The sequence below is a fragment of the Mercenaria mercenaria genome, unplaced genomic scaffold (genome assembly GCF_021730395.1).
Source record: "Mercenaria mercenaria strain notata unplaced genomic scaffold, MADL_Memer_1 contig_4374, whole genome shotgun sequence".
In the NCBI taxonomy this organism is placed as follows: domain Eukaryota; kingdom Metazoa; phylum Mollusca; class Bivalvia; order Venerida; family Veneridae; genus Mercenaria; species Mercenaria mercenaria.
This window is the reverse complement of record NW_026462596.1, coordinates 1-72089: the sequence shown is the minus strand read 5'-3', so window position 1 is coordinate 72089 and position 72089 is coordinate 1. Positions and strand designations below refer to the sequence as shown.

At 34.3% G+C, this 72089-nt stretch overlaps 2 protein-coding genes across 2 annotated transcripts; both read right to left on the bottom strand.

Annotated features, from left to right (window-relative positions):
• Positions 1-3483: 3483 nt before the first annotated feature.
• On the bottom strand, positions 3484-8645 carry LOC123552739 (uncharacterized). The gene is made up of 3 exons (XM_045342478.2): positions 8579-8645; positions 4378-5526; positions 3484-4115 (listed from the first exon to the last, which is right to left on the bottom strand). The coding sequence occupies exons 1-3, from the start codon at positions 8643-8645 to the stop codon at positions 3736-3738; spliced, it is 1596 nt and encodes a 531-aa protein (XP_045198413.1). The 3' UTR covers positions 3484-3735.
• Positions 8646-20339: 11694 nt separating this feature from the next.
• On the bottom strand, positions 20340-70907 carry LOC123552740 (uncharacterized; the record flags this gene model as incomplete). The annotated part of the gene is made up of 9 exons (XM_053535021.1): positions 20340-20363; positions 21317-21444; positions 43000-43459; positions 45409-45731; positions 55868-56285; positions 58461-58768; positions 59666-59817; positions 64931-65099; positions 70829-70907. Coding segments are annotated over 9 exons (2061 nt in total), but the record flags the coding sequence as incomplete, so codon positions are not given.
• Between the last annotated feature and the right edge of the window lie 1182 nt (positions 70908-72089).

Genomic DNA, 72089 nt, shown 5'->3' with positions numbered 1-72089 from the left:
ATAATAACTTATTCTGTAGATACTTGTTTATTTTGTACTTCCTTTTGTGTGGTGTGTTACTCGGAGTTTCTTATCTTGAATTGTTCCATATTTATGTAAAACTTTAATTCACATGCTTTCTGTGTAAAACTTTGTTACTTAATGTAATTATAATACATAAATTGTACCTAAATGTAATTGTTAAACATACTCATTATTGAATGTAAACAAATCACAATGGTTTCGTTTGTAAAGAAAAATCAAAATAAAGACGGAAATATCAATATTCCTTTGTATTTGTTTTTCTTTTTAAAGATGATTTTGTTCCAGCCTGTTCTAGCAGTCTTTTTCGAGAAAGAGATGCCACTTTTCAACCAACAACAGAGATGGACCATAAAATGTTTTTACGAAAAAGGCTTGCATATGACCAGCATAAAAAAGTACTACATGAGTAGCATATGAAAGAGATAACATATGAAAAGCATATAAAAGTAAAATCATATGAGTTGCATATGAAAGGAGCTAACATATGAAAAGCATATAAAAGGAGAAGCATATGAATAGCATATGAAAGGAGGTAAATTATGAATTTGATATCGGTATCATGCCCATATCATATGCTAGGCCTTTCAATTTGCATATGAAATTCATATGCTAATCATTTCATATGAAACTGATATAATTTTCATATGAGAATCATAAACCGATATCATATGCTTATCATATGCGGCTTTTTTTTATGATTAGCATATGAAAGGTCTCATATGAAAATCATATGATTATCATATCGGTTTCATATGTGGGGACAGTATACTAAATGGCAGCTACAGGACAAAAACATTCGTATTTTTTGTGCATTGATTTGCTGTCACATACTAAGTCCTGTATCCTTCGTTTCTTAGTTTTTTTGTAGTTTATAGACACATTGAATTCTTGAATAATTGATTTGCTCTCGACAAGGGATAATATTACAGATATATAACTTGTATTTTCGTTTGGTATATGCCGACATGTGGAAAAAATATCTTCAAGCTACTTATTTTCGATAAAAACTAAAATTGATCTACACAATAAGTTACAATGTATGCATTCCATATTTATTGCAATGCAGATTAAATGTCAACAGACAAACATTCGGTAGTCATTAATAATTCGTAAAAATAAACTAAACATGTGAAATTGGGAATTACTACAATAAGTTACATCAGTGAAGGTTTCTACTTTGCTCTGTTCGTGCATGTTTATTTGCTCTGGATTTATGTAAAGCTTTCTTTATTTTTTCATTGATTTCAAGTGTTTCAAATAAAAGGTAGACTATGAGATAACGTTATCCTTGACGTCATCTAAACTATGAATACCTATACAGCAATATCGTCGAATAATCTGATACAAAAATTCGGCATTTTGTAACCTGCGTTTCTGTTATCTAAAACACTAATTCGCAAAAGTAATGCAGATGATATTGAGAAAGAATCCAGTTCACACAAAAAAAACTATTTGAACGTCTAAAATATAACTTAAACGATGCATCCCTCAACCTCCTGTCCCAACCCTAAAACATGCTTTACTTAACAAAAAGCAAGGCCTTCGAGTGGTTTATCATCTGATTTACTACGTTTAAGAGTTCAGATGCGTAGGTATTGGACCATGAGGGCGTTAGCACGAGTGGTTAAATACTCAAGCATCTGGGCGATGAACCGTGGTAAATTAGACGATAAATCACAAGAAGGCCTTGATTGTGTTCATTCTGATATGCTCATTTGCATATTTTAATAAATATTATGCTGGACTTCATTTCTCCGAGGAGTAATGTAGTCGTACGTCTTGCGTCAATTTGACGTCATAATGATTTCTTACCGGTCCGCGCTTCAACCGTTGTTTATCGCAGGATATACCGATCTTGATTTCCTTCTTTGTTGAACTGGAAATCAATTCGAGTCATGTTAGAATAAAGGGAACAATAAAAAGTGTGAAAACAGGCAGCAACAAATACTGTTTCTATTGTGCGCTAGTAACGAGTATTTTTGATAGAGCCTGTTCATGGACGGTAGTGGAAATGCATGCTACCGTCCACGCCCTCTAACCCTGGGTTGAGCAGAACTCAACATTTACACATGCTAAAAGTACAAAAAGCAATTCAGAGACACCCGCAGATGTATTCAAACTCTTCTTTTTTATGTAGAGATGATAAATTGGTTTTAGTATTTCCGCCGTTGCGAAAATAAGATTATGACTGCTAGTTTAAATGATACAACTTCGAAAAAAATGAAAATCTAAAGTCTCTGCTGGCATTCCTATTAAAACATGTTTTTTTTTTTTTTTTTTTTTTTTTTTTAATATTTAACCTTTTGTGAGGTTACGCGCGTAACATACAATGCAACATTTCGTCTGAGAAATAATCAGCTTTTAAAATTTAAAATCCACTAGAGCCGCAACCTTTACAAAAATGTCTAGGTAAAACCCCTGCCCTTTTATATCTAGCCTAACTGGAGTATTACTATTTAGCGATGTTAAAGTTTATTAAAGTTTTCAGAACTTTATTTGTCCCAGGATGTTAGTTAATTAAACAGTTGATTCCCGCAAAACTAGTAAAATCATTTGTTTGTCAAGCAGTACTAAAGTAAAAGAATTTAACCCTAACTGTTAATCTAAACCTTTGTAATATAGGCTTTAAACCATAAATGATGCTGTTTTCTATACTTTACAAACTTTTTAGTCTTATTTTTAAACGTAACAAAGTACATTTGCCATAATGCTACAAATGTCTTTACATATTATATAGCATGTATTGTATATGAAGGTTTAGTCGAACCAAACAGAATATTTCCAAATAAATTTACATAGGCTATCAGTGAAAATAGAATTAAATTGAAATAACAGTAAGTCCAAAAATCTTACATGAAAAACAGTAGTTCCGAAGACCTTGTATTGTAATGAACATTATACATGTTGCCAACCATTTTCGCCTTTAGCGTTTTCAATATTCATAAACGCCTTTTAGGTAACATCATGGCCGGCCTTTAAAAAGATAACTTTCTGGATTTTTGCCGGAGAAAAATGAAACATAAAGTATCGCCATTTGAAACATAAAAAGCGGCGTTTGGTCCCCAGATAAAATAATGGGTTTGCCCCAAACGAGAAAACAATGGGCAGAACTAAACAAACTGGAATTTAGGAAGGGGATCTGAGGTTATGGAGCCTGCGTATCAAAGAAACTGTCAAAAGTCAAAATTAAAAAGCAGGCACCATATCCAAGGGATGATTATACAATACCCAAGGCTATGAAAGCGGGAGTATTGGAACCACCCAGGCCGAAATAGTCATGTTGAGAAACTAAACAGTACCAATAACACGACAAGAAAAATAAAAGTCGTGCTGAACGATCTGAGAAGATCGAAATATAACAGCCCTGATTGAATGTACGGGTAGACTTTTTACGACCGCCACACGGAAACTTGTATGAGGTCACAATTTTTCAAATTGATCTGGCAAAATATTAAGCACACGATCGTACATTTTTAATTTGCCTTATTTTCTAAGTACAAGTTGTGAAACATCTGGGTTTAATCGAATTCAACGATGTAGCAAAAGCAAAAAACCCGAGATTGCAGAACTAACGTAACCGTAATCAAATGTTCTATATGTTACAAGCTGAAAAATTCCTTACGATCATAGTTATTCTTCACTTTGGACAACATACACTTATTATTAGACCTTCCCTTTCATATCTTTTAAACAGGTGTCGTTACAGGGAGTCTACGTGCCATCAAATTTCAGAAATTTTATGTCTCCTAAACCGGTTGTTTCTATTATGTCTGGAAATGAAGTCACCGCAAATCGAGCTGTAGTGCCACCTACAAGAATACCAGCAGCTTCTAGATCGCGATCATTTTGTTTGAATACAAGGGATCCGGAATCACTTGGTTCTGCAAAACCACTCTCAGCAATAATTTCGCACTGCCCATGCCACATCTCACCGTCAAGGAATTTAAACCTATTTTTCCCGCGGAAAATTCCCTCCGTCAGTAGTGTTTTACATCCATACTTAATAACTTTATCGCCATGTCTCAAATCCTTTTCAATTACCTTTCCAGAATTAAAATGAAATTCTCTTTCTACCGAAGCGCCCTCTGTTTCTGTTAATATATAAAAAGAAAGCGATGAATATTATGTACACAGAGATAAACTAAAATACATATGTGCCGTATGTCATTTAACAGTTTATTAATGAGAAACCTGCAAACATGAATATTGACAATTCTTTAATATATTTTTAAAGGAGAATGAGCATGAAGCTGATTGAGCGTATATATGTTGCATATAACGGTGGCGTTTAGATGTTTACTTTGTATAATGTACCTAAACTATATCAAAGAATCGTCTTAAAATAGTATCTACCTCTGTCAGATGTTCTTAGCTTATTAACATATGGGAATTCAGTTGTGTTTGGAACCCGTACATCATCGATTTTCAGGAGGGCAAAATCAACTCCAGTACAATAATATGAACCTCCTCGTACGTACAATGCCAACTCAACAGTTCCAAAATAGTCGTTCTGTTCACAGCTTGTTTGGTATACTTTCCTTTCTTCTAGACATTTTACAATTGTGTTTAGACTCGATATCTCTGCTTGCGGTTTTCTAACATTAAGTTCAAAATTCTTTCCAACATATATCTGCTCATCCTTTTGCATTTTCTGCAACGTTTCCTCAGGAAAAAGAATATGTGCACACGTAAATCCGTAAATTTTAGAACTTGTACCAAGTATAAATCCACCAAGCGTTCCTTCATTGCAAACACGGGATGGATGATCAGATCCTTGAAGAAGGCTGCTTTCAATTTTACAGCCAATGCGTACGTTGTCGTATTTTTCCGTGGGTAGTTTTCCTGTAAATTGAACTGCAATACCCTCTCGTACATCCACGGAGATGCCGTTGAGTTTCTCCGGCAGTGGCTTACTCCCAATTGGTATCCAGTACTTTTGCATGACAAGTATAACTATACATGGAATTTCTAACAAATTAAGAGGTTTTCCAAGTTGATAGTTTTGTGATTTGTACATGCAAGTTGTTATTAATGTAATATTTTTTGTCTCTTTCATAAGTCGTTCGGAATGTTCCGATACACATTTATTCAGTTTGGATTCTTCTTGACTTATTTTTAGAGATGGGCTGTAGCTTTTCAAGATTTCTTTAACAACATTTTCATCTTCTTGACTACAATCATCGGCACAAACAATCTTGATTGGATATTTCACCTTCAAATGTATTGGTCTTGTCGCAGATTGCTTTGTGAACACCAAAAAGCAATATCTTTTTTCGGAATTCTTTCTATCATCATATGCCGCGTACACTCCGAGAATGTCTGGTGACTTATTCTTTATGTACTCTGAAACCAATGCAAATATTTCCCCAAGAAGATCATAGGAGTGTTCAAAGATACTGTATGCAACATCGAGATTGGCTGATTTCGGAATAATTTTATCCAGAAGTAGTTTTCTTATTTGACTTTCGTTTTTAGTTTGTAAGCAGGATGCCCATTTATCTTCTGTAAGAGAGGAAATAAGTACATTGTCAAGTTTTCATCATTCTTCTTCGGAATTGAAAAAAAACTTAACTGGCTATGACATAGAATATTAAAATTCGCTATACAGTGATTTCTGTAAACTTGCAATTATTATGTACTTTTATTACTGTATTTATGGTTCTAACCTGTCATTTACACAAGTTCTAATTTATATCATTATTTAAACTACTGTTCTGAGATGTTTTGTATAATCAGGGTGTTATGAATATCATACCTAATTATGATATTTTATACCGGAACAAATAAACAATATTTCAATGGAATAGTATGCCCGCGACGAGGATCTGCAAATTTACTTGTGCTTTTTGTCTTGACCAAAACTCAAAGCCGTATAAACGGTATTGCCCGCACTAAAATAATATCAATAGTATGAGAACTTACTACAACGTTTAAGAAGACTAGCTAGTTTGTATATTTATACTCCTGAACAATAACATTAATCTGTCTCCGATCCAATGCTTATAAGAATAATGAATGCGTTACGGCGCAGAAACGCTATAAAACACTGTTGCGTAAAAATGACGTCAGTAACCTGAGCCAAGGGAGAAAACATCGTCGCAATAATCATTGTTTCTTTTTCAACTACATGTATTTAAAACGATCTGTCCCAATTTCAGGAGGACTCGCAGACATTTAAGAATTGACGCCAAGGAAGAAAACACCGACCCAGCTATCCCTGTTTCTTTTCAAACCATTCAAAACGGTCTGCAAGACTTTCAGGAGGACACTAACAGTTTCAGAAATTGGTACCAGGAGAGATAAGATAACACTAACCAATTAGTTCATGTTTCTTTTAAAAACATTGAAAACTGTCTGTGACACTTTCTGGAAGACTCACAGACTTTCAAAAATCGGTGTCAGTAGGGATAACACTAACAAACAGCTCCTGTTTCTTTTTAATCATTTAAAACGGTCTGCGACACTTTCAGGAACACTGGCACAACTCGACGAGCCTGTGCCAAGGGAGATAGCCTGTCTATCATTTCATCCCAATAAGAACGGTCTATGACACTTTCAGGCTGACGCGCAAACTGTCAATAACCGGTACCAAAGGAGAAAACGTCGTCCCAATAGTCCTAGTTCCTTTTTCAATCCCCAGCTGGCTTACGGAAGGTCGGTGGTTCTACCAAGGGGTCCGCTCGTAAATAAATAATGCACATAGTGGCCCCTGAGATCTTTCTCCAGAATTAAAGCTGTAAAGTTGTCATATGACCTATAATTGTGTCGATGCCACGTTAAACCCAACAACATAAACAAATAAATTCTTTTTCAATCATTTGAAACGGTCTGTCACACTTTAAGGAGAATTCGCAGACTTTCAGGTATTGTTGCCAAGGGAGAAAATACCGAGCCAGCAGTTTCTGTGTCATTTCAGAATGGTCAATGACACATTCAAGAGAACCCGAAACTTTCAGAAATCAGCCAGGAGAGATAACATTTCCGTGCATTATGTCATCACGAGCGGACACCTGGGTAGAACCACCGACCTTCCAGCTCAATGGCTTCCTCACATGAAGAATTTGACGCCCCGCGTGAGGCTCCAACCCATAAGCGTTTTGAAATCAGCTCGGCCACGGAGGCTGAGGAATTCCTGTTTCTTTTTAAATAGTTTAAAACGGTCTGCGACACTTTCAGGAACACTCACACACTTCAAAAAGCCTGTGACAACGGAAACAACACCGTCCCAGTAGTCTCTGTAACATTTCAAACCATTAAGAAAGGTCTGTGACACTTTCAGGATGACAAGTAAACTTACAGTAACCGGTACCAAGAGGGAAAATATAGTCGCAACAGTCAATGTCTCTTTCAGGAGGACTTGCAGATTTTCAGGAATTGGTACCAAGGGAGAAAACACCGACCCAGCAATCCCTTTGTCTTTTTAAACCATTCAGAGCGTCTTTGGCATTTTCTGGAGGACTCGCACTATATAACACTAACAAAGAAGTTCTATTCCTTTTTAAATTATTCAAAACCGTCTGCGACACTTTGAGGAAAATTTGTAAACCTCTAGGAACCGGTACAAAGATAGATAACACCGTCCAAGTAGCCTCTGTATCATTCTTCGGTAATTTGAATACACAGCCCAGAGCTAGCAGGATATTCACCTCTAACTGGATATTTGTCTTATATATTTGAATACCCGACTTAGAGCGAGATTAATATTCACATCCGGCTGGATATTCGTCTTTTATATTTGAATACCCACCTGAGAGCTTTCTAGGTATTTAATGATGGCTGTGTATTCAGTTTCTTTATACGTCATGATTACTCAACTCATATCTAGCTGTGTATGCACCTGTGACTGGGTATTTGTCTTTTGAAATGTTAATACCCAAGTCAGAGCTAGCTTGATATCCACCTCTGGCTAGATATTCGTCTTATATATTTTAAAACCCAACTCAGAGCTAGCTGGGTATTCAATTTTAGCTGTGTATTCAATTTTTTATGTGTCGTGAATATTCAACAAAGAGCTAGGTCTGTACTCACCTCTGACTGGCTATTAGGTCTTAGGTTATTTTAGGTTATTTGAATATCCAACTCATAGCTAGTTGGATTTTCACCTCTGGCTAGATATCTAGATATTCGTATTTTATATTTAAAAAAAAAAACAAACTCAGAGCTAGCTGGGCATTCAAAGCTGTGTCTGTATTCAGTTTTCTTATGTGTTGTGAACATCCAACTCAGAGTTAGCTGTGCAATTACCTCTGGTGTATTCACTTCTGCCTGGATATTCGTCTTACGTAATTTAAATACCTAACTCAGAGAGCTACCTGGATATCCCCCTCCAGCTAGACATTCCTCTTATATATCTGAATACCATACTCCGAGTTAGCTTGGTAGCTTCAATGCTGGTCGTGTATTCCGTTTACTTACATGTCGTAAATATCTAACCCAAAGCTAGCTGTGTATTCACTTTGGGCTAGATATTCGTCCTAAGTAATTTGAAAACCTAACTCAGAGCTAGCTATGTATTCACCTCTGGCTTGATATTCGCCTCAGGTAATTTGAATACCAAACTGAGAGTTAGCTGGATATTCACCTTTGACTGGATATTCTTCCTCTTTATTTGAATACCCCATTCATTGGTAGCTGGATATTCACCTCTGGCTGGATATTAGTCTTTTATATTTGTTTACCCAGCTAGCTGGGTTGGGCATAAAATCCTGACTGTATAGTCAGTTTCTTTATGTGTTGTGAACATCCAACACAAAGCTAGCTTGGTATTCACCTCTGAGAGGATATTCGTCCGAGGTTATTTGAATACCTAACACAGAGCTAGCTGCGAATTCACCTTTGTCTTGATATTCGTCTTTTTATTTTTGGCGTACTCAACTCAGAGCTAAAAATGTAGCTGGGTATTCAATCTAGGCTGTGTATTTAGTTTTCTTAATGGTCGTGAATATACAGCTTAGAGCTAGCTGTTTATCATTCACTTCTGGCTTATATTAGTGTTAAATCGTTTGAATCTCCAAGTCAAAGCTGGCTGGGAATTAGAATGTAACTAGATATTGAATATCCAATTTCCAATACCCATCTTCCAGCAAACATCATATACCTTAATTCAAAAGTCAAACACAGAGCGAGCTTGGTACTCACCTCTGTGTGGATATTCAACTTAGGTAATTTGAATACTCAACTAAGAGCTATCTGGGTATACACCTTTCGATAGATATTCGTCTTTTTTATTTGAATACCCAACTCAGAGCTAGATGGTATTAAATACTGGCAGTGTATTCAATTTTCTTATGTGTCGTGAAAATCCAACTCAAAGTTAGCTGTGTATTCATCTCTTGATGGATATTCAACTTAGGTAATTTGAATGCCCAACTCAGATCTAGCTTTATAATCAGCTCAGACTGGATATTCGTCTTATATATTTGAATATATAAGTCAAAGCTAGCTGGATATTCGATTCTGGCTGTGTTTTTTAATTTGATTATGTGACGTGAATACCTAACTCCTAGCTTGCTGTGTGCTCATCTCTGATTTGATATACGTAATAGGTATTTTGAAAACCCAACTCATATCTAGCTGTGTATTTACCTCTGACTGGACAGTAGTGTGACAAAGCCAGTCGAAAATTTAGTAGTAACAGTAATATAAAAGAACCATTTTATTATTGTTTTGCTGTGGAATTAACCATGATAAAAAGCGTCGAATTTGTTTTGATTTTTGTTTACCATTGAGCAGTCAGCTGTTTCAATTTTCTTAAATAATGTGACAAACGCAATCTATTGTAACCTTTGTGTATATTGTTAAGACTGATATTTACATTGAATTCTGAAAAAGGACTGCCTAAATGGGCCCCACTTCCGGACAGTCAAACGCCTTTAAAATCTCACCACTTTCAAAGACCTTTTATACATGTTTGTTTTGATGCATTTGCAATAGTGTGCGAATGGTTAAATTTCACATAACAATGTTGAACACAGTTTCTTTACAAATGGCATTCATTTTCAAAGAGAGACAACTTTATCTCGACGGAAACTTAAAATTTTCGGAAAAAGTTGTATTCTTTGAAAATGAACGCCATTTGTACTTAAAATATTAGGAAAAACGTTTCCCCTTAGAAAATGAATGCCATTTGTACTTAAAATATTCGGAAAAAATGCCTCCCTTTGTAAATGAATGCCATTTGTAAAGAAATAGAGATAAACAATCGCTGAAAACTGTGCTCCACCTTGTTATGCGAAATTTCACCACTAGCTCGCTAGTGCAAATACATCAAAACGAACAAGTGTAACAGTTTTTTGAAAATGGTGAGTTTTTGAAGGCGTTTGACTGTCCGGAAGTTGGGCCCCTTCGGGCAGTCCTATTCCGGAAATCAATGTTTATATCAGTATACTGACACTTGTTTCGTAAAGTAATATACATGTTTTACATGCTGTCCAATTTTCTTGTTAAACAACTGTTTTTCTCTATGATTTGGTGTTGTTTGAAGTTTGTTTCTCAAAGCCTAGTTCTAAGCCTTAACATATCCGTCTGGCGATGGTCATATTTATCGTTATTCGTATGTGACTTGAAAAATGTGTGATTAACAAAAATCAACATACTGTTACAATGCAAAGATGAGAATATTTACAAAAAAATACATTCAGGCATTTTTCGTGTCTGTTTGGCATGACCATATTTATTAAATGACTGTTTCTCCTTGCGTTAAACACTGAACATTATGTGATGATGACGATATTTCATCAGTATCCGTAAACTTTTCTTTTCAAACCGGAAGCCAACATAACTGTCAAAATAATAACACAATACGTACCTATCTTTTTGAAATAATTACATGAAATAAAATAAACAGAACCGCAGAAATATATCACATCAACTTGAGAAGAATTAAGGTACGCAGAATTTATACCACCTCGTTTTTGTAAAAAGTCGCAGAATATTAAGCCCGCAGAAATAAGTACATATACAGTATATTTTGTACGGAATGCGGGTTAAGACAAGCTAGTTGTTCAATTGCTATTTGCTAATAAAAATTTGCCCATTGTGGGGTCAAATATGCCATTGGTAAATGGCCTTTTTAACTGCCAGTTTCCATTTTCAGATTACTCAATTGCTAATTACAATCTCCTAACTGTTCATTTGATAAATGTTATTTGCCGAATGCTAATTCGCTAAATGCTACTTGTCAAAACCTCTTTTCCTAATTGATATTTGCTCATTTGTTCATTTGCTAAATGCCTATTACCGATTGTTCTATGCTAGATGCCACCTGACATTTGCTCATTTTTTCAATGTTATCAAATTACAATTGCTCATTTGATAACTGGTTTTTGCCAATAGCTGTTTTGCTGCGAATTGCCGTCGTTTCTAGAGTTTTGTTACATTGATTCGTATCCCAATAATAAGTTTGTAATTGTTATCGTGACCTGAATCTCTATGGTATAAAAGCAGGGTAAAAGTTTGCAGGCGTTGGATCCATTAGTCGAAAGATACTTAAAGACCGGACACGCCCATCAATGCACTATCCTTTATTGTCTAATTGTGACCTTGACCTTTGAGCTACGGACCTGGGTCTTGCGCGCGATACATCGTCTTACTGTGGTACACATTCATGCCAAGGTATTTGAAAATCCATCCATCGATGACAAAGATATGGACCGGACACGCCCATCAATGCACTATCCTTTAATGTCTAAGTGTGACCTTGACCTTTGAGCTACGGACCTGGGTCTTGAGCGCGACACGTCGTCTTACTGTGGTACACATTCTGGCCAAGTTATTTGAAAATCCATCCATCGATGACAAAGATATGGACCGGACACGCCCATCAATGCACTATCCTTTAATGTCTAAGTGTGACCTTGACCTTTGAGCTACGGACATGGGTCTTGCGCGCGACACGTTGTCTTACTGTGGTACACATTCATGCCAAGTTAATTGAAAATCCACCCATCGATGACAAAGATATGGACCGGACACGAAAATTGCGGACAGACCGACAGACTGACAGACCGACAGACCGACAGACAGACAGACGGTTCAAAAACTATATGCCTCCCTTCGGGGGCATAAAAATGAATCTATTTCTCTTAATTATGCTAATCAATTTCAAGCAAATAAAATAATAATTATATTAATTCTTTAAACGTTTAAAATATTCAATTAACAATTTATGGTTCTGTAATTTAACGATAAGCTAATGTATCAATACCATTATCAAGAATATATTTTTTATCGTCATTACATGATAGTGATGTTTTATTTATAACATAACTGAAAAGATTGTGTTTATTAGAACGAATAGCTTTAAAGGTATGGCTACTTTGGGTTGAATTAAACAAAGTATCTTTGTAATTTTTATGTACTTTTTTCCTTTACATTTTTAATATTCATTTCATTCTCTTATAGATATGAATACAGTTTACTTCTTAATCCGACAAATTCAACAATGGGAATTCCGGCAGCTTCATCATTAAATTTTCCAATTACTTTTTATTATAGTCGAAATAAAATTTTGAATTATTATCATAATCACTATTATCAAACAGTTCTGAATCCTCATGAAAATCTTCATATGCATCTCCAGTATTTATTTCATAACATAATGAATCAGTGTCAGTAAATAAAAGCTTTGCTGAAACTTAATACTTTTCCTGAATGTAATTATAATGAAAATATAATACATTAAATATTTTGATAAGTCTAGAATACACATTCCAACATAACAAGGTCTGTTTAATAACAAACTTTCTTTTATTCTATGAATACCAAACAAATTCTTATTAAACATCGTTGAACAAACAAATGAAGGTTTGGCAATATATATTAATAAAAGATTTTCATCATGCGTCAGCTTAATATTAACCCTCTTGTGTAAATTTTCCATCGTTTTACCGAATACAGAGTTAGTTATTTATTAACATTAAAAGTCTTTTTCAAAAGAATTCTTTGCTTTAGATCTTTTTTGAGTATTAAAATCAATATACGTTTTTAAACAAGTACTTTCGTCAAAAGTTAATTTCCTATGAAGTTTTGATACTTTTAATCCTAATTGAGTATATAGTTCAAGATTTTTATAATGAACAACATTTTTTTCTTTTCTCCTTAAAGTCGGAACCAACTTCTTTACATTACTTTTTCCTATTTCAATATTCTATAATATTTTTTCTATAATTTGAAAGCCATTGATCTGATATTTTAATTTTTTCAGGAGCTAAAGGATAATCGTTGTGTAATTTGGATATTCAAGATCACATTCAATTACAAAGATAGTTTACCATTTTTGATTAAGGTGTTGAATTGATTTTCGGAAATAAATTTAAAATTTCCAGAGGGTAAAGGTCGCGACATGGCCCATCCATAAAGGTTGTTGGCGTCGAGGTACATAATGTATTTAGATTCTAATTCAGGATCATAATCTTTCATATACTTACTGCTTGCTTTACTATATCGATTTGCTATATAACTAATTCCTCCTCTAAGGCCTTTTTTAATAAATAAATACATATCTATATCACTAATTAAATCTAAATTAACCTTGGTCATTTTTAACATCGCGTCCCAGGCCTAATAAAATAATGATATGGATCTAATTTGTAGTATTCTAAACACAACCTTCTAAATTTTTTGAATGTATCGACTAAAAGTAAGACGTCAGCTTTTAAATGTAGATCATGATATTCTCCCATTGTTTTTATTTTAAATTTATTCCAAACATTTTTTAACCCTTTTTCTTTTAATCTTTCAAATGAATCCATGTAATCATATGGATAAAGTCTTTTGTTTTTAAAAGTTGCACTAAATTTTCAGGAAATTCTTTCGGAAGATATTTAACAACTTTATAACCATAACCACAATCTATATGATTTTGATATGGTTCTGTAAATGAAGATTCAGGTGATGGTAAAGCAGTTGAAACTTTCTTAGTTATTGATTCAAAATCAGCATAAATTACAAAAGGTACTACATACTGTTTGTGATAGTTTTTAAAAGAAATCTTACTTCCCTCTTTTGGCATTTTTACAGCTTGAACACCATAAATAGCTAAACAATTTGGAATGTGTTCATTTGATATTTTTTCTTGAGAAAAACATTGTAAATAAAACCTACAAAAATATTTTTTTCATGTTGATGTTTTGTTTTATTAAACATTAATCTATTAAAATCTTTTATCCAGACATAACGGTTTATTTTATCTTTATTGATCAACAAAATGTCACATTGTTTTTCATATTGATATTTTGAAATGTACAATGGATAAACAGTATTACTTTCATAACCAGAGACTCCGTCTCCTAGGGTTGAAAACTAACCAAATATATAAAATCTAATTTCGTTCTGAGTTTCTATTTTAGGTATTTGATTTAAAGTAACAGGAAAGTTTATTCCAGAGTAGTCTAATTCTTTTATATGTTTTTTTTATATTTAGAAACTCTTTGAAGTTTTTTTTCCGACAGGAAATTTGTAAGCTAAATGGTACCATCTAAAACATTCATTATCATCTTTCTTTATATTTATTAATCCTTTCTTATTATGTTGTAATTTTTTTGGTAATTCTAAATAACTAGAAGCGGTCAGTGGATTATATTTATATCTGTTTATATAATGGGCATCAACTGATTCTATTCTCTAACTACTTTCTTCTGAAATCCAGTTGCTAATTTTATTTATTATTTCGTCAATGTCTTGATGTGAAATGTTTATTATTTCAGATTCCCTATATAATAATTAGAGCCCTTGGCTGAACATAAGCTTGTTTATATATTGTGTCTGTTTGAGTGTTTGCACTCATTTTTGCAATAGTTATTTTAGTACGATATTTATTTTTATACCTTTTAAATTAGAAAGTTCAGATTTAGGTATTTCAAAAGAGTCTTTTATAGTTAAATATAATTGATGTTTTGGATCTTGTCTATATTTATGCCCCCCTTCGAAGAAGGAGGGGTATATTGTTTTGCAGATGTCGGTCGGTCGGTCGGTATGTCGGTCGGTCGGTCGGTCTGTCGGTCGGAATGTAGACCAATCCGTTTCCGGATGATAACTCAAGAACGCTTGGGCCTAGGATCATGAACGTTTATAGAGAGGTTGGTCATTACCAGCAGATGGCCCCTATTGATTTTGAGGTCTGTATGTCAAACGTCAAGGTCACAGTGACCCTGAATAGTAAAACGGTTTCCGGATGATAACTCAAGAACACTTGGACCTAGGATCATGAAAGTTGATAGGAAGGTTGGTAATGACCAGCAGATGACCCCTATTAATTTTGAGGTTAGTATGGTAAAGGTCAAGGTCACAGTGACCCTGAACAGTAAAACAGTTTCCGGATGATAACTCAAGAACGCTTCAGCCTAGCATCACAAAAGTTGATAGAGAGGTTGGTAATGACCAGCAGAAGACTCCTATTGATTTTGAGGTCAATACGTTAAAAGTCAAGGTCACAGTGACCCTGAACAGTAAAACGGTTTCCGGATGATAACTCAAGAATGCTTTAGTCTAGGGTCACAAAAGTTGAAAGGGAGATTGGCCATGACCAGCAGATGACCCCTATTGATTTTGAGGTCAGTATCTCAAAGGTCAAGGTCACAGTGACCAGGAACAGTAAAATGGTTTCTAGGCAAAAACTCTGGAATGCTTGGGCCAAGTGTCAGGAAAATTGACAGTTAGTTTGGCCATGACTAGCAGATGACCCCTATTGACTTTGACGTCATTAGGTCAAAGGTCAAGGTCACATACAAGAAACAGTTAAAACGGTGTCTGATCTTCTTGTCCAAAACCATAGGGCCTAGGGCTTTGATATTTGGTATGTAGCAAAATCTAGTGGTCCTCTACCCAGATTGTTCAGATTATTTCCCAGGGGTCAAATATGGCCCCACCCCGGGGGTCACATGGTTTATATAGACTTATATAGGAAAAAACTTTGAAAAAACATCTTGTCCAAACCAGAGGGGCTAGGGCTTTGATACTGTGTATATGACATCATCTAGTGGTCCTCTACTAAGATTGTTCAAATTATTCCCCTAGGGTCAAATATGGCTCCGTCCTAGGGGGTCACATGGTTTACCTAGACTTATATAGGGAAAATCTTCTTGTCCAAACCACAAACGCTATGGCTTTGATATTTTGTAATGTAGCCTCATTTAGTGCTTCTCTACCAAGTTTGTTCAAATTATCCCTCTAGGGTCAAATATGGCCCCAGGGGTGATATGGTTCATGTAGACTTATATATGGAAGAACTTAGAACCTTCATGTCCATAACTTACATCATTCAAATTTGGACTACATGTATATTTTTGAGTGGCAAGATGAACCTTGACATGAGTTGACCTTGAACTTTACCTAGTGACCTACTTTCACATTTCTGTAGCTACAGCCTTCAAATTTGGACCACATGCATAGTGTTTTGTTCCGAAATAAAATTTGACATTGATTTTGACCTAGTGACCTACTTTAACATTTCTCAAGCTAAAGCCTTCAAATCTGAACCACAAGCATAGTTTTGTGTACTGAAATGAACTTTGATCTTGAGATTGACCTAGTGACCTACTTCCTCATTTCTGAAGGTACAGGCTTCAAATTTGGACCACTTGCATAGTTTAGTGTTCCGAAATAAAATTTGACCTTGATTTTGACCTAGTGACCTACTTTCACATTTCTGAAGCTACAGGCTTCAAATTTGGACCACATTTATAGTTTTGATTGGCAAGATGAACCTTGACATGAGCTGACCTTGATCTTGACCTAGTGACCTACTTTCACATTTCTGTAGCTACAGCCTTCAAATTTGGACCACATGCATAGTTTTTACCGAAATGAACTTTGACCTTGAAATTGATCTAGTGACCTGCTTTCACTTTTCTCAAGTCACAGCTTTCAAATTTGGACCACATACATATTGTTTTGTACCGAAATGAAATTTGACATTGATTTTGACCTTGAGCTAGTCTTGAAATTTGAAACATTTAAAAATGGCTCAGTGGATGGCGCCAGGATCACTCTGTAATCTCTTGTTAGGTTAATAGGTTAAAGATCGAGGTCAGATTAAAGCAGAATGGTAGAAATTTTGTTTTATATAATACAGTGAGCATATAATTTCTGTTCCTTGTGCAATTACTGAATGCATCAAGGGGGGCATTTCGTGTTCGACGAGCTCTTGTTAATTTTAATTTCAAATTTCTTAAAATATTGTTTTGTAGATTTCTCAATTTCTCTGAAACTCATCTATATATTATAGTTAGAGAAAAAAATTCGTTAAGGAATAAAACAACACTCAATAATATTTAAATTTATATCTTTTTCCATTAAGTTTCGATATTCCACTTTTACTCCGTTTTTCATTCACAACGCTGCAATAACTTTTTGGGGTTTGTTTCGGTTATTGTTTGAAGTTTTCGTTGTTTTCTAATTTTGTTAACATCAAACAACCACATCCTCGGTTATTAGGGTTTTTTTCTGAAAAAAGATATGGATCTTTAACATTTTTTAATTTATCTGTCACATGTTTTTTATATTCTTCACTAACTATTTGAGCAAGTTTGGAGTTTATAACATTTCTTCTTTTAAGAACTTTTTTATATGAACATTTATCTGGGTTTGTTATTTCTCCTAAAGTACTGGATAATTTTGGCATAATCATATGATTATAATGCATTATGTCTACCTTTCTATTACTCATCTATATAATATACTTATAGAAAAATATCTTAAAAAACCCCACATTTTCTTACTCGAAATAGGGTTCCTCTTAAGTCGTCCCATTTTTCAGTTCACAGCGGGGTCACGTGTTACCCCATTTTCCATGCCTCTTCAAAACGAAATAAAAACTAATGTTTTAAGTTTAATAGAGACAGGGGTGAGGTAAGGTAAGCCGGGTAGTTATTATAAATCGAAGGAATTATGTTCCAATTTGTTATATCCACAGCTGCTGTTGTTAGATGGGACAGACGTAATGCCGAACCTTCGAATAAACTGACTTAACGTTTTGGTTCATACACTATATTAACAGAAAAAAATCTTTAAAACGCACTTAAAGAAAATTTATATTGATTTTATAATGTTTCTTAATTTTTCTATATCTTTTGAATGAATTGGTTTTTAAGGTTATTTATCTAAATTGTTATCAATTGTTAATATTTTTGTTGTTTTTGGCCATTCGACCTAACCATTCTTCATGTAATTTATGTAATATCTCTAAATAATCTAAACTAACTTTGTTTTCTTCCATTCTGTTTCTTTTTTGAAGTCTTTTAAGACATATTTCTGGGTCGGTTTTAACATAAACAAATCCATCAATTTGGGTTTTCCGTATGTTTTTATAATATGATCAGTTAAATAAAGATTATATAACGCCCACCCGGGGTCGTTCATAACACCGTTGTCGTGATATTGTTATGTAAAAGCGTTACTGTTGGCTAAATAACATCATTCAAGGACAGAAACACCATCAAACTGTTTAGCAGAAGATAACATTTTTATATGGCTGTTTAAAGTTGGAAAGGAAATGAATATTTGGAAGGTTCTTGGGAAGCAAGTTCAAATAGGTTATATGAATTATGACTTGCGAAACTGGAACCTTCGGTTGCACGTGGGTCCATAACAATTTGCCATTCATGGATTGGTTCTGGAATTATACTAAAATTATGATTATATTCTTTAATAATATCTAAAAACGTACTTTACCCCGATGCAATATAACCTTCAACTGATATAATTTTTTTCATTTATATAAAATACTTATAGAAAAAAATCTTTAACACAACTCTTCTTCGTTTTCGTTTCTATATCCGTTTACTTTAAATTCCTTCATATACATTTCAAGAGGTATTGAATAGTTTTTTTTCTGCATTTCTTAACAGTAATGTGAAAATATCCTGAATAACTTAATTTGAATCTTCTTCATTCACTTTTCCAAAAGTATTAGGGTCATAAACAGCTAAAGCTGCAATCGTGCTTTTGTTATAAGTTGTTTTATTTTGTGATGATGTAATTTCAAAATAGCTTTTTTTGTCTTCAACTTTTAGTCTATTAATAAATATTGTAATTACTGATGGAACAACGCCAGCAACTGCTACAGATATAGGAATAGCTGGAACAAGTGCTAATGCAGCCGAGCAACCAAAGATACCTGCTGTAATTTGTAATCCTGTATTTACTCTTCCACAAAATTTATAACCTTTTCTGTAAGCAGCAGCAAGTTTAGTCAATGGAATAATTAATTGATCTACTGTTTCTATTTTAGGAAACCCGTGGTTTCATAAGACTTTGTCTTCATTAGAAATTATTAGATTTTATTACTCATTTATATAATATATTTTTTTAATTTAAATTTTTATCCAGTTCATTAAACGGAATTAAACCATAGCTTTCTTAACGAATCGAAGATTCGGGAATCCAACTATTAAATGTTTTCATTATAACCTTCCCATTTTACCAAAGCTAGTTTTTTCTTACAGTCTCGTCTGATAATTTTTTCTATTCTAAAAACCTCTTGTTCAGTAGGTAAAAGTTCTTGCTCATAAAATGAACCCTGAATTATTTCATTATTCAAATCATTTATAGTGTATGTTCTGGGATTTGTATTATTTATTGCATAAATATGTCCAGTTTGGTGTATATTATTTTTCAAAATGTCGTTTGTTAAGCGAGTCCGATCACCAATCTTTAATTTTGGTTTACTCTTTGGTATCTTTAAATTACCATATAAAATAAGGTAAACAGTATTTTATTTAAGTTTTTATTGGCTTCAGTTTGTGTCATTTTTATAGTAGAATGTTTTGTTTTGTTATATTTATCAACCATTTCCTGTAAATTATCTAAATAAGTATAAGTACTATTTGCTGTAAAATATTTTCACATTATTCTTTTTAAACTTCTATTAAATCTTTCAATTACTACAGTCTTTCCTTCATTAAAGGTATGATACATGTTAATCTTATTTTTATTCAAAAATGATTCAAACTTTTTATTATAAAATTCTTTTCCTTCATCAACCCATAAGTTTTATTCTTTAAATTTATTGAACTCCTCAATAGTGATAAACAAGTGGTTATTAAAAATTTGTCTAAATTCATTTATCATGCATTTATACTTAGAACATCTTTATTGTAATTAGTGATAAACTTTTAGCTCTGCGTATCCAGTTGATACTTCCTTGTATAGTTGTTAAATGTATAAGACTCATCCTCCATAATAATCTATGTTACATGTAAAGTCAATTATTTCATTCAAAAATGCTTACGTTTTTTGTTATTTGTATAAATCACATGACAATATTTTGATGTAAGTGTATATATTGTATTTGTGACAAAAAAAACGTACAGTTTACGTCAATTAAACATCTGTCTATCTGTCTTTAAAGGAATAACCAAAGCATATTTGCTGAATATATCAATAACGGTTAACAAGCACTTCACACCTTTATTATATTTTGAAAAAGCTTCCATATCAACTAAATCAGCTGACCAAGTATCATCAATGTCACGAACAATCACTTTTCGTTTAGAAAATTTAAAGTTTAATCGGTTTGTGTAATTCGTCTGCTAATTCGTCACTCAAGTTTATTTCGGGGGTCTTTTTGAGCGAGCTTGTATTTTCCCCCTTTCCCCTTTTTGATTTTTCCCCAAACCAAGTTTATATTTTATATAATTTGCAGGTTTTACAACTAAATGTTTGGCTATCTTTTTTCCGACCGATTTTGATTTAGTATTCTTTAAGTTAGATAACATTTGTTAATCACATTCGTTTTTACTTATTCCTCAATCATAACAGTAATCGTGGTTATACATACCACATCCAATTCATTTACGGGTTGACCAATATCTAGGAGATTTCCTGGTCCACAATAACTATATCCTGGGAGTGTTAAACCTTTCTTAGGTAATAGAGGTAACATTGCTTTATTACTATCTAAATTACCCACTGTATTTTTAACAAACTTAGATATTTTTAGACTTTTTTCCACAAGATTAACATTTTGCTTTTATCATCAGTCTTCCATTTTTCGTTGTGACATTTTGAGGATTTAAATTATCGGTGAATTTTCTTTCTTTCAAACAATATATTTTATTTTGTAAACTCATTTATATTATATATAAATTTTATAAAAATAAGGTACCGCTGTATGATTTGTTGTATAAAATATTAGAACCTAATAACCAAGGAGAGAATGAGCAAGTAATAATAAATTATTTCCGTTAATCAGGGTGGTTGTTATTGTTTATTTTTGATAAAAATTTTGAAAAATATTTTTCGATAAAAATAAAAAATTATTTTTAAAATTTTTCAAAAATGGTAAAAAGTGTGCCAAAAGCGCCATAATATATACTACTGACATACACCCAACAAAATTATCAAAAAATATCCACTTGCCTTGAATGTTTCCTAGCTGTTCCTGTCCCTCCATTTTTGTATCTATTGAACTTGATACGCTATCTTAAAAAGAATAAATTGTCGCCGTAAAACAGTATCATTTTTCTTTAACAGATGATTATATCTATAGGTAAGGTAATATTAAAAGCAAATTTTCTAACTAATATCATAGCTGAAACCCATTGGCATATACATGTATATATATATGCTAACCAAATGAGTAGTGCGATTCTAAAAGTTATATAAAGGTTAGTTACCAGTTACTACTATCAACTACAAAGTAAGTTATTCAATATAAGATACTGATTACATACATAAATGACACTAATCATTATAAACATTTAACTAAACGCAAACCAACAGGCGCAGCATAAAAACACAATGCATTATACATTTTCTAAACATAGCATGAACATGCTATATACATCAAAACATCACATCATTTACATACATTTTATTGATGTCTTAGAAGCTGTATTACGAATGGTCACGTTTTTAAAGGAAACTTTGCGTAACACTTCCTATCAAGTTGAATTCTTAGCCAAGTGTGAACTTGGTGAAAATTATATTTCAGAATATATACATTTATTCTATGCTCTTCATTGAAATACTGAAATTTATCAGTGAAATAAAATTGATATCACTGTTTCAAACACTTAAAATAACATTTTTATTTTTCACTGGTACGGAACTACACTTGAGTGCGAAAGAACATGAAGTTTAGATAATAGTATTCCTTGCAAAATATACTTCAGTAAAGACATAGTTGTATAGAAATACCAACAGCATCATAAACATGAACATTCTATCACAATAGAATGTAAAAGAAATTAGGAAACGTTATAGAGCTATTTACAATATTTCTACAAATATATCCTGACGTCACGATATTTTGACGTTATGATGCGCTGCACGTGACGTTGCGCAGACAAACTGGATATAAAATTTGTTTGTTTCAGTGTAAGATCGATATATATTTCACTCGGGAACACCATAATTATATTTTTACTCGTGGCTGCTCCATTCGTGGAAATATTGCATCATAGTGTTCACTTCGTGAACTACAGTCCCTGGCTCGCGGATTTTGCTTTTTCCGCGTTACCACCGGCACAAATATTTACCCTGAGTGGAAAATCGCGATGATTTTTCTCATTGAATTATTACTTAAGACTGTGATAAATCGCGATGATTTTGTAAGACCCCGCGATCAATTAGAGATAAAGTGTCCACGGCGACCCGCGATGAAAAATCTCAGCGGGTCGCGCTGAATCGCGATGGATCGCGGCGAATCACCGGCAGTCACCGCGAAATCCAGGTAAGGCTGGCTACGGGGCATATTTATACACTTACCGAATGATTTTACGAATTATTTGCAGTCGGGTTTATTGCAAATGGCTAAATGTATCTTAAAGTTTATAAAATTTTAATTTTATCAAATACACTTGTAATATCTTAGATGCAATAATATTTAAAATGATAATTTTACATTGATCATGAAAACGTTGACTATAATAGGAATTAAAATAAAGCGGCACCGTTAATTCAAATTAAGATTATTTCCTTTTAATTAGTTTGCTACTATACGTGGTATATAAAAGTAGTATTTTATTTATTTTCATATAAGTATACAGTACGGACTATGATGTTAATTAAACATATCACACATTACGAATTAATAAAAGCTATTCAGTAGTTTATCTGGACGTAACATTTAATAGATTCTTATGTATACTAATTTAACCAATTTTGAATAACTGTTAATTAAATACTATATTAAGTTTAATTTGAACACAATTTAATCTTTACACTGGTAACATATAAGATTCAGTTTATAAAATATATAGTGTACGAGTCATTATTGTTGATGATAATTAAGAAAAAATACTTCAAATGTTTAACAAATATAATATAAGGAAATAATGTGCATTTCATACCGAGTGTATATCAAAATCCCCTTGATCAAAATCCCCTCCACTGAAAAATGACTGGGTGTTACAAAATCCCCTTCGCACATTTGCAGGAGGTATCATAATCCCCTCTGTGGTTAACATTATAGATATATAGATATCAGTTCTCCAAATTATATTATGTTTGCTAAAGGCATTGTATTTACGTGCTTTATGCAATAGACTTTTAAGTTGTATATAGTTGTATTTGAACTTGATGAAATAAGTAAAAATCACAGAGGGGATTATGATACCCCCTGCAAAAGTATGAAGGGGATTTTGTGACACCCTGTCATTTTTCAGTGTAGGGGATTTTGATCAAGGGGATTTTGATTGTCTCCCTTTCATACCACGTGTAACAATTTTCTTAAACCTGATCAGATGTCGGCAAAAGTTGTCAATTAACCCCTTATTTATTGACACGCGTTAAAACAACATTGAAATACCTCGTCACTGCGAAGAGTGAAACACGTAGTCGCCGGTATAATAATGTATAATGTAACGGTACACTGACAAACTTGCAGAATTTACACTTTTTTAATTATTATTAAAAAATTGCTGAATTGATCTATCAACCACATATTCGGCTAAAATTTGATAATTTAACGCCTGTATGTAGCTTACATTTTAATTTGAAAGCAGTACCTGGTACATAAATAAACTTTTCGTTTTCTTATAAGTTTGTTTATTATTTCAAGTACTTCATTTAAAAAGCAAAGAGTTTATGCGCAAAATTTAAGGGTTATCTTCTAAAATTTTTTTTGCAATAACAAAAAAAAAAGAAAAATGTTAGGCATTTTTGTATTTTACATCCCTTTATTACAAAACTGTCTTTAATTTTAAACTTTTAAAGATTATTTCATCTTGTAATATTTATGTACTGCCTTAAAATTTAGTTAGTAATAATTTCTTAATTGTGAAATGTAAATTTTGAAATGATTTTGATTTGCTTTTGCTTAATTATTGTGAATTTAATTATTGATTTTATACATGTATCTAGCAGAATGTTGTTTTACATTCACCGATTTAATTTTAAAAACGCGTAGACTGTTCGTTTTGCAGTATAAAGCAACTGCATACATATTATTAATCTAAGAGAGGTTCTTTGATTTATCTTCCATATTCATTCATATTTGCTATCATGAGTTTTAACATTTCTTGCCCAGGTGAAACTCAGTAATCTGATTTCATCCTGTTGTGTTATATTTCTGTAGCTATGCATGATTGTACGTTTATGATAAAAATAACCATTCTTCTGTAAACTTTTATATCAATACAAAAAATCAATTACTCTGATGTGATTTTTTCATTATCTTATTATTATGATACTAGAAAAATTTAGTTTTCACTATATGTAAATATCTATCTTTTAAATAACACGGTCACATTGAAAAACAAACTTAACATAATATTATAAATAGTAACACAAAGAATGCATTCGTTATATAAAGATAATTGTTATCAAATCTTGTTAGCAGAAAAAAATTTATATTATGAAAATACGTATAACTGAAATAATCTAAGCAAGATATGTTTAAAATTATTATTATTAAAGATAATGAAAAGCCATATACTTTTTTATTTTTTCCTCTAAATAATTCATGTTAAATTTCCTGTCAGTTTATATGCATTATACACTGTATATTGTCATTTATAACGTCATTCCCTTACCTGTAAATCGCGGCGATCCACCGCAATTCACCGCGAACCACCGGCACTTCACCTCGACACGCTGCGATTTGTCTTCGCAATCCACCGCAATCGATTTATTGCTTTTGGTCGCGGTGGAAGCTGTAAAATATATTACGGGGATGCAGGAAAAAACGCGCATCCCCGCGGCTCATAAAAGTGTCCGCGCTAGGGTCAAATCGCGGGGAAGCGCGGACTTTGAAAAATCCGCGAGCCAGGGATTGTATATTCCTATATTACACTAAAACAAGCAAATATCCTCCACAGCATATGATATAACAAATAAATTCAGAATTTATTATAAAGTTCAAAACACACAAAGTCAACCATATTATCCCAACAGCTACTGTCTTTTTCTAGGGAAAATGCTTCGTATGTGAAGAGCTATGTATTTAGAAGTGAAAAGCTACCCTGTCAAAAGTAACGTTAATGCTACTTATGCATGCTGATGGTATGGATTTTGTCTGAGAAAACCCAAAAGATTTACAGCGGCATTTAGACCTACACATGTACTAAATGAATATATATGGGGTATTAAAGTGAATAAGATAACGGTGTTTAAAAAAGGTAGACTGAAATGAAGCGAACACTGGAAGTGAAACTGAAGGCGTACAGATAGTGTCAATTTATTATTATTTTCTTGGTTCTGGTGTTTAGATCGACTGGCTAGTTCAATACAAGTCAGAATGTATTGTCCGGTAAGGGACTTAAGGCAATGAATTTCTGGGTAAACAATATTAAACACATTGAATTGAAACTAAGTGTATATAATTAACTTTTTGACGCTTTTGATGCATTTACTTTGCAATATTCTTGCGAAATGTTGGATGTAGTCAAGCCTAAATAATTAGAACGCATTCATCGGAAGTTTTGCAAACGGATATTAAATGTTACGCTGAATTCTAGCAACGCTAACATATACGCTGAATTAGGGAGATATCCTTTATATATACAAAGTTATATTATTCATGATAATAATAATCACGGTTCTATCCTATGCATTTGTTTCTTTTTCTGTACGTAGAATATCCTCAAAGTCTTCTGTTATATTAATGTCTTTTGGAGAATTTACGACCGATTGTGTAATGATAACAAATATAACAGTATGATCATGACTTTCCTTGTAAGCTGGCCAAACTTGCAATATATTTTCTGAAACTTCTTTCAAGCTGTCGCATATCTGTCGACATTTCGTTTGGACTTCTCTCGAATGAATACCAAATTGTTTACACATAATAAATGTAAATGGATGTTGGGACTATAATTACCTAACCCTTGTTTAGGCGACGGTTTTTCTGAAAGCAAAATGAAAACCTAAATGTCTGATTCAAACTGGGGTGTTTCTGTTTCATTTTATTTTAGTGAACAGAACAGCAAAATCAAGATCATACTACATATCATAATCATAATGATTCATTTCTTTTACTTTTGCTAATTTCAGCAAGCTAAGCGACAGCCGAATTAAAAAACGACAATGAAGAATAAGCCGTACTGTATTTAGAAGTATAATAGAAAACTATAGTACTTTCTACTGCTTCAAGCCATTGACTGCATCTTTCGAACTAAGCATTTGTTTTGACATGATAAATTACGTAATATTTTGTATAAGTAATTATTCAAAACTTGTATCCGTATAGACCATATCAACGAAGAGTCACGTGGTCTGTTCCAGGTAAACAAATAAACTGCAGCTGAACCCTAGGCAGTATTTACAATAGCAATGCACTGGCTAAAAGGAGAGTGGTGTTGATAATCTGTGGTTAAACCTTAGATAAATCCCTGATAAGCCCAAAATAAGTAAACAATGCGCATCATCAAACAATTTACAACACTTGTATTATGCATTTATTCTCATGTTTACTGCATTTCTAACACTTTCTAGAGTTTCTATTCTATCATGGTATTAAAACAGAAAATGGCAACTTCAAGTTCTTTTGAATGGACTAAAAAACTGTTTAGGATACCAAAGTTATTTTCCATTATTCAAATTCCTGATTACAGAAAAAATAAGAAAATGGTAAAAACAGGGCATTTGATAAAGGAAATGATTTCTTTGTTGAAAGTTACATTCATGACGCATTTGTTTGGAAGACAATTAACAAGTTCCGTATCAAAGCAAAATGTTGGAGAAATCAAAGTAAGAATAAAACACGGCATGTATTGTCTACAGAGTTAAATTTAGCACAATTTTGCATTAATGTTGCAGTACCATACTTGAAATCTACAGACATAAACTAATCAGGCTCATCATGTGCTGTAGTAATGACAGGATCTTGAAAGTTAGACAGCAGACAACAAACAGTCCAAATTTGGTTGACAGCACCAGCAGATTTCAAAGATAGCTTTCGGTCAAATATGCGAAAATTTCGCACTTTTCCAATTGCTCTTTCTATGTGTATGCGGTGTTGTGCAATAACACGTGTGTCTTTAACACCCGTAGATAATCGTTTCCGTTTTCCCCCAAAAATGGTGGTATATTCAGTCGAAGTCCAATTTCAGACAGTTTGCAATGGTAGAACATTTATCTTCCATAATGACGTCGCCTTGTTTTAAATCTTCACTTTCCATTTTTAGTTTTAAAAGTTTGATGACATATAGCCTTGTCTGATATACCTCCTGTGTACAAGCGGGATACAAACATGATTCCACCTGTGCTATCCACACCAATAAGTCTTTTAAATGTGTTAATTGATTTATAGTCCGAATATGTCTGAGATTTTCTTACTAATGATAATGGCATTTCACTGTTTAGTTCTGTACAGTTATTATAAGCATTGTAGTAGGATGATATTGCTGTTTAAATTCAGGTGTCATATACTTTGAATAAATGCATCGATGAGGAAATATCACTTTGGAGCCGAATACAAAGTACATTAAATTCACCCAAGTATCAAATATTTTTGTTAAAGCGCATGACTAAAAGTAATCCGAATCTTAATTTCATTAATGTTAACAAAAACTCATCTTCAAGCGACAGTTTGTGTAATCTGAAAGGTTGCTTTGAGTCATCATCTTCATCATCACTGTCCATGATCGCACATTCTTCATCATCGGAATCAAAATAATCAGCCCCACATGTAAATTGATTTGGACTGCGTCTATCCCAATAAATTATTTGACTTCTGTTTTTATTTGGAACAAGTCGCTATAGAACAGTATTGAACATAGTTAATTTGGAAATCCTATGTAGAACTGCATTAATTTCAGTGTCGGGTTTGATTTAGTAATGTTTTTCAATGAGAACTGTGCACTGTGTAACAGGGGTTTTCTTGGTGTGTCATAGCTGTAAAAATCTTCTTTTTGAAGAGTTTGCTGCAAATTCTTGTTGATTTTTTTTTATAACAAACTTTGATATTTCACCCACAAGACGTATTTTTCCTTCTGCACCTATTTAAATATGTTAACATCATTAATTTTTATTGTTACCCGGTATCTACATGTAATATTTCTAGTAGTGCAGCATAACAATGCATGATACAATTTGATAGATTTATACGTTATTCTATGATAAAATTTAACTGGAAGTTAGTGTTAAGATGTATTACTAGTATATTTCAGTTTTGACTGTAAATAAAGATAAAACATACGTTTTGTTGTTTTAAATTATATAGAAATTAATGCATAGGTACATTTCCTTCATAAACCAGAGCCTTAAGAATTTGGAACACAGCACTATTACACCATAATAATTAGTATCCTGCAGATGTCTATTTCATTAGAATGTAACTGTACTGAGAGCTCAGCTGATAAGCCCTTTGGAGTGTTTACCTTGATACAATCACGTGACTCTCTACGCTAATATCGTCTATATTAATTGTGTGTGTGTTCGGGTTTAACGTCTTTTTCAACAATTTTTCAGTCATATAAACGACGGTGTCTACTTGTAGCAGTGAGCACAATGCCCAACTTTATAGTGCTGCCTCACTGGAATATCACGCCGTAGACACGTGGCATGATACCCCACCCAGTCACATTATACTGACACCGGGCTGACCAGCCCTAGCACTACCCCCTTAATGCTGAGCGCCAAGCGAGGAAGCTGCTAGTACCATTTTTTTACGTCTTTGGTATGACGCGGCCGGGGACCGAACCCACGACCTCCCACACTCGAAGCGGACGCTCTACCACTAGGCTACCGAGGCGGTTGCTTATATTAATTGAGTCTACCAATCATGATTTAGTTTCATTTGTAATACTCCCTCTAACTATGTAGATCAAGCTGGGACCGAACAAAAAAGGAAATGTAAACAGAAGTACGGTCTTTGCAAAAACTTATTTCCCTGATGGTTTCAACTTCTATTCACGATGTACATTTTAAATAAATGAAAAATATAAACCTGCACGTGTGTCCTCTTTTTTAGCATGTCGATTGAATTCATTGTCTTTCTCTAAAATAAGATAACATTTGTTTTCATTAATGAGGTCTATTTGTTGATAAAGTTATATCTTGAAAGAGTACAAGAATGGAGTTAATAGTCGAAATTGAATCTGCTTCAGTCCTTATACCTGCTTTTAACCTCACTGATGCTCAGATCGCAACTTGTTTTAACAGTATTTTCTTCTGAAGAAGTAAACGCGATGATATTTTTTTACGTCTACATTTTTGTATAATTAATCGTCATCACAGTCAAGCTTGATAAAATTATATATCATAGGGCAATTGTAATGCAGACTTTGAGTACTAGTCAGTTCAGAACTGGGTTATATGGTGTCAAAAACTAGGTCAGTAGGCCAGATCAAAGGAAAAGATTGAGAACATTCTAAAGGCTGCAATTGTGACCTAGTCTTTATGAAACTTAGTCAGAATGTTTGTCTAGATAATCTCTAGGTCAGGTTTGAATCGTAATTATGTGGAGTCAAAATCTTTTTTTCACCCGGTCAAATTAAAGGAAAAACTTTTGAACATTCTAGAAGCCACAATTGTGACTAAGTCTTTATGAAACTTAGTCAGAATGTTTGTCCTGAAGATCTCTAGGTCAACTTCGAAACTGGGTCATGTGGTTCAAAAACTAGGTCAGTAGGCCAGATTATAGATAAAACTTGTGAACACTCTAGAGGCCACAATTTTGACCCAAACTTTATGAAACATGGTCAGAATGTTTGTCTTAGTGATGTCTATGTAATGTTTGAATCTGGGTTATATGGAGTCAAAAAAACTAGTTTTCCTAGTTAAATCAAAGGATAAGCTTGATAACACCCCAGAGGTTACGTTTATGACCCTTTCGGCATAAAACTTTGCCAAAACGATGACCTTGATGATCTTTAGCCTAAGTTTAATCTGGATTATTTAGGGTCAAAAGCAAGGTCGCCCGGTAAAATCAAAGAAAAACCTTGTACATGCAATAGAGGCTGCATTTTTCAACTGATGTGCATGGCACCTGGTCAGAATGTTTATCTGTATAAAGTCTTTGATTAATAATTATCTGGATCATTTGGGGTCAAAAACTAGGTAACCAGGCTGTTTAAAAATATCGGCTTGTTTTAACTTAAGGGCCTACACTTTATTCCATTTTCATAAAGCTTGATCAGAATATTTGTTTTCATGACTTCTTAGATTACTTTAAATCTGGGTCACATGTGTTCAAAAACTTGGTCACTAGATCAAATCAAAGGAAAAGCTTTTATATAATAGAGGCCACTTTTTGCTTCATGCCTCAATCCTTCCGAAACTTTGTCATAATAGTTGTTTCCATAAAATGGATATGTTTGAGTATGGGTCATGTAAGGTAAAAACTAGGTCACTAGGTCAAATCAAAGGAAATGCTTGTTTACACTCAAGAGGTAACGTTTATTTGTCCATTCTTAATGAAAATTGATCAGATTATTTGTCTCCATGAAATCATGAAATGTGTTACTCAGGTGAGCGACCTAGGGCCATCTTGACCCTCTTGTTATTTTTTTTTATACTTTAATTCATTTGTATTAATGAATTAGAGCTCATTTTCTTCTGTTTTAGATACTCACACGTTTGATAGATGGAATTATTTTAAGATTTCTTTCACTTTTAATTAAGTAGGTAGGTTACCTTTATATTTGAATGTGCGCATGTTCAACCGGAAGCTAACGTGACAATTTACGACGACGACAAATGTGTTGTACATCCATTCTTCTGAAAATATCATAAACCTGCCTCCGATCTGATGTTTTATGGTTATGTAATGCAGAAATAATGAATGTATTGCCACAGAAACGCTTCAAAACATTGTTGCCTTATATTACAATGTCATCCACTATAAATAAAGTCGTTACTTACATACTTACTTACTTACTTACTATTAACGTCATGGCGTTACGTGTCAGTTACCGCGATAAATTAATATCTTTTATTTTGAAAGTACGTAATTCTGTGCATTTTCTTTATTTGAACTATTTTTAAACAGCCATTATTTGCTGAAATACTTTTTATGAGTCTTTCGCTCTGAATAATGATCAAGATTTTGCTTCTTTTATGTAGTTATATTGAAATGTTATGCGAAATGTAAGAGAATGATGGTAACTGACGCTTTTCGGAATATAATTGGGTGAAAGGTTACTTATTACGGCTATTTTCAAATAAAAATATAGCAGTTTGATTTGTAATACATATTCTCCAGTTTCCGATGATAATCTGTAACTATTGTACCAAAACTAAGCTATAAATTGTTAAAATTTCAGTAGAAAATTTTGGTTTCTTGAATTAAATTGATGTTACAATGGAATCGAAGCCCATGACCTCTATATCTAAATGTAAAATTCAAAAGCGTTGACATATATTAAAGGAATACAGCTTCGGCTTTTTATTTGCATTTCAACAATATTCATGAGAATAATAGCAGCATGCACAGCGATTTTCCATAAAAATGTCAGACGAGGGGTACTGCTGTAAGTATTTTAAGCTGTGAAATTTGTTTAAATCAATGCAAATAACACGAAAATATTACTTACGTTAGAAATAAGATGTTTTAAAGCCAAATAAACATGAACTATAATTTCATTTACTATTTTTATAAGAAATTACGATAAAAAGTAAGATATAAGCTATTTTAAACATCTCTGTTGCCATGGTTACTTTAAACTTTAAAAAAATAGGGTACCATGTAAAATGCTTGATATTTAGCTAACTATATTACCCAAATATTTCATGTTGGTTATTAACAGAATGGCACAGAAGCCGTGGAAAAAGACCGTTTTCATACATAGTTGTTTAAAAGTGAGAGAAAATGCGTTACCATGGAAACACGAACACCGCGACATATACATTTGAGCTTATATTTAGAAAGCTAACGCGCATACTAGTAAACTTATGCAGACTTCTACGGATAACAATGAAACCAAAATACACTGAAAGGTGCTAAATATCCGTATGTTCCTTCATTTTCCAATATAAAATACCTTTGGACGGTCATGTACTTCAAACCTGGATAAAATTGTACTTGAAGGGACAAAGATAAACGGAATTGAGGTTGTAGCAGTTAAAACATTACCTTACACGAAATACAAAAAATGCTGCGGTTCAACTAATTTGAATTTACCCTGGTAACAAGGTAACCTACCTCCTCAATAATTTTAAGAAAAGATTTTCATTTTGAAAAAAAAAATCATATAATTTGGAAGCATACAGCTTAAATTTTTCCGAATAATGTGGCCACTATAGAAAACTGCACAGAAGATATTCTTTCTCTCTTTTCAGAGCTAATCAACAGAGTAGTGGATAGATGTTTGAAAGGTTTACTTGATGATATGGATTCAGTGTCAATGCTTGATATGGTTACTGATAATGAAATGTTTGATCATACATTCAGAAGAGACATTTTTATAAGTAAATGTACACTTATTTTCAGTGACGATTCTTTACTTTTAATAATGATCTGTTGTTTACTGTCTGTCAAAACTTCCTTCACTCTTCACATTATTAAAGTTTTTGTGGCTACATTCCATGAGCAGTCCACAAGAAACTTACGCATAATATACTCAGTCACTTATCTCAAAGCAGTTTGATAATAGGGGATACTGTTCTTATAGCATCAGATTAATGGCCATTGACTAAGTAAGAATTGCCATATTTCTTATTGTTAACACACTAAAAGCCACAGCTTTGGAAAAATGAATTATGAAATTTACACACTTAGAATGTATATGATCAAAAGATAATATAGTAAAACATTCAGTTTGTTAACTGATTTCAGTTTGTATACATAGTTGAGGCAACCTCCCTTGACAAAGTCTTCACAAATCTTACAGAAATGTGCATGCACACATTATGCGGCAATTTTGTTAATGGGCAAATACCTTTACCACGCATTTGATTGAACCATCACACAGACGTTTTGGATCATCGTGCGAGTTCACATATAAAGTCCCATAACTCTGCCTTTTATTATTACAAAAAATATTCCCTTCTTAGAAAATTTGGCAAAATGAATCTTTTCTTTAAACATCTCAGAAACCAATGAATGTATTTCATTGGGAATTTAAAACAGATAATAAGCATCACAAAGACAAGTTTATAAACAAACCATGTCTTATAAAACACGGCCCCAATTTTACGAAAAAACTTAATGAGTTAAGTCTGCTATTTTAAAATTGTCCTGTTGCTTAAGTTAGTGTTTTTAATGTCGATTTTTTTCTATAGCAGTGTATATATAGCTAAATTATACTATGGTTAGAATTATTTGTCTACAGTACTTGTTTTAGTCATGCAAAGTTGTTATTGCTATTGAAGAATAATATAACGAACTTAAGGTTAAGAAGTAGGCCTTGAGAAACAAAAATCAAACAACACCAAATCATAGAATGAAAGAGTTGTTTGACATAAAAGTTGTACAGCATGTAAAACATGTATATTACTTTACGACACAAGTGTCAGTGTACTGATATAAACATTGAATTCCGGAAAAGGACTGCCTAAATGGGCTCCACTTCCGGACAGTAAAACGCTTTTAAAAACTCACCAATTTCAAAGAACAGTTACACATATTCGTTTTAATGCATTTGTAATAGCGTGCGAGTGGTGCAATGCCGCATAAAGAAGGTGGAACACAGTTTTCAGCAATTGTTTATTTTTATTTCTTTACAAATGATATTCATTTTCAAAGGGAGACAACTTTTTCGGAATATTTTAAGTACAAATGGCATTTATTTTCAAAGGGAGACAACTTTTTCCGATTATTTTGAGTAATCGTCAAGAAAACGTTGTTTCCGTTTGAAAATGAATGACATTTGTAGAGAAATAAAGATAAACAATTGCTGAAAACTGTGTTCTACCTTGTAATGTGAAATTGTATAATATTGATTTGAAAATGAGTTCCTTTCTGCATTTTGGAAATGTACCAAACATAACATTTCCTTCAATGTTTCTAAAACCTTTTATGTGTGACTTGATTGAAAATGCTGACTCCCTTCTAGCTCAACTATTTTAATATTTAGCTTTTCCAGAGCAAGAAGTGCTCAGGGTGAGCTATTGTGACCGGTCATTGTCCGTCGTCCTGCATCGTCCGTCATCCGTCAACATTTGCCTTATTAACACTCTAGAGGTCACATCTGAGACCAAATCTTTATGAAACTTAGTCAGAATGTTTGTCTTCATTATTTCTAGGCCAAGTTTGAAACTGGGTTGCCCGGAATTAAAATCTAGGTCAGTAGGCAAGATTACTGGAAGATCTTTTTAATACGCTAGAGTTAACTGTTCTAGTTTGAGACTTATGAGAATTGGTCAGAATGTAAATGTTTGTCTTGGTAACCCTAGGTCAATTTCGAATCTGAGTCATTTGAAGTCAGAAACTAGGTCACCTCTAGATCAAGTTCGAATCTGACATGTGTGTTCAAAATAAGGTTACCTGGTCAAATCAAAGGAAAAGCTTGTTAATACTCAAGAGGCCACAGTTGTGGCCCTATCTTTATAAACTTAAAGAGATCCTACCTTCACGAAACTTGGTCAGAATGTTTATCTTGATTATCTCGAGGTCAAGTTTGAAACTGGGTTACGTGGAGTCAAACACTACGTCAGTAGGCTAGATCAAAGATATATCTTGTTAACACTCAAAAGCCCACGGTTGAGACTCAATGTTTATGAAACGTAGTCAGAATGTTTGTCTTGATAATGCCTATGTCAGTTTTGATAACTTCAAGGTCAAGTTCAAATCTTGGTCGTGTAGGGTCAAAAACTAGGTCCCCCGGTCAAATCAAAGGAAAACATTGTTAACACTCATGAGCCAACAATCGTGAACCAATCTTCATGAAACTTAATCAGAATGTTTGTTTTGATGATGTCTGGTTCAGTTTTGAAACATGGTCATAAAGGGTCAAAAACTAGGTCTGTAGGCCAGATCAAGTGAGTGATATAGGGCCATCATGGCCCTCTTGTTTTCGAAAAGTACAGCATTCGTTGTCACTCTTTTGTTAGTATTGGTGTCAATATCACGAAAGTTTGGCATGTAACCAGGTTTCTGTGAAACCACTACTTACGCTTTTAATCTTCAATATTCGGCACCATAAGATGACCTAACAGGACAAGTTATATAACTCTAGCTTAAATTTTGTATAAAAATTGTCCTTTAATTTAGAATTTGCATGTAATCAGGTTTCTCAAAAACTACTTATCATAACCGAATGCTTTCAAACTTCAAACCTGTTTTTGGCATAGTGAGACTACCATTACGTAATTCTAGCTTATTATACCTCTTTTTAACCATGTGTTTGAGGTTAAAGCTTTGCATGTTAGCTGGTTTCTCAAAAACTTAGCTTAGCCAAAATCTTTCAAACTTAATAAACTACATACAAGTGTTCAGCATTATGAGATGACCTTATGGCGAATAAAACAGATTGTACTATTGATTGCAATTTTTTTTTTTTTTTTTTTTTTTTTTTTTTTTTTGGGGGGGGGTCTTATTTTTAATTACTTCCCTTTGTTGTTTCTTTTTTTTTTACAACATGAATGATACATTAAATTTTTCTCTACCCTATAAGCGTTATTGTTTCTGAGTGTATTATTATTTCTGCGAAAAGTCTATATTTTGCGTCAAGATATTGGAATGAAAACTTGTTTTGATTTGCTGAAATTTTCAAGTCATTTTGGGCTGGTGTCAACAAAATTTTTGTATTGGGCTCAACACTGTTGTCCTGTGGACATTCTAGTACCCTGATGTTTTGTTTTAATGAGCTACCTATGTTAAATAAAGAGATTGTAATTATTAAGCAGACATTAATTCAAATGCTATAAGGTGCAGCAAATACTGTCAGAACCAGTTTTACTCAATAGTAAAGTGTTGCTATCATTGTATCTTTTTTTAGAAAATTTAGAAGGGATTTTATGAGGACATATCCGTAATGTTTTGTTCATTTGTCAGAAAAAGAAACCTTACCATGGCCCTTTGATACACTAATGGTTAATTTATATATTACCAAAATAAATAGAAACAAGAGGGTCAATATGACCCTAAATCACTCATCTGAGTAATATGAGCTACATGTTTTAAATGTAAAACCGATGCTAAAATCTAAAGAAAGTAGGTCAATAGGTCACATTCATGGTCACTGAAAGTCAATGTTAAGATCGGTGTGCAAAACTGTATGTCATTCAAATTTCAAGACTGTATCTAAAAACAAATCAAGAAAGTAGGTCAGTAGGTCAATATTTCCTATATAACTCATATACAAGTGACCCCCGGGTGAAGCCTCTTTTCACCTAAGTGGCATAATTTGAAACTCTTTGGTAAAGGCCCACTAGACAATGTAACAGACCAATAATCAAAAGCCTAAGCCTTGAAGATTCAGGGAAGAAGATTTTTTTCTATATAAGTCTATGTAAAACTTGGGCCTCCTGGATGGGGCCTCTTTTCACCTCAGGGGCATAATTTAAAAAATAAAATTGGTATAGGACCACTAGGCAATGTAACATACCAATAATCAAAAGCCTAAGCCTTAAAGTTGCAGGCAAGGAGATTTTTAACGTTTTTTATATATAAGTCTGTGTAAAACTTGGGACCCCCTTGGTGGCGCCTCTTTTCACCTCAGGTACATAATTTGAATACTTTTGGTAGATGACCACTAGGCAATGCAACAAAGCAAATATCACAAGCCTAGGCCTTGCAGTTTCAGACAAGAAGGTTTTAAAAGTTTCTTTTCTATATAAGGCTATGCCGGGCCTCCTTTCACCTCAGGGCATAATTTAAATAATCTTGGTAAAGGACCACTAAGCAGTGCAACATACCAAATGTCAAAAGCCTATATCTAGTAGGTTCAGACAAGAAGAGTTTTAAAGTTTTTTCCTCTATAAGTCCATGTTAAACTTGGGACACCCATTGTGGGGCCTCTTTTCTCCCCAGGGGCATAATTTGAACAATCTTGGTAGTGGACCTCGAGGCAATGCTACGTTCCAAATATCAAAGGCCTAGATCTTGTCGTTTCAGACAAGAATATCTTTAAAGTTTTTCTTATATAAGTCTATGTAAAACTTGGAACCCCAGGGCAGTAATAAAAAGTCTTCATAGAGGACCATTAGATGATGTCACATGAGAAATATCAAGGCCCTATGCCTTGCGGTTTTGGACAAGCAATTTTTTAAGGCTTTTCCTTCAGTTGCTATGGCAACCAAAGTTCTGCATGGATTTAAATTCTTTGAGTATGTTTGAAAGGGGCCACCCAAGGATCATTCCTGTGAAGTATGATGTAAATCTGTAAAATATGATGAAAATTCAAGCAAGAAAACAAATAAATATTTCTTTCTAGATGACCAAAATAGAGAAAAAATTTAATGTTAGAACTAATCATCCGCTGCACTCCTAAATTACTACTGTAACATTACAAAAGGTACAATAGCCAAACGCCTTAAATTACAGCGCCACAGTGCAATTTTCAAAGTATGCATATTAAATCAGGTATACTGAACTTGACCTTGACCTCACTAACCGCATATGCAATCCCAGCCTTTGTTTTCCTATAAGCTACTTATATGCCAACTTTAATTTTAATTCACCAATCTTAACTCAATCTATTGGACAGAAACTGTTTTTTTCCAATTTTAATAACAGTGACATTGACTTAAATGACCCCCAAAGTCAATGTCAACCTTGGTCTTACTAAAAGCTACCAAATGGTCAAACATTCCGCTTCAATATCACAACCCAAAACTAAAGTTAATTAAGGAAAACCAAATCTTGACATGGTCAATCCATCCATCCATTTAACCATCCAATCAACAACATCACTAATCTAATAACCAGGTTTTTGACTGGTTAAAAGAAGGCTATGGCTAGAATACGTAAATCTTATTCATAAAACATAGCTGCATTAGAGCTGAATTCTGTTATTTATACTTAACATTAGACATCTATCTAAACAAAATAATTATATTCATCTTCTTAGATATATCAATTGTGATCTAATTTCAAAACAAGAGGGGTCCTGGAGGCCCTGTATCTCTCACATAATCTAGGTCTCACCCACGATAACCTAGTATCTGATTTGACATAGATTTCATAGAAAAGGACATATCCGTAATGTTTTGTTCATTTGTCAGAAAAAGAAACCTTACCATGGCCCTTTGATACACTAATGGTTAATTTATATATTACCAAAATAAATAGAAACAAGAGGGTCAATATGACCCTAAATCACTCATCTGAGTAATATGAGCTACATGTTTTAAATGTAAAACCGATGCTAAAATCTAAAGAAAGTAGGTCAATAGGTCACATTCATGGTCACTGAAAGTCAATGTTAAGATCGGTGTGCAAAACTGTATGTCATTCAAATTTCAAGACTGTATCTAAAAACAAATCAAGAAAGTAGGTCAGTAGGTCAATATTTCCTATATAACTCATATACAAGTGACCCCCGGGTGAAGCCTCTTTTCACCTAAGTGGCATAATTTGAAACTCTTTGGTAAAGGCCCACTAGACAATGTAACAGACCAATAATCAAAAGCCTAAGCCTTGAAGATTCAGGGAAGAAGATTTTTTCTATATAAGTCTATGTAAAACTTGGGCCTCCTGGATGGGGCCTCTTTTCACCTCAGGGGCATAATTTAAAAAATAAAATTGGTATAGGACCACTAGGCAATGTAACATACCAATAATCAAAAGCCTAAGCCTTAAAGTTGCAGGCAAGGAGATTTTTAACGTTTTTTTATATATAAGTCTGTGTAAAACTTGGGACCCCCTTGGTGGCGCCTCTTTTCATCTCAGGTACATAATTTGAATACTTTTGGTAGATGACCACTAGGCAATGCAACAAAGCAAATATCACAAGCCTAGGCCTTGCAGTTTCAGACAAGAAGGTTTTAAAAGTTTCTTTTCTATATAAGGCTATGCCGGGCCTCCTTTCACCTCAGGGCATAATTTAAATAATCTTGGTAAAGAACCACTAAGCAGTGCAACATACCAAATGTCAAAAGCCTATATCTAGTAGGTTCAGACAAGAAGAGTTTTAAAGTTTTTTCCTCTATAAGTCCATGTTAAACTTGGGACACCCATTGTGGGGCCTCTTTTCTCCCCAGGGGCATAATTTGAACAATCTTGGTAGTGGACCTCGAGGCAATGCTACGTTCCAAATATCAAAGGCCTAGATCTTGTCGTTTCAGACAAGAATATCTTTAAAGTTTTTCTTATATAAGTCTATGTAAAACTTGGAACCCCAGGGCAGTAATAAAAAGTCTTCATAGAGGACCATTAGATGATGTCACATGAGAAATATCAAGGCTCTATGCCTTGCGGTTTTGGACAAGCAGTTTTTTAAGGCTTTTCCTTCAGTTGCTATGGCAACCAAAGTTCTGCATGGATTTAAATTCTTTGAGTATATTTGAAAGGGGCCACCCAAGGATCATTCCTGTGAAGTATGATGTAAATCTGTAAAATATGATGACAATTCAAGCAAGAAAACAAATAAATATTTCTTTCTAGATGACCAAAATAGAGAAAAAAGTTAATGTTGGAACTAATCATCCGCTGCACTCCTAAATTACTACTGTAACATTACAAAAGGTACAATAGCCAAACGCCTTAAATTACAGCGCCACAGTGCAATTTTCAAAGTATGCATATTAAATCAGGTATACTGAACTTGACCTTGACCTCACTAACCGCATATGCAATCCCAGCCTTTGTTTTCCTATAAGCTACTTATATGCCAACTTTAATTTTAATTCACCAATCTTAACTCAATCTATTGGACAGAAACTGTTTTTTTCCAATTTTAATAACAGTGACATTGACTTAAATGACCCCCAAAGTCAATGTCAACCTTGGTCTTACTAAAAGCTACCAAATGGTCAAACATTCCGCTTCAATATCACAACCCAAAACTAAAGTTAATTAAGGAAAACCAAATCTTGACATGGTCAATCCATCCATCCATTTAACCATCCAATCAACAACATCACTAATCTAATAACCAGGTTTTTGACTGGTTAAAAGAAGGCTATGGCTAGAATACGTTAATCTTATTCATAAAACATAGCTGCATTAGAGCTGAATTCTGTTATTTATACTTAACTTTAGACATCTATCTAAACAAAATAATTATATTCATCTTCTTAGATATATCAATTGTGATCTAATTTCAAAACAAGAGGGGTCCTGGAGGCCCTGTATCTCTCACATAACCTAGGTCTCACCCACGATAACCTAGTATCTGATTTGACATAGATTTCATAGAAAGATCATTATGACCAAGTTTAAAGTAAATCAGGCAGATTGGTAATCAAGTGTTTCAATGAACTGACCAGTGACGTAGTTTTTTATCAAAGAGACCCAGTTACAAATTTATTATAGATTTTAAACAGACAAACACCCTGACCAAGCCTCAAGGAGAGGGAGAAAAGTGGCCTCTTCAGTGTTCACAATGCTTTTCTATTATTTAGCTTAGTGACCATGCTAAGACTTGACCTTGTGACCGAGTTTTTGACCTAGAAAAATTAATTTCAAATGTTACCTAGATTTCATAAGGACATAAATTATTAGTAGAAGATGTGGCCTTTCAAGGGTTAACAAGTGTCCTCTACAAGTTAAGCTAAAACCTAGTTTTGATCACAGGTAAACCAAAGATCATTAGGAAATATGGCCACTAAAGTGTTAACAAGGTTTTTCAATGATTTGACCTTTAAGATCTCAAGTAAATGAATTTCAAACTTGACCTAGATCTGACAGAGACAAGCATTTTGACAACTGTTTATACAGAACAGTTAGATCTAGCCTTTTAAATTGTTAACAAGGTCTGTTAATGCTTTGATCTAGTGCCCTATTTCTTAATCACAAACAAAACATTTTCAAAAATCACTTTTTGTCATATAAACATACATTCTGACAACGTTTATGAAGAACAAGTAGAAAAGTGTGTCCCCCTAGAGTGTCAACATTTTTTTCTATGATCTTATCTAGTGATCTAGTTTTTGACTTCAGGTTATCCATTTTCAATATTTCTTTACATTTTATAGAGACCACAATTTTGACAAAGATTTGTGATGATCAAGTAAAAATCTGACCAAGGCTACTGTAAAATTGACCTAGTGACCTAATTTTAGACCTCAGGCAATCCAGTTTTGAATTTAATCTAGATTTATAAACATACACTCTGACAACGTTTTATGATGTCTAGAGCAGACAATGTGGTCTCTCCAATGTTAACAAGGCTTTTTAAAGATTTGACCTGGTGATCTAAATATTAACTTCAAAATAATCCTCGAAGTTATATAGAAAAAAATATCTGACAAACTTAAATGAGGATGAAGTAGTAAAATAAGCCTCCCAAGTGGTAGCAATGTTGTTCTATGTGACCTAGTTTTTGATCTCAGGTAAACCAATTTTTAACTTGGTGTTCATTCTATAGAAACAAACATTCTCATAAAGTTTTACGAAGATAAGTTAGGAAATATGACCTCTAAAGTGTTAAGATTGTTCTCTTATTTGTCCTACTGGCCTAGTAACTGAGTTTCAGTCTTGACCAAGATCTCATAGAGACAAACATTCTGGGAAAGAATTATAAAGATCAGTTAGACAATCTGGCCACTAAAGTATTAACAAGGTCTTTTATGATTTAACATTTCACCTTTTCTTCATAGAGACAAACATTCTGACAAAGTTTAATTAAAATCAGAGTATTAATATGGCTTTCTATGATTGATCAAAGTGATCCAATTTTTACCTCAGATAATCCAATTTTAAATGATTTGACCTGGTGACCTCAATTTTGATCTCAAAAATGCAATTTCGAAATTTAACTAGAACTCATAGAGATAAACATTTTGACAAAGTTTTATGAAGATGCAGGAAAAATGTTGCCTTTTTGAGTGTTAACTAGATTTTCTAATTAACTTACTTAATAACCTAGTTTTTGACATTAGATTACCCAGTTATAGACTATTTCATTATTCTTCCAAGATGTCATTAAGGGTAGCATTCTGACGAAGTAGCATTAAGATTGGATCAAGATTGTGACCTCTACAGTGTTGCCAGCCATACTTCTCATGACAAAGAACTCCAAGACCAACAATGACCACGGATACCTGTTTATCACAATAGCTCATCTTAAGCACTTTGTGCTCTGCTGAGCCAAAAAATGTCCCTTTCAAGACAATTTCAAGATCTTTATGATGAACTTTATATACAGTATCATGATCACAAAAAGAACTGCTACATGTTTATTTTCAAATTCTTTTCTCTTCATTATGAAATAGCAAAATTACAAATAATATCACTAGTTTTGAGGCAGAGAGTTTGTTGTAATTTTACACAGAAATAATTCAAATCACTAACATAATGCATTGAAATGACCCCTTAAGGATAGCCCTTTCTTTAAAGTGCAAAAGCCTAAGCCTAAAGCAAATGTCATATGCAATGGAATTTCTTGTCATTACTAGCAAATATCAAATGCAACAGAATCTGTTATCAAACAAAATGTGATATGTGCCTGTTTGCTTAATACTTAAATATTTTAAGTACAGTCAAAAATACATATTCACTTGGACATATCACAACTAGTATTATTACATTGATGTAACTGAGCAACTTACCGTTGTATTCATCACTATCCTTGAAAAGACTCTCAACATTTTGAATAAATGGTGGTGAAAACACACTTTCCAGTGAAACCGAAGTTCTTCGACATAAATTTGGTGAGTTTGACTTTCCTGAAATTTGTTTTTCTGATAATGATTTGGTCCTTAGTTTCCCTTCACTGTCTGCTTCAACATTGGTAAGCTCACTGGTAGTGTTTGCTTTTTCAGCACCATCATCACTAGTGCCAGCGCTCACACCTGAACAATCTTTAAGATCTTCAGCAGTATTTATTTTAATTGGCTGTGTACAGGTAGTATCATCAGTGTAGAACAACTCAGCTGCTTTTGGTACGTCAACAGTTTGCTGGTCTTCAAATCTGGTTGTTGATTTTGAATCTTCTCTATACTCACTTTCTGTGACTTCATTTTCAAGCAAATGTTTGTCCTCTCCATCTTTTACGTCTTTTCTGTTATACTGCAATTATCAAAGACAAACACTAGTTTTTTTATCGGGCATTATTACACTTAATATTTATTTGTATCATTGATAAAATAAGCTGCAATGATAAATAAAATGTACCAATATATCACTTAACATATTTCAATGCTTACTAACCAAGGATGCTTTTTATGTTACACTAAATTGAATTCCATCAGGTAGATTCAACGTAATCATTTAAAGGCGAAAAGGCTCTCTGCATCTAATGGATTATACTCTTTGTGTATGGAGGAAAGCCTTTTTAGATTTTTACATCCCCATTATTTAAAGATGCTCCAATGAAAATATGGTCAAACAACACCAAGTAATAAAGATAAAAAGATGTTTAGAAGTAAGGGGACAGAGATGGCACTAGTGTGGTTTACTAAGTTTCCCAGGTAACAATTCTGGTAGAGTGTAATCAAAGAAACATTTCTGTGATACAGAGGAAAAAAAACTAAGGCATCTATAACATGACCATTACAGTTTGGTGACCATGCTTTTTATGATTCAGAATAATCTGAACCATCCTGATAGAGGGTTACCAAAGGAACAACTTGAAAAATGTTTATAGTGGGTCCCCTAAGGAACTTTTCCTAAAATTATTTCAAATCAAGCAGTTTGTGACTAGTAGATTTCCGAATTTTACAATATATAGTGAAAAGTAACCATGCCCCTGAAAGCAGTACCTTTTGACAAATCAGAATAATTTTAAAGGTCATTTGTAGAGGGTTTCCAATGGAACTTATGACCAGCAGATTAAGCGGTAATGATGTTTAAATTTATATCTATCTTAAAGTCTAACAGCCCCTATGTAAAAATAAGCAGAACTGTCTGAATAACTTTTGAAGAAGACCATCGAGGGAACATCCTCGCTAGGTTTCATCAAAATCCATCAACATTTTTAAAAGGAGATGTCATTCGAATAAATAGAAGGACGCCAGATTGCGAGCGATCACAATAAGTCAACCTGAGCACACTGAGATCCGGTAAGCTAATATACATACACATTAAGAAACAACAGTTGTTAATTCTAGGTGTTTTTATCACAAAAACATATGTCTCTTTCACCCCCCCGCCCACATGTATAACTTTAGTTCTTGCGGCCATTTGTGCGGCGAAGCAGAGCGTGCCGTCGACATGCACAACTAGGCTTGCGAAAGCTAGACAAGATTTTTTATTGTTAGCTCTGGTGGCCTTTTTGTGCAGCATAGCAGAACGTGCCAGCAATATGTACAACAAGGGTTGGTACTGATTACAGCTGTGAAGTTTCGTCGAAATCCAGCCAGCAGTTTGACCTGTGAAAGCAGGACAATATTTTATATCTTTAGTTCTGGCGGCCATTTTGTGCAGAGAAGCGAATTACGTCGGCGATATGCAGAACTAGGCTTGGTACTGATTACTCCTGTGACGTTTCGTCAAAATCCAGCCAGCAGTTTGACCTGTTAAAGTGTGACCATTTTTTTCTTTAGCTCTGGCAGCCATTCTTTGCAGCAAAGCGGAATGTGTTGGCGATATGCATAACTAGGCTTGGTTCTGATCACCCCTGTGAATTTTCGTTGAAATCTGGCCAGCAGTTAAACCAGTTAAAGCCGAACAAGATTTTCTATTTTTAGCTCTTGTGGCCATTTTTTTGCAGCCAAGTGGACCGTGCCTGTAATATGCACAACTAGGAATTGTACTGATCACTCCTGTGAAGTTTTGTCGAAATCCGACCTGCAGTTTGACCTGTAAAGCCGCACAAACTTGATGCGGACGGCAAAGGCAAAAACAATATGTCTCCCCCACCTATAGGGAAGACATAATTATGATTCGAACTTCTCGTAGTTGAGATGGGCAGCTTGTCAATTTATTCAGTATTAGGGTGAGCAACGTTAGCTGACTTGCTGTAAGATTTAAAAGCCAATGCCAAAACATGAACATAATAAACATTTTCTTGAACTCACCGTCATTTTCACATTTTTGTTTTTACTTTTAGGGCTATCTTCACCAAGTGCTACCTGACTATTTCCACATTTTCTTTTAATGGCACGGCCTTGGTGAATATTTGTTGTTTTATTGACAATGATTGGCTGTGATGACTTTACAGCACCACTTGATAAATTCGGAGTAGAAACATCCTCAGGTTCTGATAAAGGTGCGCTCAACTGTTTGTTTGTATGTCCATCAATTCCAGTATTTACAGTACTTCCATGGAGGTGCCGTGGTGATGGAACGATTACATTTACCAGGGGTGGTGTTGGTTGTGGAACAATTATTTCAATAGGCTCTGAAAAAATAGAGCAATCAACAGCAATAGTTTCTGTACATAAAAACACAGTAAACAACTGTTTTGTTGAAAATTATATGTCTCCGCAAATGCACAGTAGTAACAGACAAGAAGTCAATAGGGGCAGGAGCAAACGTCAAAGAGACACAGATGGTTGGCTGCATATGAATCATCTACTTGATATGTCCCATCATCATAATAAGTTTCAACATTCTAGGCCAAGTGGTTTTCAAGCTATGAATTGGAAACGGTTTTCGATGTTCTAACCCCTGTGTCCTTGACCTAGAATCGAATGACCCCAAAATCAATACAGGTCATCTATTCTCCATTTTCAATCATCCTATGAAGTGTCAACATTCTGGGTCAAACGGTTCTCAAGTTATTGATCGGAAAGTGTTTACCATGCTAAGCCCCCTGTGACCTTGAGCTTCCAGAGTGACTCCAAAATCAAAAGGGGTGAATGAAAATGACTGTTAATTTTATATCCTTAATAAGACTTCCATCATGGCCCTAGATCGTTACATGAACTTCACTGCTCAAAGAGGTTTAACACATATATTAACTAACAACACCTACTAGCAGACACATTTTTACAGATCAAATATTTTGCAAACATCTATTAAGGTGGCTCCATACCTTAGACCAAAAAAGTAAAAATTTAACGTATATTAATGAAATTTGGTCTGAATGTAGATTGAAGACTATATTTTTCGGAAATGCAGATATACATTGCACAGTTCCTGTCTAATGTGTTCTGTGTAGCGCCAGGGCTCGAACCCGGGACCTCTAGATTACTAAGCAAGTGGCCTACCGACTGAGCTAACCGGCTATCTGACACATTCCGACATAAGAATTGTAAATATCAAAAGTCAAGGCTACAGGTAGATTTGCTAAATTTTGTAAATTAAGCTCTGATTGGCTAGCGAAAGGGTCGCCAGAACGAGGCTATGAATAGGTCGTTCTCAGATCCTATGCGTAGCGTAATAGGAGATGTACTTTAGTCAGATTGATATACATCATAAACACAGCTAGATATAAATGCCTTTAAAGTACATGTACCTATTTTATTAAAAAACGTATCTGCGCCTAATGCGAAACTGACCACTGCCACTAAAGGCTGTTTGTATCATTATTCATAAGTACGCACGCACGCACGCACGCACGCACGCACGCACATCCAAATGTCATACATTTTCACTTTTTTGTTTCTTACTTCTCCATCCTTGATGATTAATTGCCATTTGGCTTGGTCAGTTAAGTACCCGCTAAGCGCAAATGTTCACATATTTTGACTGCATAATTTTGTTTTACATGTCAGAGTTAATTTTTCATTCTTTTTAAATTTTATACCACAAGCGCTATCAATTTGAAATAAATCATAACTTCTATAAATTCCATAGTCATGATACAAGAGAGGTTTTGCTTTCAATATTGTTCCAAAGTTTCATATACGCGTGAGTGTATCCTTGTAAACTTCCGATGAGTGCACTGCTAAATTGTTGGAAACTTGTTACATTCTGAAGTTTGACACATCAGACGCTTATGGAAATAAAAATACTCATACAAATACTAATACGAAAACAGGGGTTGCAAGTTTGAGCCGCCGGTTCTTGAGTCGCCCTTACAGATTATGGCAACATAGAAATACACACGTTTAGCATTCAATCGTTGTTAAGTTACAGCGAGTCTCAATCACATCCGCTGTTTTCTTTCATTTATTTTCTTTTTCTCACCGGTTTAACTCAATAGAAGGAGCGCAGACATATGGGAAAACCCATCGATTTTTCACACGAGTGAAAATATTTTATATAGTGCAAAGAAGGAGCCCTTTACTTTATTTAAATTCATGGAAAAAGTATTATAGGTATTTTAGCTTTGCATGCGATGTGACAATATTCAATGCATTGTCTTTCTTATGAATATTTTATTTAAAAAATGAATTTAAAAGAAAATGGTCTTTTTTGCGTATACTTTATGTCTGTCTATCTACAATTAGAAACATAGTAAAATATGGATAATTTGCTGAAATGTCTTCTGTTTAACAAAGAATAAATATATTCTAATGTGCGCTTAAAGACCTTTGCAAACGACTTAGTAATCTATATTCATTTAGCTATTGTTTCATACTAATTTCAGTTTTCTAGGTGAAGAAGAAAATGGTCTGTTTTAAGCATTTTGCAGATGAGTATAGGTTTTTGTTTTCCTTATCGGAAAGACTCGAACATTCTCGTATGTTTCCGTCAATCCTTACGGAATTTAAGCTCCTTAACGGTAAAGACTGATATCTTCTCACCCACTAAACGGTACACATGTACGGATTTATAAATTAGTGGACGCTCCATAATATGATTTGTTTACATCCAATAGTCAATTTTAAACAGCTTGAGGATCGAAGTTCAAAATTTAAAAAAGAAACGTTGAAATTTTAGGCGGCATATTTTGGACAAGTTAGAAGTAGAAAATCAAAATTCAAATTTTGAAAGGATGATGTTGAATTTCGCTTACATTGAATTTCGCACAGACTCGGAAATGGAAATTAAAATAAAAAGAAGTCGTCGAATTTCGAGGCAGAATTGAAATTAGATCCAGCAGGATGACCGAAATTCAAATATTTTGAGGGCAGCGGTTGTCCAGTGAATAATGTGTCGACCGCTCAACCAAGGGGTCGTGGGTTCGAGCACCCGTGAAAGGGGTCATGACCATGACTTCTCCTATGACACCAGTACTGGGTTTTCCCGGATACTGGCTGTTTAAAAGATAGTTTCACATTCAATACCAGTTTTAAATTCGATTGCTTTGAAAATTCGAGCATGCTTGAAATATAATACCGAGAATAATCTATTTAGATTTTTAACAAGGAGTTGTGTTCAATAAACGCTTGATGCCCCCGTTGACATCGTTGTCGATGCAAAGCAACCTAAGACCAAAACGAGGTCAAGTTCAAGGTAAAGGTCAAACTGAGGTCAGGTGACGTCTGAAGATGGGGAATGGTCATCTTAAATTAGTTAAACATCTGCATTAGTATCAAGTCATTCTAGTAAGGGGTATTGATGCTAGACGAAACGGTCCCATTTGGTTAACCTCGTACGGATGGACGGACGGACAGACGGACGAACAAACGGACGGACAGGACAATCACTATATGCCTCCCGCATCAGTAGATGCCGGGTGCATAAAAACTTGAATTTCGATATATCCGATCTTGCACGATTTTTAATCTTTGAAGTACGATTTTCGAGATGGCTCGACACTAATTGCTTGCTCGATATTTGATTTTTTCATTTCAATATCAATCTTGGAACAGGCTGTTCATTCAATTCGAGATCGAAATTTGGCGTTGAAATGTTATAAATTTCGATCATTGAGCTGGCCCGAAATTAAAAGCTATTTTGCAATCTGACGATTTTCGATCTTCAGGTGTAGCTTAGGATAAGTTATGAAGTTGAATTTCGATCTTCGACTAAGCTAGCTGGACACCGGTCACGACATAATATTAAATGTGCAGTTATTTGATTACATAAAAAACTACTTAAATTTTTATTTCATAATCATGAACATCAAAGAAAGTCTTATAAAAGCTAGTTTCCATCTGATTGTAAATATTACTTTTGGAAATGCATTGTTTGGTTTTATAATAATGTGTTTGATGAGAATACCGTTATAAATGGTATTCTGATTAAACCACCAACAGCCATTTAGGTTTCTATTTTCTATCTTTGCAATCACTGTAAATAGGGCTATATTCATAGTCGTCACTCAAACTCACACTTGACTCAAACTCGGGTAAGTATCACTGAAGTGGACCTCGAGTAGACCTTGTGGGAGTGTGAGTGGAGTTCGAAAGTCATATTCATAAATCCCACTCAATCTTAACTTTCGGAAGGAAAGCTCGAGTAATGGTTTCATTGTACACAATAAATTTAGAGGATTATAAAGGTTTATATGACAATAACATAAGATCTGCAAAAGTGCTGATCATTACTTTTATAGTTGGAACTTGTCATCTTATTGCTCGTCTGTATGTTTATCCGTCCGTTCGTTCGTCTATTTGTTTCAAAATACGTCCGTCCGTCCGTCAGCCAATCTACTTAATCTGCATTTTTAGTAGAATTTAGTTAATACTTATAATAGCGTTTAACTTTCGCTGAAATTGAAATTTTTTTAAACAACTGAATTATTAACTCTGCCATTAATTGTTGGTGTTTCCCGAATGCCAGTCTGCGTATTTTTTAAAGTGCAATTACTAAAATGAGCCGCACCATGAGAAAATCAAAATCGTACGTTTGCGACCAGCATGAATCCAGATCAACCTGCGCATCGGCGCACTCTGCTCATGATCCATACTGTTCGCTAATAGTTTCTCCAATTGCAGTTGGCGTTGAAAGCGGACAACATGGATCCTGACCAGACTACAGACGCACTAAGTTGGTTTTCTCACGTCGCGGCTCATATTGTTTTGTATAAGTAAATGTTTCCGTTGTCATTTAAACAATGAGATTTAATAATAATAGGTTCTTCATGACATTTAATTTGACGGATTGTATATATTTCAGTAAGAATTAACGGATATCTAGGCTTGTAAAATGTAAATATTTGTTACTACGTCGTGTGTTTCTGGGAGTGACTGATGAGCGCCGTTAGGCTAGGTTTCGTAGATATATATTTGAACAGTCTTTTGATTTGCTGGGCCTTTTTTGCGTTTTCATCGTTCTCAACAACATGTATTAAAACAAACATAATTTAATATATTTTTTCCAAAATACCTTGCACAAATATGAACTTCCGCTTTAACATGACACTGTTATCTTACCTTCAAATTAATCAAATATTGCAAAATTAATCATCTAAACTAACATTATGAGACCTTTAGAAACATTCAAGGGTCCCCAGGACCTCCCTCAACAGTCACTCACTCTTGGGAGTTGACTCGACTGTCACTCACCTTTATGAATACAAATGGAATCTTTCCTGAGTAAAGACGTGACCGTTAGGCAATTTATTTGAGTGTACTCAATGAGTGGTGTTCGAGTATTATCTATGAATAGAGTGGTGTTCGAGTATTATCTATGAATATAGCCCTTAGACTTAACAATATTCCTAAATCCATATGATCAAAAGTATTAATGTAATGGTACATTGGCGAAGAAGGGTTAGGGCTATATTCATAGATAATACTCCAGAGGGAGGTCCTAGGGACCCTTGAATGTTTCTAAAGGTCTCATAATGTTAGTTTAGATGATAAATTTACAGTATTTGATTACAAAAAATGTTCCCTTCTTTGGCAAAATGAATCTTTCTTTAAACATCTCAGAAACCAATGAATGTATATCATTGGGAATTTAAAACAGACAATAAGCATCACAAAGACAAGTCTTATAAAACACGGCCCCAGTTTTACGAAAAAACTTAATGAGTAAAGTCTGCTATTTTAAAATTGTCCTGTTGCTTAAGTTAGTGTGTTTAATGCCGATTTTTTTCTATAGCAGTGTATATATAGCTAAATTATACTAAGGTGCAATTCCGCATAAAGAAGGGGGAACATAGTTTTCAGCAATTGTTTATTTTTACCTTTTTACAAATGATATTCATTTTCAAAGGGAGACAACTTTTTCGGAATATTTTAAGTACAAATGGCATTTATTTTCAAAGGGAGACAACTTTTTCCGATTGTTTTAAGTAATCGTCAAGAAAACGTTGTTTCCGTTTGAAAATGAATGACATTTGTAAAGAAATAAAGTTAAACAATTGCTGAAAACTGTGTTCTACCTTGTAATGTGAAATTGTATGATATTGATTTGAAAATGAGTTCCTTTCTGCATTTTGGAAATGTACCAAACATAACATTTCCTTCAATGTTTCTAAAACCTTTTATGTGTGACTTGATTGTTGTGACCCTATCTTTATAAACTTAAAGAGATCCTAGCTTCATGAAACTTGGTCAGAATGTTTATCTTGATTATCCCTAGGTCAAGTTTGAAACTGGGTTACGTGGAGTCAAACACTACGTCAGTAGGCTAGATCAAAGATGTATCTTTAACACTCAAGAGCCCACGGTTAAGACTCAATGTTTATGAAACGTAGTCAGAATGTTTGTCTTGATAATGTCTATGTCAGTTTTGAAACTAATAACAATTGTTTGTCTTGATAACTTCAAGGTCAAGTTCAAATCTTGGTCGTGTAGGGTCAAAAACTAGGTCCACCGGTCAAATCATAGGAAAACCTTGTTAACACTCATGAGCCCACAATCGTGAACCAATCTTCAGAATGTTTGTTTTGATGATGTCTGATTCAGTTTTGAAACATGGTCATAAAGGGTCAAAAACTAGGTCAGTAGGCCAGATCAAGTGAGTGATATAGGGCCATCATGGCCCTCTTGTTTTCGAAAAGTACAGCTTTCGTTGTCACTTTTTTGTTAGTATTGGTGTCAATATCACGAAAGTTTGGCATGTAACCAGGTTTCTGTGAAACCACTACTTACGCTTTTAATCTTCAATATTTGGCACCATAAGATGACCTAACAGGACAAGTTATATAACTCTAGCTTAGATTTTGTATAAAAATTGTCCTTCTTTAATTTAGAATTTTAGGTTAAAGTTTTGCATGTAATCAGGTTTCTCAAAAACTACTTATCATAACCGAATACTTTCAAACTTCAAACCTGTTTTTGGCATAGTGAGACTACCATTACGTAATTCTAGCTTATTATACCTCTTTTTAACCATGTGTTTGAGGTTAAAGCTTTGCATGTTAGCTGGTTTCTCAAAAACTTAACATAGCCAAAATCTTTCAAACTTAATAAACTTAATACAAGTGTTCAGCATCATGAGATGACCTTATGGCGAATAAAACAGATTGTACTATTGATTGCAAATGTTTTTTTGGTGTGTGTGTGGGGGGGGGGGGGTCTTATTTTTTAATTACTTCCCTTTGTTGTTCCTTTTTTGTTAAAACATGAATGATACATTAAATTTTTCTCTGCCCTATAAGTGTTACTGTTTCTGAGTGTATTATTATTTCTGCGAAATATCTATATTTTGCGTCAAGATATTGGAATGAAAACTTGTTTTGATTTGCTGAAATTTTCAAGTCATTTTGGGCTGGTGTCAACAACATTTGGTAATGGGCTCAACATTGTTGTCCTGTGGACATTCTAGTACCTTGATGTTTTGTTTTAATGAGCTACCTATGTTAAATAAAGATATTGTAATTATTAAGCAGACATTAATTCAAATGCTATAAGGTGCAGCAAATACTGTCAGAACCAGTTTTACTCGATAGTAAAGTGTTGCTATCATTGTATCTTTTAAGAAAATTTAGAAGGGATTTTATGAGGACTTATCCGTATTCTTTTGTTCATTTGTCAGAAAAAGAAACCTTACCATGGCACTTTGACACACTAATGGTTAATTTATATATTACCAAAATAAATAGAAACAAGAGGGTCAATATGACCCTAAATCACTCACCTGAGTAATATGAGCTACATGTTTTAAATGTAAAACCGATGCTAAAATCTAAAGAAAGTAGGTCAATAGGTCACATTCATGGTCACTGAAAGTCAGTGTTAAGATCGGTGTGCAAAACTGTATAAGTCATTCAAATTTCAAGACTGTATCTAAAAACAAATCAAGAAAGTAGGTCAGTATGTCAATATTTCCTATATAACTCATATACAAGTGACCCCCGGGTGAAGCCTCTTTTCACCTAAGTGGCATAATTTGAAACTCTTTGGTAAAGGCCCACTAGACAATGTAACAGACCAATAATCAAAAGCCTAAGCCTTGAAGATTCAGGGAAGAAGATTTTTTTTCTATATAAGTCTATGTAAAACTTGGGCCTCCTGGATGGGGCCTCTTTTCACCTCAGGGGAATAATTTAAAAAATAAAATTGGTATAGGACCACTAGGCAATGTAACATATCAATAATCAAAAGCCTAAGCCTTAAAGTTTCAGGCAAGAAGATTTTTAACGTTTCTTTATATATAAGTCTGTGTAAAACTTGGGACCCCCTGTGTGGCGCCTCTTTTCACCTCAGGTACATAACTTGAATACTCTTGGTAGATGACCACTAGGCAATGCAACAAAGTAAATATCACAAGCCTAGGCCTTGCAGTTTCAGACAAAAAGGTTTTAAGCTAAAACCTAGTTTTGATCTCAGGTAAACCAAAGATCATTAGGAAATATGGCCACTAAAGTGTTAACAAGGTTTTTCAATGATTTGACCTTTAAGATCTCAAATAAATGAATTTCAAACTTGACCTAGATCTGACAGAGACAAGCATTTTGACAATTGTTTATACAGAACAGCTAGATCTAGCCTTTTAAATTGTTAACAGGGTCTGTTAATGCTTTGATCTAGTGCCCTATTTCTTAATCAATAACAAAACAATTTTGTAAAAATCAATTTTTGTCATATAAACATACATTCTGACAACGTTTATGAAGAACAAGTAGAAAAATATGTCCCCCTAGAGTGTCAACATTTTTTTTCTATGATCTTATCTAGTGATCTAGTTTTTGACTTCAGGTTATCCATTTTCAATATTTCTTTACATTTTATAGAGACCACAATTTTGACAAAGATTTGTGATGATCAAGTAGAAAATCTGACCAAGGCTACTGTAAAATTGACCTAGTGACCTAATTTAAGACCTCAGGCAATCCAGTTTTGAAATTAATCTAGATTTATAAACATACACTCTGACAACGTTTTATGATGTCTAGAGCAGACAATGTGGTCTCTCCAATGTTAACAAGGCTTTTTAAAGATTTGGCCTGGTGATCTAAATATTAACTTCAAAATAATCCTCGAAGTTATATAGAAAAAAATATCTGATAAACTTAAATGAGGATTAAGTAGAAAAATTAGCCTCCCAAGTGGTAGCTTGTTATTCTATGTGACCTAGTTTTTGATCTCAGGTAAACCAATTTTTAACTTGTTGTTCATTCTATAGAAACAAACATTCTCATAAAGTTTTATGAAGATAAGTTAGGAAATATGACCTCTAAAGTGTTAAGATTGTTCTCTTATTTGACCTACTGGCGTAGTAACTGAGTTTCAATCTTGACCAAGATCTCACAGAGACAAACATTCTGGGAAAGATTTATAAAGATCAGTTAGACAATCTGGCCTCTAAAGTGTTAAAAAGGTCTTTTATGATTTAACACTTCACCTTTTCTTCATAGAGACAAACATTCTGACAAAGTTTAATTAAATCAGAGTATTAATATGGCTTTCTATGATTTATCAAAGTGATCCAATTTTTACCTCAGGTAATCCAATTTTAAATGATTTGACCTGGTGACCTCAATTTTGATCTCAAAAATGCAATTTCGAAATTTAACTAGAACTCATAGAGATAAACACTCTGACAAGGTTTTATGAAGATGCAGGAAAAATGTTGCCTTTTTGAGTGTTAACTAGATTTTCTAATTAACTTACTTAATAACCTAGTTTTTGACATTAGATTACCCAGTTATAGACTATTTCATTATTCTTCAAAGATGTCATTAAGGGTAGCATTCTGACGAAGTAGCATTAAGATTGGATCAAGATTGTGACCTCTACAGTGTTACCAGCCATACCTCTCATGACAAAGAACTCCAAGACCAACAATGACAACGGATACCTGTTTATCACAACAGCTCATCTTAAGCACTTTGTGCTCAGCTGAGCCAAAACATGTCCCTTTCAAGACAATTTCAAGATCTTTATGATGAACTTTATATACAGTATCATGATCACAAAAAGAACTGCTACATGTTTATTTTCAAATTCTTTTCTCTTCATTATGAAATAGCAAAATTACAAATAATATCACTAGTTTTGAGGCAGAGAGTTTGTTGTAATTTTACATAGAAACAATTCAAATCACTAACATAATGCATTGAAATGACCCCTTAAGGATAGCCTTTTCTTTAAAGTGCAAAAGTCTAAGCCTAAAGCAAATGTCATATGCAATGGAATTTTATGTCATTACTAGCAAATATCAAATGCAACAGGTTCTGTTATCAAACAAAATGTGATATGTGCCTGTTTGCTTAATACTTAAATATTTTAAGTACAGCCAAAAATATATATTCACTTGGACATATCACAACTAGTATTATTACATTGATGTAACTGAGCAACTTACTGTTGTATTGTGGTGAAAACACACTTTCCAGTGAAACCGAAGTTCTTCGACATAAATTTGGTGAGTTTGACTGTCCTGAAATTTGTTTTTCTGATAATGATTTGGTCCTTAGTTTCCCTCCACTGTCTGCTTCAACATTGGTAAGCTCACTGGTAGTGTTTGCTTTTTCAGCACCATCATCACTAGTGCCAGCGCTCACACCTGAGCAATCTTTAAGATCTTCAGCAGTATTTATTTTAATTGGCTGTGTACAGGTAGTATCATCAGTGCAGAACAACTCAGCTGCTTTTGGTAAGTCAACAGTTTGCTGGTCTTCAAATCTGGTTGTTGATTTTGAATCTTCTCTATACTCACTTTCTGTGACTTCATTTTCAAGCAAATGTTTGTCCTCTCCATCTTTTACGTCTTTTCTGCTATACTGCAATTATCAAAGACAAACACTAGCTTTTTTTATCGGGCATCATTACACTTAATATTTATTTGTATCATTGATGTAATAAGCTGCAATGATAAATAAAATGTACCAATATATCACTTAACATATTTCAATGCTTAATAACCAAGGATGCTTTTTACGTTACACTAAGTTGAATTCCATCAGGTAGATTCAACGTAGTCATTTAAAGGCGAAAAGGCTCTCTGCATCTAATGGATTATACTCTTTGTGTATGGAGGAAAGCCTTTATAGAATTGTACATCCCATTATTTAAAGTTGCTCCAAGGAAATTATGGTCAAACAACACCAAGTAATCAAGATAAAAAGATGTTTAGAAGTAAGGGGACAGAGATGGCACTAGTTTGGTTTACTAAGTTTCACAGGTAACAATTCTGGTAGAGTGTAATCAAAGAAACATTTCTGTGATACAGAGGAGAAAAAACTAAGGCATCTATAACATGACCTTTACAGTTTGGTGATCATTTCTTATGATTCAGAATAACCTGAACCATCCTGATAGAGGGTTACCAAAGGAACAACTTGAAAAATATTTATAGAGGGTCCCCTAAAGAACTTTTCCTAAAATTATTTCAAATCAAGCAGTCTTTGACTAGTAGATTTCCGAATTTTACAATATAAAGGGAAAAGTAACCATGCCCCTGGAAGCAGTACCTTTTGACAAATCAGAATATTTTCAAAGGTCATTTGTAGAGGGTTTCCAATGGAACTTATAACCAGCAGATTAAACGGTAATGTTGTTTAAATTTATATCTATCTTTAACTCCAATAGCCCCTATGTAAAAATAAGCAGAACTGTCTGAATAACTTTTGAAGAAGACCATCGAGGGAACATCCTCGCTAGGTTTCATCAAAATCCATCAACATTTCTAAATGGAGATGTCATTCGAATAAACAGAAGGACATCAGATTGCGAGTGATCACAGTAGGTCAACCTGAGCACATTGTTGGGTGTAACGTCGTACCGACACAGTTATAGGTCATATGGCGACTTTCCAGCTTAGTTTGATGGTGGAGGAAGACCCCAGGGTAGAACCACCGACCTTCCGTAAGCGATCTAGATGGCTTCCTCACATGAAGAATTCAAAGCCCCGAATGAGGCTCGAACCCACATCGATGAGGGGCAAGTGGTTTTTAAGTCAGCGACCTTAACCACTCGGCCACAGAGGCCCCTGAGCACATTGAGATCCGGTAAGCTAATATACATCGAAAAAGAAACAACAGTTGTTAATTCTAGGTGTTTTTATCACAAAAACATATGTCTCTCTCACCCCGCCCCCCATGTATAACTTTAGTTCTTGCGGCCATTTGTGCGGCGAAGCAGAACGTGTCGTCGACATGCACAACTAGGCTTGCGAAAGCCAGACAAGATTTTTCGATTGTTAGCTCTGGTGGCCATTTTGTGCAGCATAGCAGAACGTGCCAGCGATATGCACAACAAGGGTTGGTACTGATTACACCTGTGAAGTTTCGTCGAAATCCAGCCAGCAGTTTGACCTGTGAAAGCCGGACACTATTTTATATCTTTAGTTCTTGCGGCTATTTTGTGCAGAGAAGCGGATTACATCGGCGATATGCAGAACTAGGCTTGGTACTGATTACTCCTGTGATGTTTCGTCAAAATCCAGCCAGCAGTTTGACCTGTTAAAGTGTGTTCTATCTTTAGCTCTGGCAGCCATTCTGTGCAGCAAAGCGGAATGTGTTGGCAATATGCATAACTAGGCTTTGTAGTGATCACTCCTGTGAATTTTCGTTGAAATCTGGCCAGCAGTTAAACCTGTGAAAGCCGAACAAGATTTTCTATTTTTAGCTCTTGTGACCATTTTGTGCAGCCAAGCGGACCGTGGCTGTGATATGCACAACTAGGCATGGTACTGATCACTCCTGTGAAGTTTTGTCGAAATCCGACCTGCAGTTTGACCTGTAAAGCCGCACAAACTTGATGCGGACGGCGAAGGCAAAAACAATATGTCTCCCCCACCTATAGGGAAGACATAATTATGATTCGAACTTCTCGTAGTTGAGATGGGCAGCGTGTCAAGTTATTCAGTATTAGGGTGAGCAACGTTAGCTGACTTGCTGTAAGATTTAAAAGCCAATGCCAAAACATGAACATATAAAATATTTTGTTGAACTCACCCTCAGTGTCACATTTTTGTTTTTACTTTTAAGACTATATCCACATTTTCTTTTAATGGCACGGCCTTGGTGAATATTTGTTGTTTTATTGACAATGATTGGCTGTGATGATTTTATAGCACCACTTGATAAATTCGGAGTAGAAACAGCCTCAGGTTTTGATAAAGGTGCGCTCAATGTGCTTAACTGTTTGTTTGTATGTCCATCAACTCCAGTATTTACAGTACTTTCATGGGGTTGTCGTGGTAATGGAAAGTTCACATTTACCAGGGGTGGTGTTGGTGGTGGAACAATTATTTCAATAGGCTCTGAAAATAATAGAGCAATCAACAGCAATTGTTTCTGTACATAAAACACAGTAAACAACTGTTTTGTACAAAAATACATGTCTCCGCCAATGCATAGTAGTAACAGACAAGAAGTCAATAGGTGCAGGAGCAAACGTCAATGAGACACAGATAGTTGGCTGCATATGGATCATCTACTTGAAATATGCAATCATCCCAATAAGTTTCAACATTCTAGGCCAAGTGGTTTTCAAGTTATGAATTGGAAACGGTTTTTGATGTTCTAACCCATGTGTCCTTGACCTAGAATCGAATGACCCCAAAATCAATACGTGTCATCTATTCTCCATTTTCAATCATTCTATGAAGTTTCAACATACTCGGCCAAACGGTTCTCAAGTTATTGATCAGAAAGTGTTTTCCGTGTTAAGCCCCCTTTGACCTTGAGCTTTCAGAGTGACCCTAAAATCAAAAGAGGTGAATAAAAATGACTGTTAATTCTGTTATCCTTAATAAGACTTCCATCATGGCATGAACTTCACCGCTCAAACTGGTTTAACCATATATAAACTAACAACACCTACTAGCAGACACTTTTTTTACAGGACAAATAATTTGCAAAAATCTATTAAATAATCATTTATGCAATATAACTGACTATCAAGAAAACAAATCCTTTTAATTTGGATTTCACTGTACACCTACACTAAATGTGCCAAATAGGACTAAATAATTTGGTTTCACTGCTTATTTACATCTAAAAGAAATTACCAGGTACATAACAATTGTGTTCAGACCCTATGAGTCGCCTCTCATGACAACAAAAGCATACCATTTTGTCTTAGTTTTATGAATATCTGTTTAATATTAAGAACATTCGTGACCGCCATGTTTTTGTTTATATGATAAATTGCTAACCTCTAATTCCACGGAATTCGAACCCTTCAGTACTGACGATATGGCCGCTAAAATTACCATTACTTAACGTCTTGTTCAATAATTGTACAATCTCTCTCTCTGTTGACTTGCCATCAGTGTAGATATAGAAGTTCACCATCAGTGAACCTGACCTAAAACACAAGAAGCATTTTAATTACTGGATTTTTAGGTAACCTTCCATGGAAATAGTATTACACATTATTATTTATTGGGTTTGTAGGTGACCATCCATGGAAACAGTAGTATTACACATTATTAATTACTGGGTTTGTAGGTAACCCTCCATGGAAATAGTATTACACATTATTATTAATTGGGTTTGTAGGTATCATGTGGTGTCAGTTTGATAACAGGGGTTGTGAGGCATTAGCTGTGTCCCGATACCAATCTGACCTAACATATTTTTTGGAGGTTCACTAAAAACTTAATCGTTTATTTCTATTGAGAACTTTTTAGCTTAATCTGAAATGAAAATTTAATAACCCTTTTAAAAGAAACTGGAATGTCACCAAATAAAAATGTTAGAATTGTGTAAGATGTTAAACTAATTTCAGTGTGCATTCATATTTATACCGAGCACAGCCCACTCCCGCTTATCACACAGAACATTTACAAATGAGAACTTGAAACTCACAGACATAATGTAGTTTCTTTACTGATAACTACAGGGGCCAAAATAAACATTAATTTTGTAATCAAAGTATCTAACAACATCTGGCATGAAATCAAATTAATCTTTCAAATCACCTGTTAAAAGGATGCAGTGAGATTGTCGGTTACCACTGCAACCTTTTCAAACATTAGAGATGTGAATAATTTCTATTGATCCTCAATTTTATGCTGTTTTAAGGTATTTTACATGTTTGATAAACCGAAAGTAATGACGTAATGTCATTTTTGCTGCATACAGAAATAAGCCCAGAGCTATACATCCGAAAATAAAAAAAAACATTTCATAAAATAATGGCTACTCATTATCAAAACTTTGATTTTCCCATAATTTGACTACCATAATGAAAACCTATGTGAGGTCAGGCTAGAAAAAGCAAGCATTTTTAATTATATTGTGAAGTTTTAAAAATTAGGGTTTTATCTAATTCTAGAATGTTGAAAACTGTGTCACAAACGTGCAGAACTACCTTAATTTCAATCTACCTCATATCTGTTCAACCCTGTGTAAAATGATACAATTTGAAAATAAAAAGCTGATCGGCTTATAATGACCAGATAAATATATATTTCCTTTAATCTTTTCCCCCGCTATATTATCTGTAATGTTCATCAACAATACATTTTAGATATATTCATTTTTTATATATATTCAAACATTTGAAAAGAAAACTAATTTTTCATTTTTTTCATTTTCTTCAGTCCATGCAAAAATGCCTCTGAGTTTGGTGAAGATCTATAAAGCAGTTTTTGAGAAGTAAATTAAAGAACAGAGCAAAGGTGCTTTAACAGTCATGTTTTAACTTCTACTGTTCAATTACCATGGATAAATTTGTCTCACTGATGGAATCAACTCACAACCCCTAAAACGATGGTCTCACTTGATAAAATATATTCAATTACTTTGGGCTCTAATGATGTAAACAGGAAGGATAAACTTTCGTTTGTTGGGTTTAATGTAAGAGAGACACAATCATGTGCCATATGGCTACTTTTGTTCGTTCTGGGTTTTGCGTCATTTTTCACAGTATTTTAGTTATGTAACGGCGGATAGTTAACCTAACCAGTGTTCCTGGATTCTATACCAGTACAAACCTGTTCTCCGCAAGTAACTGGCAACTTCCCCACATGAGTCAGAGGTGGAGGACTAATGATACCAGACACAATGTCTTTTACCAAATTGTCACGGAGAACATACTGAAGGCTTAGCGCAATACTGGTCCAGGTGACATTTTTTCTCAAAATCACTTTTTTACATAGTTTTATAAACTAAGGTCAAAAACACAATCTGTGAAAAAAATAGGAAATTTACCCTTATTTACCCACTTTTACCCTCAAGAAACATATAAGTCTATTTCAGAATCTTGGTGTTCATCACTGCAAAAAAAGTCTTGAGTTGGACTTATATTTCACTAAAATTGTTTCATAACAAGTCTAACTTGAGTTGGACTTATATTGAACTATGTTTAAATTGTTTGATTTTACCAATATGCTTTAGTTGAACATATCAATGAACAAAAATGTTGTGATTTCTTTCAAGTTAAGTACAACATAGGTAAGACATGTAGTAAGAGCAAGAAGTTCTCGATAATCTTGATCAAGAATTACAGTCAAAACTTATAATACTTGTACCAAGCAAAATGTCTGCCATTAAGTCCATCTCAAATTTCTTTTTAACGCTCTTATAAAATTGTACAGCAGAAGTGAGTCCACTGCGAATTTATCGATTCCCCGAGGCCTGAAAGTGGCCACGACGAACAATTAAGATGTGAGAAAAAAGAGCCTCTAAGATTACTTGAGTAATTAGATTTTTACCCTACCAAAGCTGGAAATTCATAATGACACTTGTTATGATTTTGTTATTCGAAATTAAAATATTACGAGTTATTTGTTTGGTGCTATAGCAAAATTTGAACTGGGTAGAACGTAGTGATGTATAAAATATTTCTGTTCCGTTGTTGAAATAGCTAATGGTGCTAAGAATATTTTTCCTGGGATATACATTGAATGTCTCGATAAATTCAAAACTCTTTCGAATGGTTGCATTATTTGCTATTAAAGTATCTTCTAATAGACTTGATTTATTACATTAGATTAAGATTGTGATGCATAAACATTTAGCTGCTAGATGATTTCCTTGCTAGAAAAAAAGACTGGACTTATTGTATGTATAAACTGTCACTAAAAATAATTATGCAAAACATAATGTAATTTAAGGCATGGCATTATCAAGCACTATTGCTATGATGAAAGGCCGTTTTTAGCTTGTCTGATTTTTTTATAAATACTTACGAGGTATTGTCATCATTTGATCACTGGCATCGGCTGTGGTTTAAATTTTTGTTTAAGCCCACCTTTTCTAAAAAAAAAATAACCATAAGAGCTACAGCTTTGAAACTTTTCACACTTGTTTGTCATCATTAGATAACTTAGTAGGTCAAGAACCATAACTCTGACATGCATTTTGTCAAAGTTATGGCCTTTTTGTACTTAGAAAATTTGAGTTTCTCGGTTAAAATATTTGTTTAGGTCCACCATTTTTCAAAATCTATAAAAGCTACAGCTTTGAAACTTGGCACACCTGTTTATCATTATTAGGTGACTATGTAGGCCAAGAACCATAATTCTGATATGCATTTTGTCAGAATTACTAGTATCTACCAATTTTCTAAATAACTTCTGCTAAGATTCTATTTTTGTGTGTAAAAATAGGTAGCATGTTCACTTAAGTCATTAATGAAACAATTTATTGTATTATGCAGAATTTTCTTAGAAATCACTATTGTTACAGAATTTCAAAACTGTATGTTAACAACTCATTCCTAAAAGTAAAAAAAGTCCTTCTGCACATTTATCTGACCCTGTAACATATGGTATCAAACATGTGACTCTGACTTGGTTACACACCTGTAATAAATTCATAGGACTGAAATCTGAGGAAGAATGTCAGTATAGTTGAGAAACATGTAATGTAAATCTGGAAGAAAATATGTAAACAGCCTGGTACCTCAGTCTGTAGAACACAGGAACAGTATTCCAAGGCCATAACTTTAAGCTTCAGCCTGGTTGCATATCTTTCTCACATAATTTACTGAACCTCTTGCCATTGCTCCACCACAGAAATGATGACAGCTCAATTTCCCTAATGAGTTTAAGTAGCTATGAATAATTTGCTTGATTTGCAAATTTAGTTTTATATATTATTAGGTTTTATTGCTGTTGTTGAATTCCATGTTCAAGGGTTTGCAAGTGAACTACTAGTAATTGTAAGATATGTAATTAGGTTGTGTGTTTATTGAGTCGGAAGATTCTCTTACTTCCTCTGAAATACAGTAATAACAATTGGGTTAAATGTGCAACACTCATTTTCCCTATTTTAGCTGACTCAGAGGTACCTATTTTCCCTGTTCCAGTTGTACCGAGGTGCCTATTTTCCCTATTCTAGCAATGAATTTTTACCCTATTTCAGTTGTACCGAGATGCCTATTTTTCCTATATCAGTTGTACTGAGATACCTATTTTCCCTGTTCCAGTTGTACTGAGGTGCATTTTTACCCTATTCCAGTTGTACTGAGGTGCATTTTTACCCTATCTCAGTTGTACCTAGGTGTGTATTTCCCATTTTTAGTTGTACTGAGGTTTCCAGTTTTACCGAGGTGCCTATTTTCCCTGTTTCAAGTGTACTGAGTCTGAGGTGCCCGTTTTCCCTATTTTAGTTTTTTGAGGTAATCTGGTTTCACTGGATTGTTACAATTACTTTCTTTATCCTTATCTGAAGGTATATCACAATTCTACTACTTGAAACATGGCCGCAATAAGAATTGCCAGTTGACAAACAATTAGTTCTTTTTTCTGAATTGTTTTGGAAGGGCAAGACAAAATAATGTTTATCTTCATCTCCTCTCTTAAAAATATATTTATTTTGAGTATAATTACGTAAAGTATTTCTCTTTTCAGTGTAACAGAAGTCTAACTGCAGTTGAATTAGCTCTGAAACAGCAAAAAGTACTATATGAAAATGGTCTAACTCAAGTTGGTCCTGTATTGCACTGAAAAACTGAATGGAATATCAGTCCAACTCTGAAATACACTATGCTAACTGTTTTTGCCAAAAATGAATTTAAATTATAATTTCTTAAGACATTTGATGCCAACATGTTAATTTATATTTTTCCAATTCAAATAAATGTTTTCCTCTCCTGAATAATTTTAGAAAATTGAGTTGGACCAGTATTGCGCTAAGCCATCGATATGGCCCGATGGGGATCAAACTCACAACCCCACAATCCGTAGATCTGCACTCTCCCTACTGAGCTAAGCGGGCGGGCTTTCCAGCTTGTTGATGGTGAAGGAAGACCCCAGGTGCTACTCTGGGCATTGTTTCACATGAAGCTCTAGCATTAGAAAAAAGCATCGGTATAATTATCCCCTTATCAGTCATTTCAATAAAGATACCAGTAACACGCGTTTACTATGAAGTCACTATTTAATGTAACAAAGACACACCAGTCTCACCTTAACATCTCAGACACTTTTTTCACCTTTGACAACTTTTACAATCCAATATATACTTACTGAAAACCTACAATTCGTACTTGAATACAACCACGTAATGAACTGAACAGTTTCTCTAAAGCACTCTCCAGCTCTTTTGTAATGGCAAGTCGTCCAACATCCTTGCCAGCATCTCGGATCTCTTCAGTGAATTGTAAACTGGTAAATTTGATTTTCACTAAGAATATTGCTGAAAAATAATACGATAAGTTCACATTTTTCCTTAGTCATTAATCTGGCCTACTGAATTTCACAGAAGTCTTTACAAAGAAAATCTTTCTGAGCCATAAATTAAATAGGGTGCAGTTTTTCCAAAATATGGTAATGTTTGGGGGCTTTTTTTAAGGATTTCAAATGTAACAGTTTAGTCTCATTTGCATAATGTAATTTGAACCGAAAACTGTAAAGTATTTTGCATTTTGCAGTTCGAATTGCAAAACGAATTTTCATTTTACAATACGAGATATATATTGAATTGCGTGCAGTCTTTCAAAAACATGGTATTGCTATGGGGCTTTACAGGCTACAAAATGTAACATTTTAGTCTCATTTGTGTTTTGTAATTTGAACTGCAAACTGCACAATGTTGTCCATTTTGCAGTTCGAATTGCAAAATGAATTTTTATTCTATTAAATTTTCCTGTAATATCTTGTTTTCGTTTTCATGTTATGTCCCCGTCCAGGGCTAAGCACTTGACCCTCAGTGTGCGCGATCACACCCTAGATAGGTATACGAGTCTGCTCCGTATACTTCTGGGAGACATTATCTATTAATAGAACATGAAGTCATTATAAAGCATGACAGTCTAAATCAAAGCACTGAAAGTGCTGACAGCAAGGAGCTCATTGAAGTTGGACAAATGCACACATGTACACTCAGTAATACCAGCCTATTAAGTACCACCATTAAAGTCAGATACATTCAAAAACCCTCTTTGTTTTGTTGGTTTCATGCTAGATGTTCACAGACTTTCAGTAAGGACCAGTAGAGTGTGAGTCACGAATCGTGACAACTATCTCATATAAACAGGTCAATGATCACGTGTACGTCACTGGAGTGAGTAACAGAGTTGGGATCCGCAGAGCTGAATTCAGTTGAGGGAAATATCAATATCTCACTTTAGTCCATGATGTCTAACTCTTATAAGTTGACAATTATTACCGCAGATGTGCAAGACCATGACTAAGACATGATCACTCGTAATTACAAACAGAAATTTCAGATTAACATAAAAGCTATCCGACAAAATCAACCATTTTACTAACTGTACAATAGTAACAACGAGGAGATGACTACTCAGTGATTTAAAACCCGACAACTTGCTTCCAGTGGTTTGTCATCTCGGAATATTGTTTTCGAAAGGATTTCTTTTACAAACACCAAACTTGCACCGAAAAACAAATGGCTCATATTGGCGTATTTGTTATATATATTGTATTAATATTGGCCAATTGTATAATCATTTCAAAACAATTTTTGGTATTTATTATATCACTAGGAGAGATTATAGATATTTTTATAAGTCGGAATTGAAACTGGTTCCATTTGTAATCAGTTCCACTGATCTGTCTAAGCAAAACTGCCTCAGTTATGGGGGCAGGGACAGTAAATTTGAAAATTCCACGAATCTGCGTCGATACCAGTGCGAAAAAATCATTAAAATTCCAGTTCTGAGAAATTTCCGGAAAGTGTTAAGCGGATGTATTGCATATATTTAACCCTTCATCATGTAACATTTTCAGCCTGTCGAACGAGTAAAACTCCGCTTTCAGGCCACTAAATTTTGAGGCAAAATTGACTCAAAATGCACACCTTGCGCGACCTGTATTGCAGTATCTTCGAACGACTGACCTAAATCAGATCTATATTGTTAAAGCATGTGAATAGACAAAAATAATGGTGGGAAGAAAAGTATCTCATCGCCGTTTACTTTTTCCGCAAATTTTAACTGAATCTGAATGAATGGATGACCGTTTCTATTTTTTTCTGACTTCCGTTACCTCAGGTAAGATTTTAGACCCGGCCGCCTAAACGGAGCTTCAAGCATTTATTCATTTATTTTACACAATAATTACTCGTACGCAGGAATCCTTAGTTCTATAAACATCATAAATAACCAACTGGACACTAGTATAAAGGCGTTTAAAGTACATCTACTTATTTTATTTAAAAAACGTACCCGAGCCAAATGCGAAACTGTCCCCTCCCACTTAACAAATCAGTTACAAGTGTACAGATTTCTAAGACTCCTATTTCAGCCGTAATTAAATTAAGAGTCTGTAATACAAGGGAAGTAAAACAGTCTAACAGATTTCTGTATCGTATCAATACCATGATCAACCGCGCAATTGCTCATCTAAAAATAGCCAGTCTTTACCTAAGAGAAATGTAGTACAATTTAAACCTTGGTATTGAATACTCATAGAAAATTGTCTTAATCCAAGCAAAGAACTTGACTTGCGTATCGTCAATTAACAAACAACTATGAAGATTTAAACAATAAGCAAGTGATAAGCGCAGATTATTCCAGTGGAAGCATCTAATTCAATTTGATTTATCGATAAGCATTGTCCTATACAGTTCACGCGTGTTAGGCATGATTCCATTAGTTGAAGGTCGCTTTCGCGTAGGAAGATATTTTTTTTTTAATTCTGTAATTACTATATTTTAACAGCGAATTCTTCTTGGGTGATTTCTGTTGTATAATTATTTTACTTCAAATCCATTTTCCAGCTGATATCGCAAATGCTTACCGCTGCTTTCTTTTTGTTAACCAATGACTACTTTCGTCATGCGAATTTGGCAGTTCAAATCTAAAGGCTTTGAGCGAATGTCTTCGGATTTAGCCTAACTAAAGCAAGTGGCTCTGACAAAACCCCTGCTAAAATAGATTTCTCTTTATCGATTTTATTTAAAGCATTATGAAGTCATTTTTAAGAATAAAATGATGATGACATTCTAAAAATAGAATTCAAAATGGCCGCCGCGCACCTGCTATGACGTCATTCTCACGTATGCACAATCTTGATGCCAAACCGACCCCTGTACTACTTGTAGTAGTCAGTGCATAGATTAACCTTTAAGACAAGCGGATAATATTGGCGTGATTGTCTTGTTAGGGAGATGAGATAATCGTCCATGTGGATTGCAACCAGTTGATTTGAGATGTTAAACATGAGAGAGAGAGAGAGACAGACAGAGAGAGAGGGAGGGAGATCTAGCCTGCGCCATTTTAGACTGTATAGCAGGTCAGTGATACACGAGATGCGGCCAAAAGCAAGCTGCTCGTCTTTGGACCGCTTCTATTTAGTCTATTTGGGTTTGTGTATATGGACACCAGACCTCGCTGTGAGGGTATGATATGCCGTAGACTTAAGGATTTGGAGTTGACCTTCATATTCCTGCGGGGGAAACATAGAGTTTGATTTGCTTTTTTGGTTGACCTGTTTATGTGGACGTCCCATTAAAGATTGTTTGAGATATCTACGCCGAAGTATTTCGCTGAGGTGAGATTCTATCTAGTGTATTATACAGGTAGTATAATGACGGATAGGATGGTTCCTTTTTGTGACACTGATAACCTGACATTTGGTGTGTTTGGATTCCTGTAGGGCACCGCCCAAGACACACAGATGCACAAGCACACAAACGCACACATATAAGCAGGATTGAACAACAATCGGGCAGTGCCTTATGATTCCGGCAGCCAAAATTAAGGTTGGCACGACAACTTATTCATAGTGAAGGGGGAGGAGATGTCAAAACAAGGGAGCGCAACTGCAAGAGGAAAGGATGGGGGAGTGAGGAGAAAGAGGAAAGAAACACTAAACACAAACAAGGAAACATACTCAACACAAAATACAAGACGGCATGAAAACATATTGAAAAGGGGCACCGCCTTGGAACGGTCAGTCACCTATAAAACTGAAACTAGGGGTTTAAACGCGTTTAAGGCATGCCAACCTCGCATTAACCCTATTTTCAACAAGTTAGACAACACAATGTCCCCGCTGAGAAAGGCTCTAAAATTAACGAAAACTAAAAACAGATTATATTAAGTAAAACATAAAATTAAGGTAAATCTAAGGTATAATTACACCATTGTACTTAACAACTTGTCTGAAGTCAGAGCACCAAGAGTCTAACTTTTAAGGGCACGGCCAAGAAAGCCGCAAGACAAATTTCCTCTCCCTCCGTCCATTTTATGTAGGATTTAGGAGAAAAGCATCATGGAGTCTTACACTTCATTAGTCACCGCACTATCCAATAGGAAAGCGTAGCGATTAACTGTAGATGGGTCAATCAACAAACATGCACTGTGCTTCACGATTTTTGCATCGTATCCTCTTTTGATAAACTTTTTAACACATTTACAAATATCTTATTAAAATAAGGACTATGTTTAATTTTCCAAATTTTATAAAGTACTGCTGGTTTGATTATGAGCGAGATCTTTAAAAAATAAGAGTAAAGAAAGTCATAAAAAAATTGTCTACCAAACTGTCTACAATGTTGGCTTAAAGAGTGCATTTTATCGTCTTTAACCAAGAGAAATAGTATCAAGTACACAAAAAGAAAGTCTGCTCTTATATATTTCCAGTAAAACCAAGTTTGCTTCCTTGTTCGTGATAAAAAAATAGAGAAGCAGACTTTTATTTTAATTTGGCTTCTTATCCGTGAAACTGACTAAGTACACTTCATTTATAAGGAACAAACTATATATTAATCCATTATAATTGAAGTGTACTCGGTTTATTTCATAAATATAATATAAAAAGCAAAGAAAATATCAAACGGGGAATGCCATGTTCTAAAAACGCAGACTCCCCAAAACGAAACCCACAGCACGCCGACATGCAAACCACACACACACGCACGCACACACGCATGCACACAAACACATACGCACGCACGCACACACACACACAAAGCAAACACACGAGGACAAAACGAACAAATAAAGGAACACAGTGGGGCACCGCCTTGGAACGGTCAGTGGCAAAAACACCACTGGGGAGCTTAAACCGGTTTATGGTGCGCACCCAACCTCACTCTTACCCCCACTTGCCATGTTCCAAAGACACGGGACAGTGTAAATAAAAGTAATCCCCGCCAGGTGAATGAATCTTTAACACACGTAATGGAAACAAAAAAGGCATGGCATGTAAAACACAAAACAGCTTCTGTATAAATATATAAAAAGCAAACCTTAAGAACCAAAACCGTATATACTCAATGTCTTTGCAGAAGACAGTGCTACAAGAGAAACAACCTTAAGGGCGGCCCGACGAAACAGGCCGGAAGACAGGTATCACACCAGTTCAGTCCTGGTGGGATTTAAAAACTGTTTTTCATAGAGTCCTTCCCCTCTTCCGTCAGACACAATCAAAGAGGGAAGCGTAGTGTCCAACTGTAAACGGGTTGAACACTAAACATGCGGTATGCCTCAAAACAGTTTGGTCGTAACCTCTTTTAATAAAAGTTTTAACCATTATGATATTTTGATCTGTCTACTTTTCGAGACATAGTGGATATAATGCTGGCGTTGTTTTTGTATTCATTTTCAATTCATGGATACAAATCTCCACCAAAACACTTGTTTTAATCTTTTTTCACATTTAACCTTTAAACGCAATACGATATGTATATTGTACATATTTATGAAAACATACCAAAATCTTCGAACATTTAATGAAAACAAAGGATGAAAGAGCTGGTGATGGCTGATCTGAATTCTGATCTTAAAAGTTCTAGACGGTAAACCTATATGACATTGCGGTAGTGCATACTGTGCCGTTTACTAGTATATTACTTAGCAGTGTAAGTATATACCTAAAGAAGCCAGTGTGGTCATTTGAAGTTCCGTTTCAAACGTCTGTATACTGAAACTCATTTTCGTTTTAACAGTTTCCACTTACCAGGTTCTGTAGTGAATGATGTACCACTTGACCCTGTTTCCCTTTCAGTAGAACTGTAGTATGCTGAATAACCTGCATCCTTTAATTTAAAAACAAATTACGTTTCAATAATATTATAAATCAAAAGTGTTCGAATATTTGCTGTTTGTTTGCAACAAATTCTTATATACCTTATATGCAAAGTATATATCGTGTTATAAAACAGATGGTATGGTTGTAATTTAGGGGAGAAAGTTCATTGGAAAAGGATAATATTTCAGTTAAGTAAAGTGCATCTAGTCAAAGGCAATCATATTGCAGGTATTTGTCTATGCGTATTCTTAAACGTATATGTGAATGAAAACGTTTTGATCAGGATGCTTCTTAGAGTTATGCACCGACATGACCATTCATCCTCCGTATGTCGCACAGAAATAAAAACCCACATAGACGAGTCCAAGTACCTATTTTCCAAAAAAAAAACTTTCAAGTTTTGTATGGGAACAGTAAAAGTCATGTAACTTATCTTATACAATACAACATGTTTAGATTGTAAACACGTGCAAGTACACATTTATTACGCATATTAAGCGGTGTTTCGTATAGGTAGGGTTCATATGTAGGCTAATTTATCAAATGGCATGAACTAATGCCTCGGTTGCCTGATTATAGAGCCTGCTCACACCTTGATTGAGATTGATATCATATAATTAAGAAATAATAAGTCCCCAAACGTGGTTCATCGTAGAATAACCGAGTTTTGAGTTCTTATGCGTAAGAATATGTCACGAAGGCCGTAGGGCTCAATGATATATTGTTTCGCTTAACAACGAACAACTCGGGTTATTCTACGATAAACCACACTTGGGAACTTATTATTTCGATTCTAACACAACATACTAGTATCATCAGTTTTAGAAAAAATGGTAACTACTTTTTACGACCGTGCTACGGACCTGGATCGGATGACGTCATTGCACGCGAGTAGTTTATTGCAGAATAACCCGAGATTGATTAAGCTCTACATATATGTAGGTTATCCGCCGGTCGTGTTAGAATATCAAATAAACAAATGAAACTAAGACTTATTCATTTGATTAAACACCTATTCTTATATGATGACATATTGAGTGGAGCTTTAGCTCTATAACAAACCTTAAATACTAGTATAAAACTCGCATAAAATTTAAAAAAAAACTACCACCTGCTATTATCGATCAATAAGTTTAAAACAATACCATGACGTCTCTGAAATACAGTGACTTAAAATTTGTTTTGAATG

What these genes read in the sequence shown, in the direction of transcription:
- LOC123552739 (XM_045342478.2), bottom strand. Translation starts at nt 8,645, where the DNA reads ATGGGGTATTCAAATAAAGAGGAAGAATATCCAGTCAAAGGTGAATAT. An exon ending in TCCAGCTAACTCTCAGTTTG is followed by an intron (nt 5,527 to 8,578) that starts GTATTCAAATTA and finishes CCTCTCTTACAG; the next exon opens with AAGATAAATGGGCATCCTGC. An exon ending in GCTAAGAACATCTGACAGAG is followed by an intron (nt 4,116 to 4,377) that starts GTAGATACTATT and finishes ATATATTAACAG; the next exon opens with AAACAGAGGGCGCTTCGGTA.